Below are 72,089 nucleotides of genomic sequence, written 5' to 3' on the forward strand. Positions count from 1 at the left end.
CCCATGACCATGAGACAGGTTATGAGAATCAAAATATCTCTGCTGGCTCAGTCCAGGTACGAGAGACACTACTGTACATGTGTGCTTAGCCTAGGTATATATCAAAATTTCACCTGTAAGCAGTAACAAGACAAGAAAGCCACATCACATGGATGCTGAGCCCACTGTAAAGAAGGAAGAAGAAAAAAGGGAGAGTAACTCCATCTCTGCAATATGTAATAAAGCCCTCTCTTGGTAGAGTCTAGGATATAAAGGAGATTCACATCACCTACGTTTTGCAATCAGCAGTATATCACAATTCATTTGTTGAGCAGGACCCCAGCAAGAAAGGACAGTCACATTACCTAAATGTTAAACCAAATGACATTTCACTCTGTCCTCTCTTGGCAAGGCACAGGCAGGAGAAACAAATCACATAGCTTATAAGTGAAAAGATATGTGATAATATCCCCTGTTGGCAGATTCCAGGCAGAAGAGTCACATTATTATTAAAAGTCCTGTTCATGAGCATTGTTCAGCAACAAGATAAGAGCCACATTACCTAAGTGCTAGGTTCATCAGTATGTCACAGTCTTTCCATTGTAAAGGCCCAGACAGAAGAAAAGAATCACATCACTTAGATTGTGGGCTCAGAGATATAACCAAATGTCACCATAAGCAGGACTCAGGTAGAATAAAAGAGTCATATAACGTAGGTACTACTTTAGGTGTATGTCACAATTTAATATGTGGGCAGAAACCAGGCTGAAGAGTCACATGACCTAATACTAGATTCTGAGATATTCACAAGTCTCTTTTAGAAAAAAACCCAGACAAGACAGTTACATCACTCATGTCACAATGCTCCATGTGGGCATGGCCAAGCAGGAAGTCACATCACCTAGGTGAGAGGCCCAGAGATATTTCACAAAGCCTTCCTTAAAGCATGGCCCTGACAAAAGAGGACAAGCAGCTTTGTGCCTGGCCTAGCAATATGTCACTATTCAAGTGGGCAGGTCCCAAGCAGAAGAGGCATATCAAATACATGATAGGTGCTGTGATATGTCATAATGCTCTCCTATGCTCTCTGTTTGCAAAACAGTATCATAGTCACCTGTGTACCTGGCCTAGGAATATGTATCTATTTTGCCCTGTGTACAGGGCCCATGTTACAGAGGAGAGAGAGTTAGGTCTTCTAATTGATGGACACAGTGATATGCCACAGTGATGTCTGTGGGCATGGTGCAGGAAACAATGTAACATTATCTGTATGTTGGACCCAGTGATGTCACAATTCTTTTTTTGTTTTGTTTTGTTATACTTTAAGTTCTAGAGTACATGTGCACAACATGCAGGTTTGTTACATATGTATACATGTGCCATGTTGGTGCGCTGCACGCACTAACTCATCATTTACATTAGGTATATTTCCTAATGCTATCCCTCTCCCTGCCCCACTCCCCACAATAGGCCCCAATGTGTGATATTCCCCTTCCTGTGTCCAAGTGATCTCATTGTTCAATTCCCACCTATGCATGAGAACATGCACTGTTTGGTTTTCTGTTCTTGCGATAGTTTGCTGAGAATGATGGTTTCCAGCTGCATCCATGTCCCTATAAAGGTCATGAACTCATCCTTTTTTATGGCTGCGTAACACGTCGTGTACATGTATCTTTATAGTAGCATGATTTATAATCCTTTGGGTATATACCCAGTAATGGGATGGCTGGATCAAATGGTATTTCTAGTTCTAGATCCTTGAGGAATCACCACACTGTTTTCCACGATGGTTGAACTAGTTTACAGTCCCACCAACAGTGTAAAAGTGTTCCTATTTCTCCACATCCTTTCTAGCACATGCTGTTGTTTCCTGACTTCTTAATGATCACCATTCTAACTGGTGTGAGATGGTATCTCATTGTGGTTTTGATTTGCATTTCTCTGATGGCGCAATTCTTAATGAGAGCAATGTCCAAGCAGAAGTGTCATATCACTTTAAGTTTGGCCCACGTACATATCAAAATTCCATATGTAGCCTGGAACCAGTCTAAAGAGTGAAATCACATGGGTGCTTGGTAAAGATTTATATCAAAGTCACAAGGCAATACAATTCTAGGGATTAAATTTACAATATGAAACATGTCCTGTTTTCATGTAGAATACTTGGATTAATCCATCTGAGTTGGGGAAAGTCGCTACTGTAAACTGGGTGTACTTATGAGATTTTCAATTCCCTCTGTGTGCTAGTCTGTGTTATGACACTCTCTATACAACCCAAGGGTGTTATAAAATGTGTGAGTGTTATAATCCTCCATGATCTTTCTATTAGGCAGACATCCTAGGCATCACTCAGTCTCTATACCTAGAGTCAAAATTTCTATTGGCTGAGTCCACATATGAGAGTCATTATTATGTCTGTTAGCTGTGCCTGGGTATATGTCAATATTCCCTCTGTGGTTATTAAAAAGGCTGGACACATCTCCTAAATTCAAAGCCAGAAATATTCTAGTATTCTCTTTGTAGGCAGGGCCCTAACAGAAAGGTCATAGAACTTTGGTGTTAGGCCCATCTCCACGGCATAATGTCGCTTGTGGAGAGTGTCCAGTCAGGAGAAAAGAGTCATATCACCTACATAATGAACGCAGAGATATGTCACAATGCCTCCTGCTGAAAGGGCACAGGCAAGAGAGTCATGTCATTTGGATGCAGTGCTTGGATAGCTGCACTTTTTACTGGGAGCAGCCTTCAGGCAGGAAAGGAGACTCACATAACCTCGGCGATGGGTGCAGAGATGGGTTCTGAGGACACTGTTAAGAGAGGTGAATCAAATCACTGAAGTTAATGGCTCAGGTATATGTCAAAATGTCACCTGTGGGCAATACTTAGGCAGGACTCTTAAATCACCCAGGAGATGGGCAAAGGTATATGCCACAATGAAAGGTTCAAGGATGAGACTCACCATCCTGCACTTCTCCTTGCTCAAAGTACAAGAGTTGTTAATAGGCCTTTGGTCAGCTCTCAGGTATACGACACAATATCACCAGTGGGCAGGGAGAATAAAGGAAAGTCACATTACCTGAGTACTTGCTGCTCCAGGGAAATGTCACAATTCTTCTTGTGGTCAGGACTCTGGAAGAACAGTCATGTTACCTGGATGCTGGTTTCAGTGATATATCTAAATCCCCCCTGTGGGCAGTGCTTAGGCAGGAGATGAAACATTTCATCTTGGCGATTTGCCTGGATATATTTCACGATGGCCTCTATGTGCAGGACCAAGGCAGAAGAGTAATCTCACCTTCGTGTTGGTTTCAGCAATATTTCACAGTCGCTCTGGTGGTGAGGGCCCTTTCTTGCTTTGCCAATGAAGATGTTACATATTGCTTCATTGCTTGGTGCACATATGTCACAATTTCAAATGTGCTCTGGCTTAGAAAGGAGAGTCAAAACACTCACATGCTAACCAAAGTCATACTTCTCAATCACAAATTCAAAAATGTTCAGAAATAAGTTTTATAGTCTCACACAAGTCCTAGCTGCAGGTATGAGAGGCAACACTTCCTATGTATTAGGTCAAAGTACGGAAGTCTCAATCTCAGCAATTGGTTAGATCCATCTGTAAGAGCCTCAGTCTCATTAGAAGATTGTGTTCCAGTAGGAGAGTCAAAGCACCACAGGTCTGCTGAATCATGGTTCAATGTCACCAAACCACCTTTGCATCAAATTCATGTATGAGAGTAACAATTTCAAGCTTTGACTGCTCATGTGTGTGAGATTTAGTACCTCATTTGTAGGCTCTGTTCATGTGTCAGAATGACAATTGTGACATCTGGGTGTGCATCCAAGACTGCTTATGTGTGTGAAGTTTAGGATCTTATTTGTAGGCTCTGTTCATGTGTTAGAATGACAATCGTTTCAGCTGGGTGTGCATCCAGAAGTCACAATAGCACCCGGTTGTTGTTGCCTGTTATAACACTCTATGTACCACTCATGCTTCATATGATATGCTTAAGTAGCATACTTTTCTATGAATTCTTGCAGGTGGGAGATCTAGGACTTTATCCATGTCTGTAAGACTTTCTGTGAGAGTCAAAATATCTCCCATGGCTGGGCCTAGGTATGAGAGTTATTATTGTGCATGTAAGCTGAATTCACGTACATGTCAGAATTTCACCTTTCATCAGAGATAAGACAGAAGAGTAATATCAGCTGAGTGCTGAGCCAGGGATATATTATAAACTTTTTCATAGGAAGGATATGTGTGGAAGAGTCACATTACCTTTGCACAGCCTCAAATAACCTGTAATCATGCCCACTGTATACAGGGTTGAAAAAATAGTGGATAGTCACACCCGCTATTTGCTGGGCTCAGCAATATGTTATAATGTTCTTTTTTGGCAGAGTGCAGGATAAAGTGCAGAGTCATATCACCTAGGTTTTGCACTCAGTGGTACGTCACAATTTCTTCACTGGGCAGGATCTAGGCGGGAGAGGAGAGTCATATTACCTAGATGCTATATCTAGTGATATATCAGTGTCCCCTGTGGGCAGAGCACTGACAGAAGAGACACATTACCTAGCTGTTAGGCCCAGAGATATGTGACAGTATCCCCTGTTTTCTAGATGCAAGCAGAGGGGTCACATTATTATAATTCTAACCCAGCAATATTTCAAAATGTACCCATGGAAAAGAATTTTAGCCAAAAATCTCAACATCTAAGGGTACTAGGTCTAGTGATATGACAATCATTTTATGTTTTAAGGTGACACCCTTTAACTGTTAGCTTGTTGTGTATATATCTCATGTGTGTTCTGGGTCATGATATAACACACTCTACAGCAATCAAATAATTTATGCAACATCATGAGCATTGAAATTCACTCTGAGGCCTACATGTTCATACTAACTCACAGTCTTACATATTTCCCTAAACCCAGTAATGATAGTCAATATTCCTCATATAGTCTGGGTTCAAACTGGAGACCCATTTTCATGCCTGTGGTCTAGGTCCAGCAATTAGCCACAATCTTACCTGTAGCAAGATTCACACATGGAAGTCACAATTGCATCTTTGTACTTTATTTACTTATTAGACTTAAGACTTCAACAGTGGGCTTTGTAAATGTGGGATGGTGACAACTTTTGCTCTCACCTGCATGTGTAATAAAGATTCCCAATCTTAACCTTTTGCTGGACCCTGTTATAAATCTCTGTGTACCACCCAAGGTGTTTAATTGAATGTGAGTAACTGCTGTAAGTTTCTGTGAGCTTTGTACAAATATGCAACCCATAATCTTACCTATTGCCATAAGCATAGTGATAGAGACAATATATCTACTATTGGTGGAAATCAATTTAAGTTCGATCATCATACCTTTGAACAGAAGCAATGTAAATTTCATAATCCTATTTACAGGAAAAAAATTGACAGAAGGGTAGCACAACCTAGGTGCTGTGCCAAGCAATATGTCACAATGCCCCTTCTAGAAAGCATCTAGAGATGAGGGTTACATTAACAGTGTAATGGACCCAGCAATATGACACAATCCCAAATGTGGAAAAAAAAACAAAAAACAAAAAACAAACAAACAAAAAAACCAGACAAACGACAAGAACAAAACATGTACAGAATGGGCCCAGGATAGGTAAAAATACTCTCTGTTGCTCTGGCACAGACAGGAGAGTTACATCATCATAGTGGGGATCCAACAATATGCCATAATTCTGTCTTTATGCAGGATCCAAGAAGAAAACGAACGTCATCTGAGTGCTGGGCCCTATAACATATCAAAGTATCTTTTCTTTCTTTTTTTTTTTTTTTTTTTTTTGAGACGGAGTCTCGCTCTGTCGCCCAGGCTGGAGTGCAGTGGCCGGATCTCAGCTCACTGCAAGCTCCGCCTCCCGGGTTCCCGCCATTCTCCCGCCTCAGCCTCCCGAGTAGCTGGGACTACAGGCGCCGCCACCGCACCCGGCTACTTTTTTGTATTTTTTAGTAGAGACGGGGTTTCACCGTGTTAGCCAGGATGGTCTCGATCTCCTGACGTCGTGATCCACCCGTCTCGGCCTCCCAAAGTGCTGGGATTACAGGCTTGAGCCACCGCGCCCGGCCTCAAAGTATCTTTTCACAGGAATGGTTCAGCAAGAAGAGAAGAGTCATATTACCTAAGTATTGGGCTTAGCAATATGTCATATCACCCAATTGTAAAGCATCAAGCAGAAGAAAAGCGTCACATCACTTAAGACACAGGCTCAGATTTATGACCCAATTTCACAAGTAGGCAGGGCTCAGTCCGAAGAGAAGAGTCTATCACCTAGGTGCTTCCCTAGGTATGTGACACAATGTAATATGTGAGGTGAAGCCAGACACAAGAGTCACATTATCTTAATACTAGGTCGTGACATATGTCACAAGGCTTCCTTAGGACAGGAAATAGGCAAGAGCATTACAACACATAAGTGCAGGTTCTACGCTTATGTCACCATGCTCCATATCAGCAGGGCTCAACCAGGGAGTTACATCAGCTACATGATAGGTCCACAGATACTTCACAATGTCTTCCATGAGGCATGGACCTGGTGAAAAAGGACCATCACCTGTGAGCCTAACTTAGCAATATGTCACTATCTAGTTAAGGAGGACTCAAGCGGGAGAGCAACATTACCTACGTGATAGGCCCATAGACTTGTCATAATGCTCTCTTTAGAACATGGCCCTAGCAAGAAAGTACTATCACCTGTTTGTCTGGCCCAGCCATATGGGACTATCCCCTACTGTGCACAAGGCCCATTCTAATAAGGAAAGTTACATAACCAAAGTGGTTGACACCCAGATAAATCACAATGATTTCTGTGGGTATTACTCAGGCAAAAATGTAACATGACTTGGGTGCTGGATCTAGTGATACATCATGATTTTTACTGAGAGCAGTCCCAGGCAGGAAAGTCATAGTAGCTTGAGGTTGGCCTAGATAGATATCACAATAACATATGTGGACTGAAAGCAGTCTGTAGAGAAAAATTACATAGGTGTTCAGCAAAGATTTATACCACAATCATACTTGCAGGAAATTACCAGGATGAGACTAACAATACCACACATGTCCTGTTTTCATAAGTGACAGTTGGCTTCATATATTGTGAAATGGTGACAGTTCTTACTGTCAGCTAGGTGTGCATATTGGATTCACAATTTCATATTTTTGCTGGGTTCTGTTATGACACTCTGTAGAAGCCAAGGACTTTACACAATATCTGAGGCTGTTACAATCTTCTGTGATCTTTTTACCAGAAAAAGATATAATCACTCATGTTTCTAAATCAAGTTATGAGAGTCAAAATTACTCCTATTTGTGGGATCCACATATTAGAGTTTATCATGCCTCTGAGCTGTCCCTAGGTATATGTCACAATTTACTCTGTGATAATAAAAGAAGCATGAGAGCCAAGTCACCTAAATGTTGTGTATGAAATTTCCCCGTATTTCTTGTGTAGGCAAATTTCTGGAAGAAAAGTTACATAACTTGGGGCCTACACAAAACTTTATGTCACAATGCTGCTTGTGGGCAATTTCCAGGCAGAAGATAGTCACATTACTTAAATTATAGGCCCAGAAATATGTCACAGTGTCTCCAGTTGAAAGGACCAGTATAATGTCATTTGGATGCAGTGTTTAGAAATGCTACAGTCTCCAGTGGAAGCAGGGTCCAGGAAGGAGAGTAGTCAGGCAATCTAGATAATGGGTCCAGAGACATGTTACAATACTTCCTGAGGATATTGTTAAGACAGAATAGTCAAATCACAAAGTTGATCAGCTGAAATAAATGTCCAAATTTCATTTATGGGCTACACATAGGCAGGATTATTAAATCACTCAGGAGCTGGGTAAAGTTAATTATCACAATAACACTGGTGGTAAGTTGAAGGAATGGGAGGCACCATCTTGCGTATGACATTGCTCTAGGTTTGATAGTCATGATTATTCCTCTTACCTGGACTCTGATATATGGCACAATATCACCTGTGGGCAGAAAGTAAGCAGGAAAGTCACATCATCTGAGTGGGTGCTGGTCCAGTGAGATGTCACAATCCTTTTTGTGGGCAGGACCCTGGAAGAAGAGTCACATCACATGGATCCTAGTTTTAGTAATAAATCAAGTCTCTCCCTTGGGCAGTGCTTGGGTGCCGGAAAGAGAAGAGACTCATTTCACTTAGGCAATTGGTCTAGATATATGTCACAATGGCCACTATGTACAGTACTACAGTATGAAAGTAACCTCACTTGTGTGCTAAGGTTAGCAATATGTTGCAGTCTCCCCTGTGGTCAAGGCAAGGCAAGAGAGAAGAAAAATCACCTAGGATCTGAGCTAAGTGATATGTTACTATGCTTCCTGTGACATTTCCATGTCACAAAATGGAGAATCATCACCTGGGTGCTATAGCAAGTTCTGTGTCACAATGCACCATAAGTGCCAGACCAAGGCAGTAGAGGAGAATCACATCACTTACATGATGGACCTGGATATAAGCCACAATGCCTTTTATAGGCAAGGATAAGGCAAAGAATTCATATCATCTGGGTGTTGGTCCCAGTGATATGTAAAAGTGTTCTTTGTAGGCAGGCCCAGGAAGCTTTGCTTAGGTGTATGGTCCGCATATTAGTTACATGACGGACCTAGATATAAGCCACAATGCCTGCTATAGGCAGGGATCAGGCAAAGAATTGAAATCAACTGGGTGTTAGTCCCAATGTTATGTAAAAGTGTCCTTTTTACGCATGCTCAGACACCTTTGTTTAGATGGATAGTCCATATATGTCATGATTTTATCTCCGGTCATGGCCTAAAGAGAGAGTCAAAGATTTCAGGAGCCGGTCTTACTTAGGCTAATTTGTATATTCTGATAACACACTAGCAAATATTTAGAAATAAGTTTCACAGCACCACACAAGTCCTGGCTTCATGTATGTGAGTCAACACCTCCTGTTAGTTGGGTGAAAGCAGAAGAGACACAATCTCAACAATGAGCAACATCCATAGATATGATGCCCAATCCCACTTGAAGGCTATGTTCTGGTAGGGTAGTCACAGCCTCACAACTATGCTGAAACATGCATCACCAAACCTCCCGCGTAAGAGAGGAACAATTTCCACCTTCAACTGCTCTTTCATGTGAGATTTATACCTTCTTTTTAAGCCCTGTTGTTGTGAGTGAATAAAAATCAGGTCAGCTGGATGTGCATCTAAGAGTCACAATAGCACCTGACTGCTGATCCCTGTTATGACATTCTTTGTACCACTCAGGTTTTATGATATGCCTGAGTGTCATAATCCTCTGTGAAATTTATACAATTAGGAAACCAATTACTTTACTTATGGCCAGAAGATTGGCTATGAGAGTCAAAATATCTCTCTTCTCTGGGTCCAGGTATGATATTTATTTTTGTGCATGTGAACTGTATATGTCACAGTTTCACATGTGGCGAGAAGCAAGGCAGGAGAGCATCATCACCTGGATGTTGAGCTCTAGATACATTATAATCTCCTTAACAGCCAGGGCCAAGTCAGAAGAGTCACATCACCTGGGTACAGTCTTAAGTAATATGGCACCATGTCCACTGTATACAGCATTGAAGAAAAAGAGGAGAGTTACACCACCTAGGTGCTGGGCTCAGCAATCTGTAATAATCCCCTCTTTTGGCAGACTCCAGAATAAAGAAGAGAATTGCAATACCTAGGGTTTCACTCAGTGGTATGTCACAATTTCTTTAGTGGGCCAGACCTAGGCCAGAAAGGAGAGTCACATTTATTAGATGTTATGTCCAGCGATGTCACAATGTTCCTTAGGGACAAAGCACAGGCAAAATAGACAAATCACCTAACTGATAGCCTCAGAGAAATGTGAAAATATCACTTGTTTTCAGGGCCCAGACAGAAGAGTCAAATTATTATGATTCTGACCCAACAACATTTCACAATACACACATGGGAAGCAATTTTAGCAAAAGACTTAATACTTGGGGTACTAGGCCCAGTGATAAGACACAATCTCTTCATCTTTGAGGGTGACAACTTTACATGTTAACTTGGTTTGTATATGAGAGTCACAATGTCACATGTGCGCTGGGCCATCATACGACACCATACACTATATCTGAGGGCTTTAAATGGCACACATTTGCGTTGCAAAGTTCACTGAGGCACACAGGATCACACGGACTCACAATCTTATATATTACTTTAAACCCAGGTATGATAGTCAAAATCTCTTATTAGGCTGAGTTCAGAAATGAGACCCATTTATATGCCGGTTATCTGAGTCCAAAAATTAGTCAAAACTGAACCTGTAGCCAGATTCACATATGAGAATCACGATTCTATCTTTGTACTCTTTTTACTTGTTAGACTCAGTACCTCAATATGGACTTTGTAAATGTGGGACGGTGACAACTTTTACTTTCACATGGGTATGTAATTGAGAGTTATCATCTTAACTTTTTGCTGAGTTTGTTGTGAAACTCTCTGTACCACACAAGGAGTTTTTACAATATGAGTTAGTGTTGTAAACTTTTGTGAGCTTTGTACAAATATGCAACCCAGGATTTTACCTATGACTGTAAATACAATGATGAGAGGCCAAATGTCTCCTATTGGCTGAATCTCAATATAAGTTTGACCATCATGCCTGTGAACAGAAGCAAGGTATATGTCATAATCCTATTTGTGGGCAGAAAAAAAAATAGTGAAAAGAGTAAAATCACTTAGATGTTGTGGCAAGCAATGGGCCACATTGTTCTCTTTATGCATAATCTAGAAAGGAGGGTCTCCTTAACTGTGTGCTGGACCCAGCAGTATGGAAAAAAAAAATAGCCAAAGGGTGAATGCCAAAACACCTACCAATTGGGCTGAAGATACATCAAAATACTTTCTGTGGCTCTGGCAAAGGCAGGACAGTAGCATTATCAGGGTGCTGTGCCCAACAGTATGCAATAATTCCCTCTTTATTCAGTACTCTGGCGGAAGAGTAACATCATCTGGATGCAATAGGTCAGTATTTTCCATTGTGGGAATGGTTCAGAAAAAAACAGTAGAGTCACATGACCTAAATGCTGGGCTCAGCAATATCTCACAATCCCACCATTTTAAAGACCCAGGCAGAAGAGGAGAGTCATATCACTCCGGTCATGGGCTCGGCGATATATTCCAACATTCTCAGTAGGCAGGGCTCAGGCAGACAAGGAGAGTCATATCACCTAGGTACTTCCCTAGAAATATGTCACAATGAAACATGTGGGCAGGAACCAAGGAGAAGAACCACATCACTTGGGTGCTGGTTCCTGAGATATGTCACAAGGTTCTCTTAACATAGCACCCAGGCAAGAGTGTTACATCACCTAGGTGCAGGTTCTCTTCTTATGCCACAATGTTTCACGTAGATAGAGCCCAAGCAGGGAGTCAATTCACCTAGATGATAGACCCAGAGGTATGTCACAAGGTCATCTATGAAGCAGAGCCCTGGCAAAAGAGTATCATCACCTGTGTGCCTGGCCAAGAAATATGTCATTCTGCAGGTTGGCAGAGCTCAAGCAAGAGAGCCACATAACCTAGGTGACTGGTTCAGAGATATGTGACACTGTACTACCTTGGACATGGCTCTGGCAAAATAGTACCCTCACCTGTGTTCCTGGCATTGCAATATGTCACTATCCTTCCACTGTGCGGGACAATTCCAGTGAAGTTAGTCACATCACCTGTGATGTGAACACAGATATACATGACAATAATTTTGGTGGGCATGGTACCGGCAAAAATATAACATCACCTGGGTTCTAAATGAAGTGATATATCACAGTGCTTATTGACAGAAGAGCACAGTCAGGAGAGTCACATCACTTTGAGGTTGGCCTATGTAGATATCACAATCCCATATATGGGCTGGAACAAGTCTATAGAGTCAGATTACACATGTGCTTGGCAAATAATTATATCACAATCACACTGTTCAGAAAATTCCATAGATGATATTTACAATACCATGCATGTCCTGTTTTCATGTGTTACAGTTGGCTTCATCCATGTGAGATTATGACAGTCCTTACTGTCAGCTGGGTGTGCATACAAGACTCACAATCTCACCTGTATGCTGAGCTCTAGTTTGATTCTGTTTGTATAACCAAAAGACTTTGTTAAATACGTGTGAATGTTGCAATCTTTTGTGATCTTTATACAAGAAGGTAATCCAGAATATCAGGCCTGTCCCTAAACCTAGTTATATGAGTCAAAGTACTCTCTATTGGCTGAGTCTGCATATGAGCATCATTATCATGCCTGTGAGCTGTGCCTACATATAAAATACATTTCCCTCTTTGGTTATAAAGAGGGCAGAACAGACACTCACCTAAAGGCTGGGCTGGAAATATTCCCACATTCTCTTTGTAGGCAGGGTCCCATCAGAAATATCACATAACTTGTGTGCTAGGTCCAGCTCTGTGGCACAATGTGCCTGTGGGCAGCATCCAGGCAAGAGAGGAGAGTCATACCACATAAATGGTGGGCCTAAAAATATGTCACAATGCCTCCTGTTGACAGGGTCAAGGCAAAGGCTCATATTTATATAGTCGCAGTGTTTAGAAGTGATGCAATTACCAAAGGAAGCTGAGTACAGGCAGGGGAGGAGAGTCATGTAACTTAGATATACAGAAATATGTTGTAACTTCCCTGAACACATTGTTAAGATAGCTATGTCAAAGAACCAAGGTGATTGGCTCAGGTATCTAGGAACATCTCATTCAAGGGCTATACCTAGTTACAATTTTTAAGTCACCCAGGAGATGCACTATATGTCTCAATTACACTTGAGGAAAGGTTTAAGAATAAGAGTCACCGTTCTGCACATATCCTGGATCCATGCATATGAGTTGTTGTTATGTTTTTCCTTTTTTTTTTTTTTTTGGAGACAGAGTCTCGCTGTGTCACCCAGGCTGGAGTGTAGTGGCGCGATCTCGGCTTACTGCAACCTCCACCTCCTGGGTTCAAGCAATTCTCCTGCCTCAGCCTCCCGATTAGCTGGGATTATAGGCATGTGCCACCAAGCCCGGCTAGTTATTATGTTTTTCTTATGAGCTCAGTTATATGGCACAATATCACCTGTGGCCAGTGAAAAGGCAAGAAAGTCACATGATCTATGTGGGTCTTCGTCTAGTGAGATGGAACAATAACCCTTGTGGTCATTGCCCTGGTAGTTGGATCACATCAACTGGATGCTAATTTCAGTGATATATCAAGACTCCCTCTGTGGGCAGGACTTTGGCAGGAGAGGAGACTCACATCATTCAGGCAATTGGTCTGGATATATGTCACAATGACCTTTATGTGTAATACCAAGGCTGACGAGTGACCTCACATTGGTGTGGGGCCTAGCAGTATGCCACAATATCCCTGTGGTCAGGGCCAAGGCAAAAGTGAAGAAACATAACCTACAATCTGTGCCAAGTGATATCTTACAATGCTTCCTGTTGGCAGATTCCAAAAAGTAGACTCACATCAAATGGGTGCCCTACCCAGTCATGTGTCACAATGCACTGTAAGCACATGGCTTAGGCAGTAGAAGGGTATTACATCACTTACATGATGTACTTTGATATAAGACACCATTCTTTTTGTAGGCAGGTTTCAGGCACATAATTCACATCATCTGGGTGATGGTCTCAGTGATATATAAAAGTGTCCCTTGGAGGCAGAGCCAAGAAACATGTCATATATTGCTTAGGTGCTTTTTCCACATATGGCAGAATTTCATCTGTGGTCTGGGCTGAGAAAAGAGTATCACATTATTCTTGTGCTGGCCAAAGTTACCTGTTCTAATCAAAGTCTCATAAATAAGTTTCACATCCCACACAAGTCCTGGTTTTGTATTTGTGAGTCAACCCTTTCTATGATTTGGGTCAAAGTAGAGGAGTCACAATCTCAACAATGGGCAAGATCCATGTATAGGACCCCCAATCTCACTTGAAGATTGTTTTCCAGTAGGGGAGTCATAGCTTCCCAGATATGCTGAATCATGGTTCAAACATCACCAAGCCACCTGTAAATAAGATCCACGTATGAGAGTAATTATGTCAAACTTTGAGTGCTTTTGTGTGTGAGATTTAGTACCTCATTCCTAGGCTCTGTTCACATGTGAGAATGACAATCATGTCACCTAGGTGTGCATAAGAGTCACCGTTTTACCTCATTGCTGGTCTCTGTTATGACACTCTTTGTACCATTAAGGCTTTATATGATATACCTGGATGCTATAATCCTTAGTATATTTTATATAGTTGAAAAATCCAGGACTTTATCCATGGTCATAAGACTGGCTATGAGATTAAAAATATCTCTACTGGCTGGGTCCAGGTATGAGAGTTATTATTGCATATGTGAGCTTAACCCACGTATATGTCACAATTTCACCTTTGAGTAGTGACACGTCAGAAGAGTCATATCACTTGGGCCCTGAGCCAGTGATACCATATTATTTTATTTTTGGGTTGGGTCTAGTCAGAAGAGTTAGATCACCTGCGTGCAGACTCAAATAGTGTGTCACCAAACCCATTCTAGATAGGATAGTAGAAAAAGAGAAGAGTCACTTTACCTAGGTGCTGGGCTCTCCCATATGTAATATCCCGTACCTTGTCAGAGTCTAGAGTATGAAAAATAGACACATCACCTAGGTTTTACAATCAGTGGTATGTCACAATTTCTTTGTTGAACAGGACCCAGGCAGGAGAGGAGAGTCACATCATCAAGATGTTAACTCAAGCAATGTTTCACAATGTCTTCTCTTGCACAAGCAGGAGAGAAAAATCACCTAGCTTATATGCCCAGAGATATATGAAAATATCATCTGTTGGCAGGGCCCAGGCAGAGGAGTCACATTGTAATGATTCTTATCCAGTGATATGTGACAATGCACCCATGGAAAGGAATTTAAGCCAAAAAGGTTCAACATCAGTCCACTTGATCTAGCAATATGCCAAACTTTTTGTCTTTCAGGGTAACATCATTAACGGTGAGCTAGGTGTGTATATGAGAGTCACAAACTCTTGTATATATTGGGTCATTATATGACACTCTGGTAACTTTGAAGACTTCACACAGCATGTATGAGAGTTGCGAACCACTCTGAGGCTTACATGCTTGTATAGATTCATGATCTTACATGGTGGAAAAAAACCCAAGTGTAATAGTCAATATCTGTTCTACAGGTTGGTTTTAGGGATGAGACCCATTATTATGCCTGTGAGCTGGATCCAGAAATGAGTCATCATCCCACCTGTGGCCAGACCCACATGTGAGGGTCACATTTCCAACTGTATACTGTCTTCACACATTAGACTCAGGACCTTAACAGTGGCATTTGGACATGTGAGATGGAAACAAAATTTGCTTTCACCTGGATGTGTGATCAAGAGCTCCAATATGAACTTTTTACTGGTGCATGTTATAAAACTTTGTACCACACAAGGAATTTGTACATTATTAGTTAGTGTTATAAAGTTCTGTAAAGTTGGTACAAATATGCAATTCAGGACCTTACCTATTGCCCTAAGTCAAAGGATTAAAGGCCAAATATTTTCTATTGGCTGAATCCTAGCATAAGTTTGATCATTATTCCAGTGAACTGAAGTAAGGTACATATCATAGTTCCATAGTCCCATTTTCCCAGTGGGCAAAAAACCTAGGCAGAAAGGTAACATCACTGAGGTGCTGTGCCAAGCAAAATGCCTTGATGTCCTCTCTAGGCCGGGTTTAGGAATTAGAGTCACAGTACTGGATGTTGGACTCAGGAATATGACACCATCCCACATGTGGGGAAAAAAAACTCAGTCTTGTTATGAGAGCCAAAACACCTACATAATGGAAAGATATGGCAAAATACCTCCTGTGGCTCTGACACAGGCATGGCAGTCATATTATCAGGGTGTTTGGCAGGGCAATATGCCATAATTCTCTCTATATGCAGGAACCCAGCCAAAGAGTAATATTATCTGCATGCTGAACATTGCAATAGGTCAAAATTCTATTTTGGGGCATAGTTCAAGAAAACAAGAAGAATCAAATAACCTGAGTCTTGGGCTCAGCAATGTCTCAAATCCCCCTTTGTAAAGACTAAACAGAAGAAGAGAATCACTTCACTTAGGTCATGGGCTCAGAGATAAATCTCAGCATCCCAAGTAGGCAGGGAGCAGGCAGAAAAACAAGGGTCATACCACTTAGGTGCCTCCCGAGTTATATTTTACAATTAAAAATGTGGACAGAAACCAGGCAGAAGAGCTACATCAACTGGTCCTTGGTCCTGAGATAATTCACAATTCCCCCTTAGTAAAGGACCGAGGCAGGAGAGTTACATCACGTAGGTGCAGGTTCCACCCTTATGTCACAATGATTGATGTTGGCAGGGCCAAGTAATGAGTCACATCACCTAGGTAATAGGCCCAGATATGTGTCACAAAGCCTGTCTTAAAGCATGCCCTGCAAAAGTGTACCATCTCCTTTGTGCCTGGGCTAGCAATATGTCATAATTCAAGTGGGCAGATCCTAAGGAAAAGGGCTGTATAACCCACATGATAGTCCCTGTGATATATCAAAATGTCCACTTTTGGTCACAGCCCTGGCAAAATAGTGTTAGAACTGTTTGCCTAGCCTATGACTATGTCACTATCCTGCCCTGTGTGCAGGACCTGTTTCAGAGATGAGAGTTATGTCTTTTAAGTGACGGACACAGTAATATGTCACAGTCATGTCTGTGAGCATGGTGCAAAAAGAATATAATGGCACCTGGGTAGTTGATCCACTGATGTCACAATTCTTATCGAGAACAGAGTCCAGGCAGAATAATCTTATCACTTCAAGGTGGACCAGGTAGATATCAAAATTCCACATGTAGGCTGGAAGCAGTCTAGAGTGAAAATACACATGTGCATGAGTCATGATGAAATAAAATTCTAAAGATTTGATTTTCAATAAGAAAACCTTAAATGAACCTTGATTCATTTAAGACAGTTGCCGTCATCTACCTATGATGGTGAAAGTCCATGTCAGCTGGGTGTGCATGAGAGGCTCACAATTTTCTCTGTGTTCTAGGTCCTGCTATGACAATCTCTGTACAACCCAATGGTATTATAAAAATATGTGAGTTTTCTGTGAGTTTTTAACCAGAAGGAGATACCTAACATCACTCATTTGCCTAAACCCAGCTACAAGAGTTAAAATCTCTCCTATTGTCTGAGTCCACATATAAGAGTCATTATCATGCCTGTTAGTTGTGCCTAGGTATACGTTACCATGCACTCTGTGGCTGTAAAGACAGACAGGCAACCACATCACCTAAATCCTAAACCAGAAATGGTACAATATTCTCTTTGAAGGCATGGCTCTAACAGAAACATTGTAATACTTGGGTGCTAGGTCCAGCTTTATGGCATAATGCCCCTTGTGGAGCAAGGCAGGAAAGAAAATTCATATCACCTAAATGATCAGCCAAAAGATAAGTCACAATTCCACCTGTGGAAAGGGCCAAGGCAAGAGAGTCCTGTCATTTGGATGCAGTGTTTAGAAGGCCTGCACTCTTCACTTGAAGCACAGTTCAGGCAGAAGAGGTGATTCACATAACCTAGATGATGAGCCCAGGACTGCAGGGCAGAAATAAAATCTTCTTTTGTTATAAGAAATGTTTGGTTTTGTTCTTTCATATCACAAAATTTTCTATCCTCAGAGACAATAAGTTGAGGATGGTCTGTGTCCAGATCTATAATCAAGGCCAAGCACAATGGCTCAAGCGAGTAATCTGAGCACTTTGGAAAGCTGTTGTGGCAAAATCATGAGTTCAGGAGATCAAGACCATTCCAGCTAACATGGTGAAACCCTGCCTCTACTAAAAATATAAAAAAAATAACCAGGGGTGGTGGCGGGCACAAGTAGTCTCAACTACTTTGGATGCTGATGCAGGAGAATTGATTGAACACAGGAGGCAGAGGTTGCAGTGAGCCAAAATCGTACCACTACACTCCAGCCTGGGTGACTCCATCTCAAAAACAACAACAACAACAACAACAAAACTTAGAATCAAATCTACTTAAAATGGCTTGATAATTCTGCCTCAGCCAGGACATAGAGAAGTAGGACTAAAACCATATTTTGTTAATCTAAATGAAAACAGTTCAGGGCATTTTAGGTTTCAATACTGATGGTGCATATTTTAACATGTCTCAGCAATTCCAGGTTTGACTGCATAGATTTACCCTCTACCTCCTCCAGGAGATGTTTAAATCAAGAAACATGGCTGCATGGCTGAAGATTTTATAAGGTTTTCATTTAGTTTTGCTGAAATGCCTATCTCTTCATCTTGTTTCCATTGTGAGTGTCGATTATACAGCATAGTTACAATATCTTCTCTTAATATGAAGAAATAATGTCATTTCTTTACTACAGATATTTTTAATTTTTCACCTGAGACCACAAGCTAATTTCAAAAATAATATTTATTTCTAATTAGGTAGTTTTTATTAGATAGCTAGTGTTGTCTTTGTTTACTTAATGTATATGCCAAAGAGCCATCATAACTTATTAAACTTTCAACTGTTTACTTGAATAAATTGACATAATAAAATTAATAAATTTAATTATGTCAATTTTATAAAGTAAAATGAACAATAACTAAATGAAAATTAGATTAAACAATATCTCTAATTGAAATAAAATATAAAATGTACTAAATAACATATAATAATACATGCACTGTGAAATTACATGAGAATAAAATTGTGAACAACATTAAATTTTATCCAAGTCACTTTTATAATCTCTGATGGGATTATACAAAGAATGTTTTATAAAATTATATGAAAATTATATATTGTCTACAGTGAGCAGCAGGCCAGAAGAAAAACAAAAACAAAAAAAAATGAATTTGCACAATATGATTCTAAGCCAGGAGCAGTAACATTTTAGATAAATGAATTTAATGCAAAGCAGAGAAAACAGATTTGCTTTCAAAATCTTTAAAGTTTCTGGTTTGCTGCTAAATGATCAACACTTGTAAAATTATCTGTTTTATTCTAATGATTTTCTTTCCCTCTGAAAGTAAATACAGAACCATAAACAAATTTGATTATTCTTCATAAATTTGTCACACCTAACATTTATTAGGTAATAGATATGTATTTTTAAATCCATGTAAATAAAAACGAAAGGTTTGTATGGGTTAAGCAAACCAGAGAAGTCAATATTCAACAACAAAAACATAATAAAATTTTGTAAACTGTTGTTCAGAATTCAGAAATATATAGTTCCATTATACTCACGTAGTCTTTATTAGAACCATTGTAATCACCTACTGTTACCATCTGTTACCTACAAGTTTGGGTAAGATGGGATAAGTTAACATCAGCAGCAAGGAAAATATTTAATGTAAAATAGCCTAACACAATAACAAAAATTTTGGCTTATGAAACAACAGATGCTGGAGAGGAGGTGGAGAAATAGGAACACTTTTACACTGTTGGTGGGATTGTAAACTAGTTCAACCATTATGGAAAACAGTATGGCGATTCCTCAAGGATCTAGAACTAGATGTACCATATGACCCAGCCATCCCATTACTGGGTATATACCCAAAGGATTATAAATCATGCTGCTATAAAGACACATGCACACATATGTTTATTGCGGCACTATTCACAATAGCAAAGACTTGGAATCAACCCAAATGTCCATCAGTGACAGATTGGATTAAGAAAATGTGGCACATATACACCATGGAATCCTATGCAGCCATAAAAAAGGATGAGTTTGTGTCCTTTGTAGGGACATGGATGCAGCTGGAAACCATCATTCTTAGCAAACTATCACAAGAACAGAAAACTAAACACTGCATGTTCTCACTCATAGGTGGGAACTGAACAATGAGATCACTTGGACTCAGGAAGGGGAACATCACACACTGGGGCCTATCATGGGGAGGGGGGAGGGGGGAGGGATTGCATTGGGAGTTATACCTGATGTAAATGACGAGTTGATGGGTGCTGACGAGTTGATGGGTGCAGCACAGCAACATGGCACAAGTATACATATGTAACAAACCCGCACGTTATGCACATGTAGCCTAGAACTTAAAGTATAATAATAATAAAAAAAAAAAGAAAACAAATTAAGTCTACCCATTGTCATTAAAAAGGCATTTTGAAATTCACTGTATTTTATTTAGCTTAAGTTGCAAATGGTAAATCTAATTCCTTCTAAAATTCACATAATTTCTCTTACTATGCTGAATATTAACCTGATCACTTACCACACTTCTAATATCCTGTCACTTATGATACTGCTGTAAACCAACCACAAGTGGTCTTTCCATTTATAATTTTTTTCATGTATCTTAGATACCAGTTTTTTAAATCTTCCATGGGAAAGCATATAAATCTGTTCATCTGATATAGAAGAACCTTTCTTAACTCTGGAGCAGCAACCATTGATCATATTATTTCACATAAATTTTAGAAATGAAGACCCATCATCAAATGTAAGAGTTAAATTACATCAATATTTGCTTTAGAAAAAAATCAGATTATTTCAATATAAAAAATTATTGATCTTTTAGAAAAAGATGATCAAGATTGCTGACTAGAAGCAGCTAGACTGTGTAGCTCTCATAGAGAGGAATGCATAAATAGAACAACTTCAGCTGAAACATCCAGGTTCCCGCATTGAGACTAGTTAAAGAAACAATTTAACTTGTGAAGAATGGAGTAAAGCAAGGCAAGAAAATGTGCCATTCTTGAACAACATGGAGTCAGGCAAATCTCCACATCCAGTAAAGCAGTGAGTGCATGTGTGACCCTGGGAACCCATAATTCTTTCACAAATCTTTGCAATCGTCAGGTAAGGAGGTATCTTCATGAATCCACTTCATTAAGGCCTTCAGTTTAACACACAGAGCTACATGGTGTCTCAGCAGAGCAGTCACTCAGGCCTGTGCAGACATTCAAGGGCTTTAGATACTCTGGTTTTCCAGGCTTCCCAGAAAAAGCATCTGCAACTCTAGCAAAACAGGAAGTCACACCCCTCTCCATACCTATAGAAACTAGGCAGAATCCAGGGGGCTGAGCAGTGATGGTCTCTAGGACTCACTTCCACAGTGCCTCACAGGGTAAGACGTACTGGCTTAAAATTCCTGTCAACCATTGGTTGCACCTTCTGGGGATGGAGTTACCAGAAAGAGAATGGGCCACAATCTTTGCTGCTTGGGCAACGTAGCCATTCCAGCCTTCAAGTTTTGAAGAGCCCAAGCTCACTGGGGGCAGGAAGAATCTCCTAGCACCCTACAGGTGCTCTAAAAAGACATGGCCAGACTGCCTGATAAAGCAGAGCTCCAATATCATTCCTCCTCACTGGAAAGAATTCCCAACGAGGGTGTCCAGCTACCATTACCAGTGCTCTTTGGTTAATGGAATTTTGAAACCTCTTTGGAATATAGTTTTTAGAGCAAAGACTGAGCTGTCATTTTTGCTGTTTGTGTGACTTAGCTATTTCAGCCTTCTGCCTTTGGATAATCCAAATAGACTGGGACTGGAAGTGATACCTCTGCACTGCAGAGCTGTCCTACAAAAATGAGGTTGAACTACTTTCTTAAGTAGTTCCCCTTATATGTTCTCCTCAAAGGGTAAGACCTTTCAAAAAGGGTTTCTAGATACCTCTGACAGGTGCCTTTGGGCTAAAAACAGGTCTATACCTCTCTGTGATGGAGCTCCCACAGAACAAGTCATGCCACCATTGTTGCTGTTTTGCAGCATTCACTGGTGATAACGTTAGGTACTGGAAAATCTAAGGTGAATAGAAATTTCAGTGAACACCCAACATATGGCACCATCCATTCAGACAAGTGCCGAGAAACTTACGTGAGTGCCTGTTCTCATATATTCTCACTGGGCATATTCTCCAGGACTGGGGAACTAGCCAATCATTGCCAGAGCTATTGAGCCATAATCAACTTAACAACTCCCTAGACAGAGTCTGCAGGGGCAACTGAAAATATTTCTGCCACTACATCTGCAGGAGATCTGTCCTTTCTACCGGCAGATTAATAAAAAATCCAAAACCCTAAGTAAGTGCCTTATTTACACCTCAAACAAGCTGCAGCTCACCCAAAGAGAAAAGACCAGCTTATCCTCCACCTTCCACAAACTAACCAATACTCCTCACCAGACAGTGAACCCCTAATTTGACCACAAGCACAGATCCTCCATCCTGTGTTGACTGCACTGAGGGATTGCTGACCTACATCTCTCTGAGATTCAGCCCCTGGAAGACAAGCAAAATGGTGTGGCAGTAAGCAAGCTCAGATGGTTAGGCACAAGAGCATCTGTAGTAAAGTGTGGCCAATGGTGGTCATTTCTCTAGGCTCAACTTTGTTCCATTAGATACTTTAGCCCTAGCAGAACTGTTGGACCTAATTTCTGCAGGATGATCAGGTAAATCAGGAAAAGCAACTCCAACTGAGCACTCCTTGGTCTGCTCACCTCATCAGGGACCCAGTCTGGCTACTGATACATACAGGGCAGTCTCAGGTACTCCACCTGCACTGGTGGGCCATGCCTGACACCTGTAGAGCTCAGCAAGGTAGCCCCTATGACTGAATCAGCCCATATGTCTCTTCCCCATATTGCAGCTTCCCCTGACACCATGATGGCTCCAGATATTACTTTGTTGGCACATGTCTGCAAAGGAGGGTTTGTCTTTGCTTGCCCCACCAGCAATTGGGAATGCAGTATTTCCCTGAAACTCCCAGCAACTGCCATTGCAGATGAAGCTTTGCTGGGCAAAGAGCCAGAAAGCCACACCCCTGCCTTTGTGCTTACATTGTTCAGAGAAAAAGGTATGCTAATACACTCTGAACACTCTTTCTTGAGGGTCACAAAGGAGGCATCAAAAACTTCTCTGGTCAGCATCCTGCCATAAGCAAACCCTACATTTAGTACAATAGCACCACATTTCCAGCAGCACTCTCCTCCCAGCTGCTTTGTTCCTACCACAGAGTTGAATGCCCAAAGACAGGGAGAAACCTTATATTCACTTGTACTCTGCGGCAGCTGTGTAACCTTAGTCCCACAGAGTGGGAAACTTCAAATATCAGGGGGCCAGGGAAAAGAGTTGGGGCTCAATGCAAGTCATCCAGACTATGCAACCTCTGAGTTGTGAGGTGAGCATTGCCCTCCAAACCAAGACCCCCCAAAAAACGAATCTAGCAGGAACTAAGCCTGTTGGCTGCAAACACCTTATACCACAATCAAATACACAAGACCATCAAATAGAATTTTAAAAAATCCCATTCAAAGATCAACAACCACAAACATATGCCCATAAACATGTGGCAAAATCAGTGCAAAAATTTTGAAAACACAAAAAGCCAGAGAGACTTCTTTCCTCTCTGTGACCAAATTACATTTCCAGCAAGCTCTAAGATGACAGAAGTATAATTTAGAATATGGACAGAAATAAACTTCACTGAATGACAAAAGTAAGTTCAGTGCCAGAAAGGGAAAAAAAATGAAGAAACTGGCAAAAACAAACAAACAAACAACAACAACAACAAAAGAGCCAGTCTGGAGAAAAATGTGGCCAATAGGATAGAGCTGAAAAAAAAACGCAAAAACTTTCCAATATAATCACAAGTATTAACAGCAGAATAGGCCAAGCAACAGAAAGAATCTCATAGCTTCAAGACTGGCTTTCTGAAATAAGACAGACAAGAATATTGATAATATATCTGGTTGATAGCACCCAGGCAGGAGAGTCACATTATTATGATTCTAACCCAGCGATGGGTAACTGTGCAACCATGGAAAGGAATTTGAGCCAAAAACTCTCAAGACCTGAGTACGAGACACAGTAATATGACACAATCTCATTGTCTTTGAGGGTGACACCTTTACCTTGTAACTGAGCATGTATATTAGACTCACAATCTCATATGTGCTGGGCCAAAGTATGAAAGTCTCTACAACAACCAAGAGCTTTTTAAAACCTGCAGCAGAGTTGCAAACCTCTCTGAGGCCTACATACTACTAAGGACTCACAATCTTACATAGTGCCATAAACCCTGGTTTGACAGTCAACATCTCTCCTATAGGCAGGGTTAAGGGAGAAGACCATTTTTCCTGTGGGCTGGGTCCATAAATGTGTCAGCATTCCATCTGTGGCCAGATTCCCATATAAATTTCACAACTCCAACTTAGTGCTATATTCCCTTGTTAGACACAGAACCTCAACAGTGGGCATTGTAAATGTGGGATGGTGACAACTTTGAACTTTACCTGGGTTTGTAACTGATAGTTCCAATCTGAACCTTTTACTGGGCCTTGTTATGAAACTTTCTATCACCGAAGATTTTAAACAAAATAAGTAAGTTTTGTACAAACATGTAACCCAGGACCTTACCTATTAACATAAGCCTAACATGAGAGACAAAATATCTCCTGTTGGCTGATTACCAATATAAGTTTGATTATTATCTCTGTTAACTTAAGCACGGTATATGTTATAATCCAATGTGTGGACAAAAAACTAGGCAGGAGGGTGACATCATTTGATTGCTGTTCCAGGCAATATGTTACAATGTCTTCTCCAGGCAGGGTATAGGAAGATGAGTCATCTTAACAAGGTGCTGGACCAAGCAATATGACACCATCCCACATATGGAAAAACCAAATTGTGAGAGAAAAAAACACCGTATAATGGACCCAAGATATGTCAAAATACCTTCAGTAGCTTCAGTAATGACAAGAGAGTCACATCATAAGGGTCCCGTGCACAGCAATATGCAATATGCCATAATTTCCTCTTCAGGCTAAACTCAGGCAGAAGAGTAACATAATCAGGTTGCTAAGCCAAGAAATAAGTCAAAATTCCTTATTTGTGGGCATGGTACAGGAAAGAGAGGAATGTCACATATCCTGAGTGCTGGACTCTGCAATGTGCCAAAATGCTTCTATTGTGAAGACCTAGGCAGAAAAAGAGAGTCACATCACTTAGGTCATGGGCTCAGATACATGTCCCAATATCCCAAGTAGGCAATGCTCAGGCAGATGAAGAGAGTTATATCACTTAGGTGCTTCCCTAGGAATATGTCACAATGTAACTTTCAGGCAGAAACCACGCAGATGAGACACATCACTTGAGTGTTGGGTCCTGAAATACATCACAAGGCTGTTTTAGGAAAGCACCCAGCAAAGAGAGTTACATTACCTAGGTGTAGGTCTTCTGTTAATGGCACAATGCTCCATGTGGGTAGGACCCAAGGAGGGAGTCTCTTCACCTAGATAATAGGCCTAAAAAAAGTCACAGTGTGACTATAAAGCATAGCCCTGGCAAAAGAGTACCATCACCTGTGTGCCTGGCCTAGAAATATGTCACTGAAGGTTGGCAGGGGCCAAGCAGGAGAGCCACATAATGTAAGTTACAGGCCAAGAGAAAAGTCACAATGCCCTTTTTTGGCCATGGCTCTGGCAAAAGAGTACCCTAACCTGTATATCTTGCCTGGAAATATGTCACTATTCTTTCTTTGTGCAGGGCCCATTCCAGAGAGGAGATTTACACTACCTACGAAGTACACACAGAAATATATGACAATAATTTTGGTGTGCATGGTGCAGGCAAGAATATAGTATCACCTGTGTACTAGATTACTAGATCCAATCACATGTCACAGTCTTCACTAAGAGAAGGGCCAAGGCAGGACAGTCAGATTACCTTAAGATTGGCTTAGGTATATTTTGCAATCCTATATATGGCCTGGAACAAATATGGAGAGTCAAATTACACAGGAGATTGGCAAAGATTTAAATCACAATTACACTGTTCAGAAAATTCCACAGATGATATTTATAATACCACACCTGTCCTGTTTTCCTTTGTGACACTTGTCTTCAGCCACATTGGGATGATGACAGTCCTTACTGTCACCTGAGTGTGCAAACAAGATGCAATTTCAGCTGTATGTTGAGCCTGGCTTTGACTTTGTCTGTAAAACCCAAAGACTTTATAAAATATATCTGAGTGTTATAATCTTTTGTGACCTTTGTACAGGAAGGTGATCCAGGATATCACAAATATCCCTAAACCTCATTACAAGAAAAAAAATATTGGCTGACTTCACATATGAGAGTCAATATCATGTGAGCTGTGCCTAGGTATATGATACAATTCACTCTGTGGTTATGAAACAGGCAGAACAGCACCATCACTTAAATGTTGGGTTAGGAGTATTTCAATATTTTCTTTGCATGTAGGGTCCTGTCAGAAATATCATATAACTTGTGTGCCAGGACTAGCTTTGCATCAGAATGTTATTTGGGCAGTGAGTGTCCAAGCAAGAGAGGAGAGTCATATCACCTAAATTATGCACCCCAAAATATGTCACAGTGCCTCCTGTTGACAGGGCCCAGGAAAGTGAGTCATATCATTTGGATGAAGTGTTGAGAAATGCTAAAATTATCGCAGGATACAGGCAGAAGAGGAGAGTCATGTAACCTAGATTATGGGTCCAGAAATATGTTACAATACCCCTGAGAATATTGTTAAGATATCACAGTCAAATCACCAAGGTGTTTGTCTCAGGTATTTGTCAAAATCTCATTTGTGTGCTATACTTTGTCAGAATTATTAAATTAAATTATTAAACACCTTGCTCAAAGGTATATGTCACAATTACACTCATGAGTGGTCACCATCCTGCACATGTCCTGGTTCCAGACATATGAGTTGTTCTTAGGCTTTTGTTATGATCTCAGGTATATGGCAGAATACCACCTTTGGTCAAGAGAAGGCAAGAAAGTGAAATTACCTTCCTAAGTGTGGGTCCACGGAGATGCCAAAATCCAACTAGTGGGCAGGACCCTATTGAAAGAGTCATCACCTGTATGCTGGTTTCAGTGATGTATCAAAACTTTCTTTGTAGGCAGGCCTTTGGTAAGGGAAGAGATTCATTTCACCAAGGCAGTTGGCCTAGATATATGGCACAGTGGCCCTTATTTGCAGTACCAAGGCTAGAGAGTGAACTCATATTGGTGTTTGGCTCAACAATATGTCACAGTCTCCCTGTTGTCAGCTCTCAGGGAAAAGAGAAGAAACATCACTTAGGTGCTGAGCCAAGGAATATGTTACAATGATTTCTGTTGGCAGAACGCAAACATTACCTGGGTGCAGTACTGCAGTACCCAGTTATATGTCATGATGCACTGTAAGTGCAGGGCATAAGCAATAGAAGAAAGTTACATCACTTATGTGGTGAACCTAGATATAAGACACAATTTTCTTTGTAGGTAGGTTTGGGCAGATAATTCACACCACCTGGGTGACGGTGCAAGTGATATATGTGTGTGTATATGTGTGTATATTATATATATAAAATACATATTTTTATATATATATATAAATTTGCTTTTTGAAGGTAGAGCCAAGGCAGGTGTTCTGTAATGCTTAAGTACTTTTTCCACATATGGCTCAATTTCTTTGTGGTCTGGCCTAGAAATGATGGTGAAATTATTTATGTGCTTGGCAAAGTTACCTCTCACAATCACACTGTCAGTAAGGTTCAGAAATAAGTCTCAAATCCTGGTTTCATGTGTGTGAGCCAATCCTTTCTATGGATTGAGTCAAAGTAGAGGAGTCACAATCTAAACAATGGCCAACATCCACATATAAGAGCCCCAATCCCACGTGAAGATTGTGTTCAAGTAGGGCAGTCACAGCATCACAGGTGTGCTCAACCATACTGCAAATGTTATCAAACTATCTGTGAATGAGATTCACCTATGAGAGTAATTATTTCAACCTTCAAATGCTTTTTATGTGTGAGATTTAGTACCTCATTCCTAGAACATTTTCATGTGTTAGAATGACAAATGTGTCAACTAGATGTGCATACAAGGGTTGCATTCACACCTAGTTGCCGTTCTCTGTTATGACATTCTTTGTACCTTTCAGTTTTTATATGATACATCTCAATGTTGTAATACTTTGTGAATTTGATACAAGTGAAAAACTCAGGACTTTATCCATGACCATGAAACTGGCTATAGAGTAAAAATATCTCTGTTGACTGGGTCTAGGTCTGGTATTGTCACACATGTGTTCTTAACTCAGATATATTTCACAAGTTCAACTGTAAGCAATGACAATGCAGAATAGTCACATCAGCAGGGTTTTGAGCCAGTGATACAGGATAATCCTATTTGTAGGATGGGCCTAGTCAGAAGAGTTATATCATCTGGCGACAGCCTTAAATTGTATGTCAAGAAGCCCACTGTAGACAGGGTAGAATAAACAGAGAAGAATCCACAGAATGTGGCAGCTCATGCCTGTAATCCCAGCATTTTGGGAGGCTGATGGTAGCATATTATGAAGTCAGGAGTTTGAAATAAGCTTAGCCAGAATAGTGATCCTGCCTCTCTACTGAAAATACAAAAAAAACACAAAAAAACAAACACACACACACACACACAAAAAAAAATCTGGCAATGGTGGCTAGTGCCTGTAATCCCAGCTACTAAAGATATTGTGGAAGAAAAATCGTTTGAACCCATAAGTCGGAAGTTGCAGCACATGAAGGTGGCACCACTGCACTACAGCCCAGATGACAGTGCAAGAAAGAAGAAGAAGAAGGAGAAGAAGAAGAAGAAGAAGAAGAAGAAGAAGAAGAAGAAAGAAGAAGAAGAAGAAAGAAGAAGAAGAAGAAGAAGAAGAAGAAGAAGAAGAAGAAGAAGGAGGAGGAGGAGGAGGAGGGAGGAGGAGGAGGAGGAGGAGGAGGAGGAGGAGGAGGAGGAGGAGGAGGAGAAGGAGAAGGAGAAGAAGAAGAAGAAGGAGGAGGAGGAGGAGGAGGAGGAGGAGGAGAAGAAGAAGAAGAATGAGAGGAGGAGAAGAGAAGAAGCAGAAGCAGCAGCGGCAGCAGCGGAGGAGAAGGAAGAAGAAGGAGGAGGAGGGTAAGGGGTATTATTTTAAATAACCCTCTTATCTTCCGAATGTCTTGTTCGTTATTAAGGTTGTGGATGATAGATCCAGAGCATATAAATAATATGACTTTAAAGAAGGTGTGGGTGCAAATATGTAGAAATGCTAGGTATGGTTGGTTAATACTGATAGGGAGTCACTCCACTTAGGTGCCTGGGTTCTAAAATATGTAATAATACCCTTTCTTGTCAAAAATGTAGAATATCCAGTTACATACCATAGATTTTGCAATCAGTGGTATGTCAAATTTTCTTTGGGTTGCAGAACCCAGGCAGGAATGAAGAGTCTTATAATCTAGATGTTAAGTCATACAATATTTTATAATATCCTCTGGGGTCAGGGCACAGGCAGGAGAGACAAATCACCTAGTTTATAGCTCCATTGATACATTATAATATACTCTGTTGGCAGGGTCCAGGTAGAAGAGTCAGTTTATAATGAATCTAATCCACCAAGGTGTCACAATATACCCATGTGAAGAAATTTAAGCCAAAAAGTCTTAAAATCTGGGTACTAGGCCTACTAATATGGCAAATCTCTTTATCTTTGAGGATGGTATCATTAACTGTGAGCTGGGTTTGTATATGAGAGTGACAATGTAATGAGTTCCTGGGCTATTTATTACCCTCTAAAACATTCAAAGGATTTAGGCAGCATTCATGAGAGTTCCAAATCACTCTGGGACTACATGCTCGTAAGGGTTCATGATCATACATACTGACCTAAACCCAGGTATAATAGTCAATATCTCTTCTGTAGTCTGGGTTCAGGGGTGAGACTCATTACTTTGCCTATGAGCTGGATCCATAAATGAGTCACCATCCCACCCGTGACAAGATTCATATATGAATGTCATTATTCCAATTTTATGCTGTATTCATTTGTTAGATTCAGGACCTCAACAATGGGCTTTGTAAATATAGAAGGTAACAATATTTACTTTCACCTGACTGTGTAGTGAAGAGTCACAATCTTAACATTTTGCTGGGTCCTGTTATGAAACTCTCTGTACCATGCATGAATTTCTATAATGCAATTTAATGTTGTAAACTTCTGTGAGCTTTGTAAAAATATGCAATTAAAGACTTTACCTATTGATTTAAACCTAGTAGTGAAAGACAAAATATCTCCTATTGACTGAAACCCAATATAAGCTTCATTATCATGCCTTTGTACTGAAGCAAGGTATATGTCATTATCCCATTTGTGGGAAAAGCTAAGCAGAATGTTAGCATTACTTAGGTGCTATGCCAACCAATTTATCACAATGTGCTCTCTAGGCAAGGCCTAAAACAGAGGGCCCCATTTACTGGGGGCTGGAGTCAGCAATATAATACAACCCCACATTGAAGTAACCCAGCATAGTAACGAGAGCCAAAAGACCTACAGAATGGGCCAAAGATATGTCAAAATACCTTCCATGCCTCTGGCACAGGCAGGAGAGTCACATGATGAGGGTGCTGGGACCTGAAATATGGCAAAAGTACTATTTGTGGGCATTGTTCAGCTACAAGATGAGAGTCATATTACTTAAGTGCTGGTCTCATCAGTGTCCCCCAATCTTCTCATTGTAAAGGCCCACACAGTAGAGGAGAGTAACATCACCGAGGTCATGGACTCAGAGATATGGCCCAATATCACCATATGCAGGACTCAGGCAGAAAAAAAAAGTCATATCTCCTAGATGCTTCTTTAGGTATATGTTGGCAGAAACCAGGCTGAAGAGCCACATCACCTCATCCTGTGTCCTGATATATTCACTGTTGGGGTTCAATAAGGTTAGTAGAAAAAAATATAAAAGACAGTAATAGTTAGAAGCTCTTTTGGAAGGCCTGAGAGTTTGCATACCTTTAGACTGCTTGGATGAAGGCAGCCAGGGTCTTTTTGCAGGAGCCATAAAGATTAGAGTGCAATTACAAAGGAATGTGGGAAGTTTATCTTACTAACTTGTTTACTTATATGAGCTTAACACTAACCTTTTCCTATGGCAGGTACATTACTCGTTGAGTCAGCAGAATTTTATTAGTCACAAATGGTGTTTGCTTAGGGCCTTAGAACATGTTCTTTAATATTTACCCTTTAATGGTGCTTACTCACAACTTTTGTTAGTCTTACTGAATAAATGCAAGCCTGATTAGTGAATCAGGGCCAAGTTGCAACTGTTTACAGAACTCAGTTTAGAGGCCATAAGCACCTCAGACCCTCAGCTGGACTAACAGAGCAGAATATCTGTATGTCACTTTATTCATTCATCGCTGAATCAGGGATCTGCAGGAACAGACCCTCTGCAACTAGTGCTCCTGAAAAAAACAGCACTGCCTCAATTTACAAGTATTCTTTAGAAAAGGCCCCAGGCAAGAGAGTTGCATTACCTATGTGTAGGTTCCAGCTTTATGTCACAATGCTCTGTGTAGGCAGGGCAAAGCAGCAAGTCACATCACCTAGGTTATAGCCCCAGACACGTTAGATATGTCACAAGGTGTTCTTCAAATGTTTGCCCTGGCAAAAGAGTACTATCGCCTTTGTGCCACACCTAGCAATGTATCACTATTCAAGTGGGCAGGTCCCATCAGAAAAGCCATATCACATATATGATAGGCCCATGAGATGTCAAAATGGCATATTTTGGGCATTGTCCTAGCAAAAGAGTATGGTCATCTGGCCTAGGGAATATGTGTGCCAACTATACGGAGTGACTCTCCTCTTTTTCTTCTTCCCTGTGTATAGTGGACTGGGGGACATATGATTTGAGGCTACACACAGCGATGTGACACTTCTAAATAGGCCAAGCCTACAAATGAGATTATACTATATCACTGTCTCAGCACTAGGTGATATGACTCTACTGCCTTGTCCCTGCATATAGGTGAAATTGTGACATATATCAAGGTTAAGCACACGTGCACACTAATAATTCTCATACCTGAACCCAGATAGCGGAGATATTTGACTTTCATAGGAAGTCTAATGGCCATGGTTAAACTCCTGGCTTTTTTACTTGAACGAGGTGAAAATGTGACGCCTGTATATACACCTAGCTGACATGACTGTCATTCGCACACCTGAACAAGGCCTAGGAATGAGGTACAAAATGTCACACACAAAAGCAGTTGAATGTTAAAGCAATTACTCTTACACATGGATCTTATTCAGAGGTGGTTCAGTAACATTTGAACCATGATTAAGCACAACTGTGGTGCTGTAACTCTCCCACTGAAACATGATCTTCAAGTGTCATTGGGACTGTTATACGTGGATCTTGCCCATTGTTGATACGTGGATCTTGCCCATTGCTGATACTGTAACTCCTCTACTTGGTCCAACTCATACAAAAAGCTGACTCACATACATGAAACTAGGACTTGTGTGAGATGTAACTTATTTCTGAACCTTTCTAAGAGTGTGATTAGGACAGGAAAATTTGCCGAGTGATGAATAATTTGACTCTCTTTTCCAGGCCCAGACCACAGATAAAATTGTGCCTCATGTTGAACAAGCACCTAAGCAACATACAGCAACTTCCTTGGCTCTGACTAAAATGGGCACTTTTATATATCACCCAGGTGATGAGAATTATCTGCCTGAAACTTGCCTACAATGAAAATTGTGTATTATATCTAGGTTCATCGCATAAGGGACATGACTCCCTTCCATTGCATAGGCACTGAACTTACAGTGCACTGTGACACATAAGTAGGTTCTGCACACAGGTGACGTGATTCCACTTTTTGGGTTCTGCCTACATGAAGCACTATACTATATAACTTGGCTCAGCACCTAGGTGATGTTTATTTGCTTTTGCCTGGGCCCTGACCACAGGAAGATTGTGACATACTGCTGGGCTCAGCATTAATGTGAGGTCACTCTCCACCCTTGGTGCTGCATATAAGGGCCATTGTGATATATATCTAGGCCAATTGCCTAGGTGATGTGAGTCTCCTCCCTTGCCAAAGTCCTGCTGACAGAGGTTGTTTTGTTATGTCACTGAAATCAGCATTTAGGTGATGTGACCCTTCTACCAGGATCCTACCCACAAGGTGGATTGTGACATCTCACTGGACCTGCACCCACATAGGTGAGGTGACTTTCTTACCTTCACCCTAGCCAAAGGTGATATAGTGCCATATACCTGGGAACATAACAAAGGCCTGATAACAACTCACATGCCTGGAGCCAGGATGCGTGCAGGATGGTGACTCTTGTTCTTAAACATTTCCATAAGCGTAATTGTGAAATATACCTTGCCAAGCTCCTAAGTGATTTAATAATTCTGCCTAGGTATAGCCCACAAATGAGATTTTCACAAATACCTCGGCCAAGAACGTTGGTGGTTTGACTGTGCTATTTTAACAATGTCTTCAGCGGGGATGACTCTCCCTCTCTGCCTGTCTTCCGCTTTCTTTGGTGATTGTAACATTTCTAAACACTGCATCCAAATGATGTGACACTCTGGCTAAGGCCCTGTCAACAGGACACCTTGAGACATATTTTTGAATCCATCACGTAGGTGAAATAACTCACCTTTTCTGCCTGGACACTGCCTACAAGGGACATTTTGCCAGAGAGCTGGACCTAGCATAAGTTATGTGACATTTCTGACAGGACCCTCCCTACAAAGAGAATATTGGAATGTTTCTGGTCCAGCATATAGTTGGTGTGATATGAATCAGGCTGTTCTGCCTGATTCATAACCACAAAGGGAATTGTAACAGATACCCAGAAACAGCTCACAAAAATGATAATGACTCCCATATGTAGTCTTAGCTAACACAGGATATTTTGAATCTCATAACTAGGTTTAGGGACAGGGGTGATATCCTGGATCAGCTTCTTGTAAAAAAATTGCAAAAGTTTACAATAATCACACATATTTTATGAAATCTTTGGGTTATACAGACAAAGTCAAAGCAGGGCTCAGCACACAGGTGAAATTGTGAGTCTTGCGTGCACATCTGGGTAACAGTAATGACTGTCATCACCTTACATGGATGAAGCCAACTGTCACACATGAAAATAGGACCTGTGTGGCATTGCAAATTTTACCTTTGGAATTTTCTGACAGTGTTATTGTGACATAAGTTTTTGTCAAGTAGATGTGTAATTTGATTCTTCAGATTTTTTGATCCTATACATGGGATTTTGATATCCACCTAGGCCATACTGGAGGTGATGTGTCTGTCCTGCCTTGACCCTTCTCTCTGTAAGGATTGTGACATATCACTGCATCTGGCACCCAGGTGATGTTACATTCTTGCCTGTGTCACACAAACTAAAATTATTGAAGATTATAATGTATCCTTGGTTCAGCACCAAGATGATGTGATGCTTCGGTCTTGTCTCTGTCCAAAGGCGATATTGGGACATATACCTGGATTCAGTTCATATGCACAATAATAACTGTCATACCTAGGCCCAGCCAAGGAAGATATTTTGACTCTCATAGCTAGTCTTATGGCCATGGGTAAAGGCCTAGATCTCCCACCTGCCAGAATTCACAAAAATGTTTGCTGTCCAGGCATATCACCTAAAGCCTGAGTAGTGCAAAGAGCTTCAACATAGGCACCAGCAACCATTTGCTATTTTGACTCTTGGATGCACATGCTAGCTGACACAATTGTCATTCTCACACATAAACAGAACCTATGAATGAGGTACTAAATCTCACACACACATAAGCAGTTGAAGCTTAAATTTTTTACTCTCATACATAAATCTGGCCCACAGGTTGTTTGGTGACATATGAATTGTGATTCAGCAGACTTGTAGTGCTTTGGCTCTTCTACTGGAATGCAGACTTCAAGTGTGATTGCAGCTCTTATACATGGATCTTTACCATTGCTGAGATTGTGACTCCTGGACTTTGACCCAATTCATAGCAGGTTTTGACTCTCATACTGGGATCCAGAACTTCTGTGGACTATGAAACTTAATTTCTGAACATTTTCAAGTCTGTGATTAAGAAGTAAGAATTAGCCCAGCATCTGAGTGTCTTGACTCTCTTTTCTCGGCACAGAGCACAATTGAAATTGTGACATACAAGCACCTAAGCAATGTATAACACCTTCTTTGGCAGTTTGACAAAGAGCATGTTTGCATGTCACTGGGACCCTCAACCATCTGATGTAGAATCTTGGCCTGAACCCTGCCTACAAAGTGCTTTGGGACTTTTATCTAGGTCCATTACATAAGTTATATGACTTCCTCTACTTCCTCGGCCCTGTGCTTAGGGTACATTTTGACATATAACTCAGTACTGCACCCGGAAGATGGACTCTTTTTTGGGGGGATTTCTGCCAATGTGGCTCAGCACTTTGGTGATGTTTCTTCTCTCTTGCCTGGGTCCTGACCACGAGAGAGATTGTGACATACTGCTGAACCCAGCACCAAGGTGAGTTCACCCTTCTGCCTTTGTCCTGCACACAGGTGACATCTGGACATATCCAGGCAAATTGCTTAGGTGATGTTTTTCTCCTTTCCAGCCTAAGCCCTGCCTACATCCAGTTGATGTGACTCTAATTCCAGAGTTTTGCCTGCAAGGAGGACTGTAATATTTCACTGGAAAACACCCATTAAGGTGATGCAACTTTCAACAGGAGTCATTGTGACATATCTCTGGAAACATTATTTAGGTGATGTTACTCTCCTCTCCTGCCTGGACAATCTCCACAAAAGGCATTATGTATAGAGCTGAGCCTACCACCCAAGTTTTGTGACTTTTCTGTTACAGCCCTGCCTACAAAGAGAATATTGAAATATTTTTGGCCTAGGATTTAGGTGACATGGTTGTCCTTCCGGTTTAATAACCACAGAGGTGATGGTGACATATATGAAGGCTCAGCTAACAGGTATGATAATGACTTTCCTTTGTGGAGTCAGCCGGTAGGAGAAATCTTGCCTCTTATAACTAGGTTTAGGGACATGAGTGATGTCCAAGATCTCCTTCTGGAAAAATGGTCACAGAGGCTTACAACACTCACACATATTTTATAACACCTTTTGGTTGTATAGAGAACATCATAACAGGGCCTAGCACACACAGGAAGTTGTGAGACTCCTGTACACACCCAGCTGACAGTAAGAACTTTCACCATCACAAATGGATGAAGTCAACTGTCCTACATGAAAATAGGACATGTGTGGTATTGTAAATCTAATCCCTACAATTTTATTCCATTGTGACTGCAGTATAAATATTTGCCAATCACCAGTCTTCAGACTGGTTCCAGCCTACTTACGAGATTTTGATATCTACCTGCGCCAACCTTGAAGTGATGTGACTCTTCTCCCTGGACCCTGCTCTCAGTAAGAATTGTGACATCACTGGATCCAGCACCTAAGTGATGTTACATTCTTGACAAATCTAGAATATGAAGGAGAGTCACATCACCTAGGTTTTATAAACAGCGGTATGTAACAATTTCTTTGGCAAGCAGGACCCAGGCAAGAGAGGAGAGGAGAGTCACATGACCCAGATATTAAGTCAAACAATATTTAACAATATCATCTAGGGGCAGGGAAGGGGCAGGAGAGATAAGTCACTTAGCTCATAGGCCAAGGGACAACTACCTTGTTGGCAGTTGCAGGCAGAAAGTTCACATTATTATGATTCTAACCAAGTGATACGTCACAATATTCCCATGGGAAGGAACTTAAACCAAAAAGTCTCAACACCTGGGTATTAGGTCTACATCCCTTGGATAAGGCAGACACACCCACAGAATCTTCATGGAACAACACTACTTTCTTACCCTCAAAAATTATTCAACTCTTTATGCTATTAAAATCAATCATTACCACCACCTTATTGTATTCATCTATTCATGGAACCAATATCAACTCTATTAATAATCCTAACAATAAAGTCTCTGAAATGTCAACATTTGATCCTCATGTTTCATGATATTCCTCAATAGCCACCACTGCAGCATAATCAGAAACAACTATCATACAAACCAAATAAATCAAAAAGACTATCAACCCCATGAAAGCCTCACCAATATTCCACACAATACCACAACCTACAGCACAACTAATAATTAGCCCTAGTCCTCCAATAGTAGGAGAAAGTTTTGAAGAACAACCTACAAACCCTATAACCAAGAGAATATTAATAAAAATAAAGTATATGATAGTATTCCCACCTGGACTATAACCATGACTAATATAAAAAACCACCATTGTACTTCAACTATAAGAACACTAATGACCAATACCCACAAAAGCCACCTGCTAATAAAATTTATGAAGTACTCATTCACTGATATTCCAACAGCATCTAAAATTTCTACATGATGAAACTTTGCCTCCGTTCTTCGTTCCTGACTAATTCTCCAAATTATTACGGGATTATTTTTTGTGATGTGCTATACATTAGACACCTTAATTGCCCTTTATTCAGTCTCTCATATAAGCTGAGATATAAACTACGACTAAATGGTCCACTATTTTCATGACAACCATGCTTCAATATTTTTCATCTATCTCTTCTTACATGTTGGCCAAGGCATATTCTATCGATAATTTCTACTCCCAGAAAACTGAAATATTGGCATTATCCTCCTATTCAGAAATGCAGCAACAGCATTCATAGGCTCCATTCTCCCATGAGGTCCAATATCATTCTGAGGTGCTACAGTAATTACAAATCTACTATCAGTCATCCCATATATTGGAATTTACCTTGTACAATGAATCTGAGGCAGATTTTCAATTGACAAAGTTACCCTCACATGATTTTTCAACTTCCATTTCATTTTAGTCTTATCATTACAGCTCTAGCAACTGTTCACCTACTTTTGCATGAAACAGGATCTAACCACCCTTCAGGGATTTCTTCAGATCTCAGCAAAATCACTTTTCATCCCTATTATACCACCAAATATATTCCAGGTTTAATTTTTCTTTTCCTCCTTCTAATAACCCTAGTACTATTTTTGTCTGAGCTCTTGAGCAACTCAGATAATTACACTTTAGCCAACCCCCTCAATACCCCATCCCATATTAAGCCAGAGTGTTACTTTGTATTTGTCTATGAAATCTTAGGATCTATCCTGAACAAACTAGGAAGTGTACTGCCCTCGTATCCTCCATTCTCATTCTAGCAGTTCTTCCTGTATTTCTCATGTGTAAACAACAAAGCATAATATTCTGGTCATTAAGTCAATATCTATTCTGAATCCTAGTGACTGACATGCTTATACTTACATGAATAGGAGGGCAGTCGGTCAAATATTCTTTTATTGCTATCAGACAGAGAGCATCTGTCATGTACTTCTCTACTGTCCACACTCTTATACTGCTCACTACCCTAATTGAAAATAAATTACTTAAATAATATAATTCAATACTCTGGTCTTGCAAACCAGAAATGGAGAATCCCCTCCTCATAAGAACTCAGGGAATAAAAATTCCCACTTCACCATCAACCCGCAAAGCTGAAAGACTAATAACCCCCTGAATTTTTCACACCACATACTTTAACTACTGTGTCAGGATTAATCAACTAGCACTAATACATTAACACTTTTACGTACTTTGTGCATCACTGCTAGTCCCCATGAATAATATATAGTACTATAATTATTGACTTTTACATAGTACATTCATATTCATAGATTAAAAATCTAGTCCACATACATATAAGCATGTACTAACATTCCGTTAAGGTACATCTACTATTATTGACTGTACAACACAAATCTAATCTGTATGAATACTGACTCATACTATATATCCTTAATATTACATATTGCATACATTCATTCATTGGACATAGCACACTTCAGTAAAGAAATCACTTGTCAACACAGATATTCCCTTTCAAATTCTGGTCTATTAATTTACCAACCTCCGTGAAATCATCATCCTGCTCAGAAGTACTATTCTCCTTGCTCCAGCCAAAACAATTGGGGGTGACTATTTTGAAACTACACCTGGCATCTGGTTCTTATTTCAGGGCCTTTAGACTAAGACCACCTATGCGTTACCCTTAAATAAGACATCTGGATGAAATAATTACTACCACCCTATTAATCAGTCAGGAGAGTACTGTTATTCCTTTGGTATTTTTAACTTTGGGGAATGCTATCACTCACCATTGCAGAAGGCCTGGTCCCTGCCAAATCAGCTGCAGATGAACTCTGTTTTCACTCCTGCCAAATAAATTGTAGAAACTGAACATATATTGAATATTTTGGGCTGGCATAATAACCATAAGTTCTGAATTAATTCATGCCTGAAAGACATAACAATTAATCAATAGGCATGTATGCTCATGCACCTATGCTCACGCACATATGCTTACTTTCAAGGACTATTTCTGATTAAATCCCCAAACTCCTCCTCTCTCCATCTCTAACTTTTCCATCAATGTAAGTAAATGTACCCTTGCCAAGCCACCAAAACAAAAGACTAAAAATGCAGCCCAGTCAGAGCCCCCAAATCATATTTCAACCATGAATATGCCACACAGCTACCTCTCAATTGATGTAATTTTCCTAAATCTTAACAACCCACAAATCAAGACTCAATTTTATATATAAATAGAAAGAACATCTAAACTTCTACCATAATACAAATATAATACCTTGAGCATATCACTGTAAAAGTATACCACATATATTATAACCTAAATCAGTTATATTCTAATTATGAGTAATCCTCTCAACCAAACCTCTGCCAATTCAACTTTAAATACCCTGAGTTCCTAGAACTGTAAATGATTATTTATATTTACTTCTTTTCTTCTAATATTCTGATTTTAGACATAAGAATTTACATGGTTAATGTAGCTTAATTATTTCAAAGCAAGACACTGAAAATGTCTAGGTGAGTTTGCATAACCCTGTAAAAAATAAGTTTGGTTTTGTCCTTACTATTAGCTCTTAGTAAGACTACACATGCAACTATCACCACCCCAGTGAAAATGCCCTTTAGGTCACCCATACCAAAAGCAGTAAGTGTCAAGCATGCACAAATGCAGCTCAAAACACTTTACTCAAGCACACTCCCACGGGAAACAACAGTGATAAATATTTAGTGATAAATGAAAGTTTAACTAAGGTATACTGATATCTAGGGTTGGTCAATTTCAATGCCAGTGATCTCGGTCATATGATTAACCCAAACTAATAGATCTCAGCATAAAGAGTGTTTAAGGTCTATCCTCAATAAAGTTAAACTCCGTATTAGTTGTAAAAAACTCCAGTTCAGATAAATTATGCTAAGAAGGTGATTTTAATATTCTGAAGACACAATAGCTAAGACCCAAATGGGATTTGATACCCCGCTATGCTTAGCCCTAAACTCTAACATAGGAAGTTTGTTTCCTAAAGTCTTAAGAGCTGTCCCTCTTTAGACTAACAGTTAAACTTAACAGAAGATTAAGTAATTCTGTGGATAAGTTTAAAGTTGAACTAACATTCTATCTGTTACTGTCTGTAGGAAAGTTGTTTCCTAAGGTCTGAAGAGCTGTCCCTCTTCAGACTAACAATTAAACTTATAGGGAGATTAAGTAATTCCGTGAGTAAGTTTAAAGTTGAAATATGATTGTATCTTGGGCCAGGTGTGGTGGCTCATGCCTGTAATCCCAGCACTTAGGGAGGCCAAGACGGGTGGATCATGAGGTCGGGAGATTGAGACCATCCTGGCTAACACAGTGAAACCCTGTCTCTGCTAAAAAATACAACAAAAATTAGCCAGGCTTGGTGGTGGACTCCTGTAGTACCAGCTACTCAGGAGGGTGAGGCAGGAGAATGGCGTGAACCTGGGAGGATGAGCTTGCAGTGCGCCAACATCGCGCCACTGCACTCCAGCCTGTGAGTCAGAGCAATACCACACATCCACAGCCATCTGATCTTTGACAAACCTGAGAGAAACAAGAAATGGGGAAAGGATTTCCTATTTAATAAATGGTGCTGGGAAAATTGGCTAGCCATAAGTAGAAAGCTGAAACTGGATCCTTTCCTTACTCCTTATACGAAAATTAATCCAAGATGGATTAGAGACTTAAATGTTAGACCTAATACCATAAAAATCCTAGAGGAAAACCTAGGTAGTACCATTCAGGACATAGGCATGGGCAAAGACTTCATGTCTAAAACACCAAAAGCAATGGCAGCAAAAGCCAAAATTGACAAATGGGATCTCATTAAACTAAAGAGCTTCTGCACAGCAAAAGAAACTACCATCAGAGTGAACAGGCAACCTACAGAATGGGAGAACATTTTTGCAATCTACTCATCTGACAAAGGGCTAATATCCAGAACCTACAAAGAACTCAAACAAATTTACAAGAAAAAAACAAACAACCCCATCAAAAAGTGGGCAAAGGATACGAACAGACATTTCTCAAAAGAAGACATTCATACAGCCAACAGACACATGAAAAAATGCTCATCATCACTGGCCATCAGAGAAATGCAAATCAAAACCACAATGAGATACCATCTCACACCAGTTAGAATGGCGATCATTCAAAAGTCAGGAAACAACAGGTGCTGGAGAGGATGTGGAGAAATAGGAACACTTTTACACTGTTGGTGGGATTGTAAACTAGTTCAACCATTATGGAAAACAGTATGGCGATTCCTCAAGGATCTAGAACTAGATGTACCATATGACCCAGCCATCCCATTACTGGGTATATACCCAAAGGATTATAAATTATGCTGCTATAAAGACACATGCACACGTATGTTTATTGCGGCACTATTCACAATAGCAAAGACTTGGAATCAACCCAAATGTCCATCAGTGACAGATTGGATTAAGAAAATGTGGCACGTATACACCATGGAATACTATGCAGCCATAAAAAAGATGAGTTTGTGTCCTTTGTAGGGACATGGATGCAGCTGGAAACCATCATTCTTAGCAAACTATCGCAAGAACAGAAAACCAAACACCGCATGTTCTCACTCATAGGTGGGAACTGAACAATGAGATCACTTGGACTCAGGAAGGGGAACATCACACACTGGGGCCTATCATGGGGAGGGGGGAGGGGGGAGGGATTGCACTGGGCGTTATACCTGATGTAAATGACGAGTTGATGGGTGCAGCACACCAACATGGCACAAGTATACATATGTAACAAACCTGCACGTTATGCACATGTACCCTACAACTTAAAGTATAATAATAATAAATAAATTTAAAAAAAGAATACATTTATATCTTGATGACCTCAAATTGTCATTAAATGGTTAAATTAAAAAAAAAAAAAGACTCTGTCTCAAAAAAAAATTGTATCTTGGACAACCAGTTATCACCAGACTTGTCACTGCTACTCATGAATCTCCCCACTGTTTTGCCATATAGTTGGGTGCAGTCATTCCACCTGCTTTTGAGTAGCTCATCTGGTTTGGGGGACTTGGCTATGGTTCTCTGTGCAAAGTTATTTCTAGTTAATACATTATGCAGAAGGGATATGTGTTACATTAACAAAACCATTCGCCAGAATACTACAAGTGACAGCTTAAAACTCAAAGGGCTTGGTGGCACTTTATATCCCTCTAGAGAAGCCTGTTCTATAATTAATGAACCCTGGCCCCCAGCCTACATATCGCCATCTTCAGCAAACCCTAAAAAGGTTATAGAGTAAGCACAAGTGTACACCTAAAATGTTAGGTCAAGGTGTAGCTCATAAGGTGGCAAGAAATGGACTACATTTTCTATACTAAGGCCAAGAAGCATGCACACAACACCTGTTATCCTCCTCAAATATTATTCTAGAAATTACTATTACTAAAAACTCTTTACACACATATAGAGGAGATAAGTTGCAACATGGTAAGCATACTTGAAAGTGTGCCTGGACAAGGCAAAGTTTAGCTTAACCAAAGGCCTCCAGGTTACACCCAGATTTCATAATGACCTAATCACTTTGAGCAACTCTAGTGGCTCGTTAAAACCTCATTAAAAATATTAACAAACTACCTTAATCAAACCGTTTACCTAGGACAAAAGTATATACGATAGAAACTTTCACCCTGTTGCAATAGACATAGTACAGTAAGGGAAATATGAAAGAACTGAACAAAGCTTTAAAAAGCAAAGACAAACTCTTACACCTTCTGCATAATGTATTAACTAGAAATAAGTTTACACAAAGAACTATAGCCAAGTCCCCCGAAATCAGATGAGTTACTCAAGAACAGCTAAAAGAGAGCAGCAATCTATTTCCAAAATAGTGGGAAGATGCATGAGTAGTGGTAACAAGCCTAACAAGCCTTGTGAAAGCTGGTTGTCCAAGAGAGAATGTTATTTCAACTTTAAATTTACCAACAGTATTACTTAATCTCCCCTAAGTTAACTGTTAGTCTAAAAAGAGACAGCTCTTAATACCATAGGAAACAACCTTCCTGCAAAGAGTAAAAAATACTACCACCATAGCTGGCCCAAAAGCAGAAACTAATAGGAAAGCATTCAAGGTCAACTCCTAATTATCTTAAGTTCTAATCACCCTACTGAACTCCTGACATCACATTGGACTAATATATTACTTAATAGAAGCAATAATATTAATATAAGTAACAAGAAAGCTTACATCAGACTGCAATAACCCACTGACAGTTAACAGCCAATATTAATAAACAATATATTTAGGGCCCTATTATTTAAACTGTTAATCCAAAACAGGCATGCTCTAAGGAAATATTAAAAAAACTAAAAGGAACTCAGCAAATCTTACTCCATCTGTTTACAAAAACATCACCTCTAGCGTTACCAGTATTAGAGACATTGCCTGCCCAGTGGCATATATTCAATGGTCGCAGTATCCTGACCATACAAAGGTAGCATAAACACTTGTTCCCTAAATAGGGTCTTGTATAAATGGCCACAAGAGGGTTCAGCTGTCAATCACTTTTAATCAGTGAAGTTGACCTGTTGGTGAAGAGGTAGATATAAACTAATATGGTGAAAAGACCCTTCAGAGTGTGAATTAACTAATGAAAATAAAACCTTCAAAAAGCCTACAGGTCCTAGCATACTATCCCTTCATTAAAAACTTTGATTGGGGTCGCTTTGGAGCTAATTCAACCTCTGAACAACCTAAACTAAGACTGCACCAGTCTCAGGGAGTTGACAAACATTGACCCAGTGATTTGATCAATGGAATAAGTTATCCTAGAGAAAACAGAACAGTTCTCTCGTGGAGTCCATATCAACATTAGCGTTTATGATCTAGATGTTTGATCAGGACACCCTAATTGTGTAACTGCTTTTAAAGATTTGTTTGTTCAAAAATTAAAATCCTACATCATCTGAGTTCAGACCAGAGTAACCCAGGTTTCTACGGATTTAACTTTTCTCCTAGTAGAAAAGGACGAGAGAATTAGGTTCCAATTCATAAAGCGCCCTCGTCCCATAAATAATGTTATGTCAATCTAACAAATCAACTCCCATCCTACACAAGAACAGGGTTTGTTAAGATGGCAGAGTCCAGCAATTGTATAAAATTTAAACTACTTCTTAACAATATAACTTTCTCCTACTTATTATTCCCACTCTAATTGTTATAGCATTCCATAAACTCATTTAACGAGAATTCTTAGGCTATAAACAAATATGCAATGGATCTAACACTGTAGGTCCCTATGGAATGCTTCAACCATTCGCTGACACAATGAAACTTTTCAGCAAGGAACCCTACAGCCCTCAACAACTACTATTAACCTTTATATTATTGCACCAACCCTGGCCCATTCTATCGCTCTCATCTTGTAGACCCTCCTCCCTATTACCAGATCCTCTAAATAATTTTAATAAAGGCCTCCTATTTATACTACCTATATCAAACCCAGCCATGTGCTCTCTTCTGTGATCAGCATGAGCATCAACCATTATTTTATTATCAGTTCCACTAATAGGTGGCTCATTTTAACTTATATGCACTTATCACAATGCAAGTATTCATCTGACTGCTTCTATCTTCATGAACCCTAGTTATAACATGATTTATCTCCACACTAGCAGAAACTAACTAAGCCTATTCTATTCTGATCTAATGGAAGGAGAGTCAGAGCTAGTCTCAGACTTCAACATCAAATATGCCACAAGTTCATTTGTCCTCTTCTTTATAGCAGAATACATGAATATTATTATAACAAATGCCCTAACTACTACTATTTTCCTAGGAGCACTAAAAACTATATATTCACCAGAACTCTATACCACAAATTTCATTACCAAGACCCTCCTTTTAACTGCCCTGTTTTCATGAAATCGAACAGCATACACCCAGTTCCGCTATGAGCAACTCATATATATTCTATGAAAAATATTATACCACTTACAGCAGCATTCTGCATATGATATATCTCAATGCCTGTCCTAATTTCCAGCATTCCACCCCAAACATAAGAAATATGTCTGACAATAGAATTACTTTGATAGTGTAGACAATAGAAGTTAAAATATTCTTGTATCTAGAAATACAGGGATTGAACCTACCCCTAAGAATCCAAAATTCTCTGAGCTACCTCTTGCACCACGTCCTAATGTAAGGTCAGCTAAATAATCTATCAGGCCCATACTCCAAAAATATTGGTTATATATTTCCCATACTAATTATTCCATTAGCTCAACTTCTTATCTCTCTTACCATTTTCAAAAGAACTCTTATCACAATGCTAGGCTAAAATTGATTTCTCATCTGAACAGGAATAGAAATCAACATAGTAGCTCTTACCCCAATCTTAATTATAGAAACAAATTTCCACTCTAAAGAAGCAATCACCAAATATATTCTTACCAAGCAACCAAATCTATAAACTTATGATAGGTATCCTTTCTGATAACCAGTCCTCTGGACAATGAATAATAATAAACACTATTAATCAATTTTCTTCTAATAATAATAATGAACATAGTAATAAAATTAGGAATAACACCTTTTCATCTTCAGAGTCCCGGAAGTAAACTAAGGAACCTCTCCAATATCTGGCATACTTCTTCTCACATAAGAAAAATAAATAAACAAAAAACTAGCCACTATCTCGATTATGTTTCAAATTTTCCCATCAATAAACATGAACATTCTCCTATCTATCAAAATCCTCTCCATTATAGTGTGCAGTCAGTGAGGACTTAATCAAACACAACTGCATAAAATCCTAGCCTACTCCTCAATTACTTACATAGGTTGAATAATAGCAGTACTAATTTATAACCCAAACATTACCATTCTAGGGCTGATTATTTACTGTATTTTAACAACTACCACATTTCTAATACTAAAACTGAGTATAAACACTAAGTGAGTATACAAGGAGATGTGACAAATCTTCTTGTCTTAGAGGGTGACAACATTAATTGTGAGCTGGGTGTGTACAGAGTCATAATCTCACATGTTTCTTGGGCCATTGTCAGACAATGTATGACACTCTACAAGATTCAAAGGTTTTAAACAGCATGCATGAAATTTACAAACCTCTGTGAGGCCTACATGCTCTTATAGATTCACGATGTTACATATTTCCCTAATCCCAAATATAATAGTCAAAATCCCTCTATGGTCTGGGCTCAGAAATGAGATACATTACTATGCCTATGAGCTGGATCTAGAAATTAGTCACCATCCCACCTGTGGCTAGATTCACATATGAAGATCACAATTCCAACTTTGTACTGTATTCACTTGTTATACTCAGGACCTTAACAGTGGGCTTTGGATGTGGTGGCTATATTTGCTTTCACCTGGGTGTGTAATCTAGAGTCCTAATCAAAACTTTTGCTAGTCCCTGTCATGAAACTCTCTATACAACCAGAGGGGTTTATATATTTTGAGTTACTATTGTAAAGTTCTGTGTGCTTGGTACAAGTATGTAACCAAAGGCAGGACCTTACCTATTGCCCTAAGACTAGAGATGAAAGGCATAGTATCTTCTATTGGCTGAATCCCAATTTAAGTTTGACCATCATGCCTGTGTACTGACGTAAGGTATAAGTGATATTTACATTTGTGGCCAAAAAGTAGGCAGGCGGGAAACATCACTAAGATGCTCTGCCAAGCAACATGTCAAAATGCCCTCACTAGGCAAGGTATAGGAAGTAGAGTGACATTTAGTGGATGCTAGACTCACAAGTATGAAACAATTTCACCCGTGGAAAAAAACCAGCCAAGTTATGTGAGCCACAACACCTACATAATGGGCCCAGGATATGTCACAATATTTTCTGTGACTTTGGGACAGAAATGAATCACATTATCATGGTACTGCACTCAGAAATATGACATAATTCTCTCTATATGCAGGACCTAGGAAAAGACTAATATTATCTTTGTGCTGGGCCCTGCAATAGGTCAAAATTTCTGTTTGCGGGCATCATTGAAGAAAAAAAGGAGAATCAAATAACCTGAGTGGTGTGTTCAGCAATATGAACAACCCGCCATTGTAGGGATCAGTCAAAAGAAGACAGTCACTTCACTTAGGTCATGAATTCAGAAATATATCCGAGTATCCCCAGTAGATAGATTTGGAGGAAAAAAAAAAAGACAATTACACCACCAGGGTGCTTAGCTCAGCAATAAGTAAAAATTTCATTTCTTGGCAGTGTCCAGGAAAAAGAGGAGAGTTGTGTCACCTAAGTTTAGCACTCAATGGTAGGTTACAATTTTTTCAGTGGACAGCACCCAGGCAGAAGAGGAAAGTCACATTACATAGATGATATATATACAGCAGTATGTCACAGTGTCTTCTGAGGGCAGGGAACTGACAGGAGAGACATATCACCTAGCCAAAAGGTCTAGAGATATCTGAAAATATCTCCTGTTTGCAGGGCTCAGACAGAAGAGTCACATTATTTTGATTCTGACCCAGTGACCTGTAACAATGTCCTTATGAAAAGGAATTTTAACCAGAAATCTCAATACCACGGTACTAGGCCAACAGATATGACCCAATCTCTTTATCCTTAAGTGTGATGCCATTAATTGTTAGCTAGTTGTGTATATGAGAGTCACAATCTCACATGTGTGCTGGCCATGCTATGATACACTCTACAACATCTGAGAACTTTATACAACATGCATGACAGTTGCAAACCTCTCTGAGGCCTACATGCTTATGTGGACTCACGATCTTACATATTGTTCTAAATCACGTATGACAGTCAACATATCTTCTATAGCCTGGCTTCAGGGATGAAACCATTATTATGCCTGAAAGCTGGATCCAGAAATGAGTCAACATCCTACCTGTGCCCAGTTTCTGTTATGAAAATCAAAATTCCAACTTAGTGCTATATTCACTTGTTAGACTTAGGACATCAACAAGGGGCTTTTAAAATATATGATTGTAATATCTTTTACTTTCACCTGAATGTGTAGTCTAGAGTCACAATCTTAACTTTTTACTTGGCCCTATTATAAAACTCTCTATCACACAAGAAGATTTTATGATATGAGTTAGTATTTTAAGATTCTGTGAGCTTTGTGCAAATATGTAATGAAGAACCTTACCTATTGACCTAAACATAGTGGTGAGAAGCAAAATATTTCTTATTGGCTGAATCTCAGTATAAGGTTGATCAACATGCCTTTGAATAGAAGCAAGTTAAAAAACTAGGCAGAAGGTAAACATGACATAGGTTCTGTGCCAAGGAATATATCACAATGTGCTCTCTAGGCAGAACCTAAAAAAGACAGTTACATATACTGGTGGCTGCAGCCAGTAATATGATACAACCACATGTAGAAAAAATCCAGCCAAGTAATGAGAGCCAGAACACCTACAGAATGGGCCAAGGATACATCAAAATACTTTCTGTGGCTCTGGCACCAGCAGATGACTCACATCATTAGAGTGCTAGGCTGAGCAATATACTATAACTTTCTCTTTATGCATGACCTAGGCAGAATAGTGACATCCTCCAAGTGCTAGGCCCTTAAACAGGCAGAAGTTCTGCTTGTGGGCATGGTTCAGCAACAAGATGACAGTCACATTTTCTAAGGAATGTACTCATCAATATGCCACACCCTTCCCACTGTAAAGGCCCAGACAAAAAGAGTCACATCACTTAGGTCATAGACTCAGAGATACAGCCCAATGCCACCAGTAGGCAGGGCTCAGGGAGAAAAAAGGAGTCATATAGCCTAGACACTTCTGTAGGTGTATTTCAAAATTTAACATGTGAACAGGAGACAGGATGGAAAGCCCCATCACCTGATCCTGGGTCCAGAGATATTCACAAGTCTCCCTTAGAAAAGGACCCAGGAAAGAGGGTTGCATCACCTAGGTGCAGGTTTTATCCTTATGTCACAATTCTCCATGTGGGCCAGTCAAGCGGAAGTCATGTCATCTAGATGATAGGCCCAGAGGTATGTCACAAAGCTTTCCTTAAACCATGGCCCTAGCATAAAAGCACCATCACCTTTGTGCCTGGCTTAGCAATGTGCCACTATTCAAGTGAGCAGGCTGGAAGCAGAAGAGTCATATCACCTACATAATAGGCCCTGCGATGTGTAAAAATGCCCTCTTTTGGACATGGCCCTGACAAAAGAGTATCATTAACTGTATGCCTGACCTAGGAATATGTCACCGTTTGCCCTGTGTGCTGGACCTATTCCAGAGAGGAGCATTATGTCTTCTATGTGATGGACACAGTGATGTGCCACAATGATATCTGTAGTCATGGTGGAGGCAAGAATGTAACATTATTTCAGTTATGGATACACTTGTGAAAAAGAGAGTTTCTGGGATGCCAGATGAGTTGGTCTCCCCTGTGTGAGACAACCATGGGGAGCCATGGGAGGTCTCTGAGGAGAAAAGTCTCCTTATTGCCTTCTTGTGTTTATGACCCAAGAGCATAAGAGCTCAGTGGCATGCCACAGGTTGCTCGGGGAAATAACACTTCCTTGAAGCAATAGCGTATAATCAAACATCTTGGCTCCTCCTGAAACCCACTCCCACCCATTTCAGTCCCAATAAGTTAAGACTTTAAGTAGTTTAGACACACACCTTTGCTCAAGGAAATTCACAGAAACCGCCACTGCTACACATCTTATTGAATGACTCACGAGTTCTCCTTCATTGATTAATCCTTTTCCTCATCCCTTCTTACCCTCCCATTTGTCCTAAGAACAAAGAGCTTGTAAACCAACAAACTGGATGGAGACCGAGAGCTCAGAGCCATGATCGAGCCTCCAACGCTCTGGCCCCCTGGACCCTTTTAAACTCTTACTCTGTCTCTTTCTAATTCCTTTGTCTCTGCGGGACTTGGGGTACCCACTGGGTGGTGTGGGGCTGTTTTCCCTAACATGATGTTACAATTATTACTAGAACTGAGGCGCAGGCAGAAGAGTCATATCACTTCAAGATTGGCTCAGGTGGATATCAAAATCCCATAGGTAGTCTGGAACCAGTCCAAAGAGTAAAATGACACAGGTGCTTGGCAAAGTTTTATATCACAGGCATGATGGAAAAAAATTATATGGATTAGATTTACAGTAACACACACATCCCATTTCATGTAGGACAGTCACCTTCTTTCATCTGTGATAGTGAAAGTCCTTACTGTCGGGTAGGCGTGCATAAAAGACTCAAAAGGTATGTGTGCTAGGCCCTGTTATGACACTCTCTGTACAACCCAAAGATGTTATGAAATATGTGTGAGTGTTGTAATCTTCTGGAACCTCTTCACCAGAAGGAGATCCTGGAGATCACTCATGTCTCTAAACCTAGTTATAAGAATTAAAATTTATCCTCTTGGCTGGGTCCACATATGAGAGTCATTATCATACCTATTAGCTGTGCCTGGGTATATGTCCACATCCCCTCTGTTGTTATTAAACAGGCAGGACAACCACATCACCTAAATCCTAAGCAAGAAATATTTCAATATTCTCTTTGTAGGTAGGACACTAAAGAAAAGTCACCAAACTTGGGTGTTAGCCCCAGCTCTATGGTACAATGCCCCTTGTGGAGTTTGTCCAGGCAGAAAGGAGAACATATTGTATGGGTTCATGATGGGTCCAAAGACGTCAAAATGCCTCCTGTTGAAAGGGTCCAGGCAGGAGAGTTAACTCATTTGGATGCAGTGCATAGAAATGCTACTCTCTTACCTGGAAGCAGAATTTAGGCAGGAAAAGAGTCACATAACCTAGATGATTGGTCCAGAGATATGTTATGATCCCTTCTGAGGACAATGTTAAGACAGGACAGTGAAATCACCAAGGTTCTTGGCCCAGGTATATGTCAAAATGTCATCTGAAGCTATATTTAGGCAGGATTATTAAATCACTTAGTAGCTGAACATAGGTTTGTGTCTCAATAACACCTGTGGACAGGTTCAGGGATAAGTGTCACCATCCTGCACATGTCTTGGCTTCAGGCTCCAGAGTCATTATCACACTTTTGGAGATCTTGTCTCAGGTATATGGCAAATATCACCTGTGGGCAGGGCAAAGAAAGGAAAGTCACATCAACTGAATGGGTGGTGGTTCAGTGAAATGTCACAAACATTTTGTAGGTAGGATTGTGGAAGAAGTGTCACATCACCTAAATGCTGGTTTCAGTGATATATCTAAATTCCCCCAATCGCAGGGTATAAGAAGGAGAGGAGACAGAATTCACCTAGGCAATTGGCCTGGATATATTTCAAAATGGCCCCTATGTGCAGGAACAAGGCAGAAGGGTGACCTGACCTTGATGTTTGGTTCAGCAATATGTCACTATGCCTTTGGTGGTCAGGGGTCGGATAAGACAGAAGAAACATCACCTAGATGCTGAGCCAAGTGATATGTTGGAAAACTTCCTATTGGCAGAAACCCCCCTTTCAAAAAGAAAACGTCACATTACCTGGGTGCAGTACCAAGTTATGTGTCACAAAGCACTATAAATGCAGTGCCTATTTAGTAGAAGAAAGTCGCATCACTTACATGATAGAACTATATAAAGCCACAGTTCACTTTGTAGGCAGAGTTTAGACCAAGATTTTATATCAGCTGGGTGATGGCCCCAGTGATAATTAAAAAAGCCTTTTGTCCCATTGCCAAAGAATGTGCTATAAGTTGCTTAGGTGGCTGATGCATGTGTGTCACAATTTCCATTGTGCTCTGCAACTAGAAAGGAGAGTCAAAACACTGAGATACTGTGCAAAGTCATATTTCTCAATTACACACTGGAAAATGTTCAGAAATAAATGTTATTGTCCCGCCCAACTCCTGGCTTCCAGTATGAAAGGCAACACCTTCTATAATTTGAGTCTAAATACAAGAGTCACAATCCCAACAATGGGCAAGATTCATGTATAAGAACCTCAATCCCACTTGAAGATTGTGTTCCAGCAGGAGATTCAAAGCACCATAGATCTACTGAATGATGGTTCAAACATCACAAAACCACATGTGGTTCAGATTCATTTATGAGAGTAACAATTTCAATCTTCAGTTGCTTATGTGTGTGAGATTTAGTACTTCATTTGTAGGCTCTTTTCATCTGTGAGAATGACACTTATGCTAGCCGAGTGTGCCTCCAGGTGTAACAGTAGCACGTGGTTGCTGGTGCCTGTTATGACACTCTTTGTATGTCTCAGACTTTATGCGATATTATTGAATAGCAGCCTTTTCTGTGAATGTTCAAAGATGGGAAATCTGGGACTTTACCCATGGCCATAAAACTGGCTATTAGAGTAGAAACATCTCCCCTGGCTGGGTCTAAGTCTGAGGGTTATTGTTAAGTATATGAGCTGAATCCAGGCATATGTCACAATTTCACCTTTGGACAGAGACAAGACAGAAGAGTCACATCATCTGGGTACTGAGTCAGGGATATATTATAATCTCCTTTGTAGGCAGGACTCAGTCATAAGCATCATATAAACTGAGAACAGTCTCAAATAATATGTCATTATGCCCACTGTATACAGGGTTGATAAAATAGTGGATAGTCACAATCTCTAGGTGCTGGGTTCAGCAATATGATATAATTTTCTATCTTGGCATAGTCCAGGAAAAAGAGGAGAGTCACATCACATAGATATTCAGTGGTATATTACAATTTCTTTAGTGAGCAGGATCCAGTCAGGAATGGAGTCACATTACATAGATGATATATCTACCAATATGTCACAGTGTTCCCTGTGGGCAGGGCACTAGAAGGAGAGACATATAACATAGGTGATAAGCCTAGAAATATGTTATAATATCCCCTCTTGGATGCATCAGAACAGAGGAGTCACATTATTATGATACAGACACAAATATATTCACAATACAAATGTAAACCAAATTGTCTCAATACCAAGAACTAGGCCTAGTGATACAACAGTCTACTTCTCTCTTTGTGTGACATCTTTAACTGTCAACTTGATATGTATATGAATCACAATCTTATGCGTGTTATGGGTAATCAGATAACACACTCTGTAACATCCAGAGGCTTTATGCAACCTGAATGAGAGTTGCAAACCTCTCTGTAGCCTACATGCTCATATTGACACAGTCTTACACATTGCCCTAAACCCAGTTATGATAATCAACATCTCTCTTATACAGTGGGTGCAGACAGTAGTCCCATTATTATATCTGTGATCTGTGTCCAGAAATGAATCACTATCTCACCTGTAGCAAAGTTCACATGTGAAAGTCACAATTCCATTGTTGTACTTTGTTTACTTATTAGACTCAGAACTTCCACACTGGGCTTTGTGAGTGTGGGATGGTGACAACTTTTGCTCTCACTTGCCTGTGTCATCAAGAAGCACCATCTTAACCTTTTTCTGGGCCTTTTATGAAAATCTTTGTACCACTCAGAAAGTTCATAGAATATGAGTTAGTGATGGAAACTTCTATTAGCTTTGTATAAATATGCCACACATAACCTTACATATTCCCCAAAGTGTAGTGATGAGAGGCAAAATATCTGCTATTGGTGTAATCCCAATTTAAGTTTGATCATCATGTCTGTGAACTGCAGTAATCTAAATTTCATCATTTCACTTGTAGAAAAAACAAGTGGCAGAAGGGTAGCACACCTTAGGTGCTGTGCCAAACAATATGTCACAGTGTCCTCTCTAGGCTGGGTCCAGAAATAAGAGTTACATTAACTGAGCACTGGACCTGGAAATATGACACAGTTCCAAATGTGGGGAGAAAATGATGAGAGCAAAAACATCTATAGAATCAGCCCAAAATATGTAAAATTACTTTCTGTTGCTCTGGCACATGCAGGACAGTTACATTATCAGGGAAGGGAACCCAGCAATATGCCATAATTCTTTCTTTATGCAGGACCCCAGCTGAAGAGAGACACCATCTGATACTGCACCTTGCAATACATCAAACTCTTTTCATGGGCATGGTTAGGGGAAAAAAGTAGAATCATAGTCCCTAAATATTGGGCTTAGCAATATGTCATATCATAGCGTTGTAAAAACTCAGGCAAAGGAAAAGAGTCACATCACTTAGCACACAGGCTTTAATATATGGTCCAATGTCCCAAGTAGACAGGGTTCAGGCAGAAGAGAAGAGTCATATCACCTAGGTGCTTCCCTAGGTATATGATGCAATCTAACATATGAGCTGAAAGTAGGCAGAAGAGCCACATCATCTTGATGCTGGGTCCTGAGATATGCCTCAAGGATCCCTTAGCACAGGATCCAGGCAAAAGAGTCACAGCAAATAAGTGTAGGTACTTATGTCATGCTGGGAACAGGTCCTAAGGGTGTCATAAACAGGTTTTAAGGAAACTGGCCATAAACAGGATTTCTGCAGCAATGTGACACACTCATGATGGCTACCACCCACACTGGTAGAAATTGTTGGTTTGCTGCAGCAGGGCAAGGAATGCCTGGCCCACCTGGAGTGGAAAACCTCTAAAACCAAAAACAATAACATGAGCAGCCTGTGCCTTAACAACATGCTTTTGCTGCAGATAATCAGTCAAAGCCTGTTTCTCTGCTCCTCGCTAAGAAGGATTTGTTTCTGTAAGAAATTCTTTTAGTTAATCTACAATCTATAGAAACAATACTTATCACGGGCTTACTGTCAATAAATATGTGGGTCAAACTCTGTTCATGGCTGTCAGCTCTGAAGGCTGTTAGCCCTCTCTTTCACACTTTGTAGTCCATTTCTGTGTCTTTGTCTTTATTTCTCTAGCACTGCTGGGTTAAGGTCTCCATGACTGAAGAGGTTTTGGCAAGTGGCGCCCAACATGGGAGCTGAAACCTGAGTTGAAGTGGAACTACACTGGAGGACACCTGAGTACTCTTAAGCAATCCCTGTGTTAAGAAAGAAGGGCAGCTTGGAAGCATCAGGGTAACAATGAGTCGAGCAGGCATGAGGCTTGTTTGAGTAGGCTTTGGCAGCTCCTTGGAAATGGGGAAGTGAAGATTAGCACTACCAACTTATGTAGCTTTGTTTTGTGGTAGAGAAATATTACCCCTGTTTTCCTGACTGAGAAACTAAGAACGTAGAGATTTGGGGAAAGGTAGGCAGCACACTGAAAAAAGGATGTAAGGATGGTGCTGAGGATATTTCTGTAACTCTGTGGTCAGTGTGGGCTCTGGTTTGTTCAACCTTGGCCATTCCACACAGATAATGAGGAAGAATCAGAGGACGAAGGAGAGTATAATAAAGTAACAGAAAAGGTGAGAGAACAGGTTTGCCTGCCAGCTAAAGTGACAAAGGAGGGAGAGGTTCATCCCTACCCCTCTGTATCCCTCATTATTTTGAAGAAACGAAGTGGCCTGAGGCTTTGGATCTTTTTTCCAGAGGACACTGGCAGAAAAGCAGTCTCCCTAGTGATTGTTCAACCAGCACCTCAAGCAACCACTCTCAGTTCTATTCAGGCAGGCATTCAGCAAGCTGGACGAAAGGGTGATATGGATCCTTGGCAGTTATCTGTTAGAATACACCCAACTGATCAACAGGGCAATATTATAGCTAGGTTTGAATCTTTTCCTTTTAAAATTTGTAAAGAATGTAAACAAGTTATTAATCAATATAGACCACATTCATCTTTTGTAATGCGACTGTTAAAGAATGTGTCTGTCTCCAGGGGGATGATTTCTACTGAATAGGATGCTCTTACTTGAGATTATTTAACTCCTGCTCAGTTCTTACAATTTAAAATTTGGTGAGCAGATGAAACTTCCATTCAGGCTGCTTGCAACACCCAGGACAAACCTCAAATTAATATAACTGCAGACCAACTTTTGAGGGTCAGTGGCTGGGCTGGTTTAGATGCACAAGTGGTCATGCAGGATGATGCCATAGACTAGTGTAGAGGCATTAGAACTTGATAAAAAATCACTTGAAGAGGAAAACAATACCCTTCCTTTAGTGCTGTCAAACAGGGGCCAAAATAAATATATGCAGATTTTATAGCCACTTTACAGGAGTCATTTAAAACAGTGGTTGCAGATTTGGCTGCTCAGGATACAGTGTTGTTGTTATTAGTTTTCAGCAATGCCAATCCTTAGTGGAAAGCCATTCTGTGACCTATTAGAGGAAAAGCACATTTAGTTGCCTATATTAAAGCTTATGTTGGTATTGGAGGTAATCTGAATAAGGCTACTCTGCTAGCCCAGGCAATGGCAAGAATGAGAGTGGGTAAAGTAAATGCTCAGTTTCCTGGAGCTTGTTTTAACTGTGGGAAGCATGGTCATACTAAAAAAGAATGTAAAAAAAAATCAGCAAGACTAGTTGAGGGAAAAAAGAAAACTCCTGAACCTGCAATATGTCCAAAATGCAAAAAAGGAAAACATTGGGCTAAAAGTGTCACTCTAAGTTTGAAAAGGATGAGAACCTGATTTTGGGAAATGAGATGAGGGGACCATCCAGGGCCTGTTCCAAACTGGTGCATTTCTGGCTCAAGTCACTCCCTCACCCCTGTACCACCCCATCTCAGCCATTAGTGCCACAGTAGATTTACGCTGCACAAAAGTTTGAGTCTTCTACCTGGGGAAATCCTGCAAAAAGTGCCAACTGGAGATTGTGGACCCTTGCCAGTGGGGATGGTAGGAGTACTTCTAGGTAGGCCTAGTTTAAATTTAAATGGAATACAAGTACTAGTACAAATGGAAGTCACTGATTCAGATTACAATGGGTAAATTCAAATTGTTATATCTATTTCTGTTCCCTGGAAAGCAGAGCCAGAAGAGCATATAGCACTGCTCCTGATTGTGCCATATGTGGAAATGGGGAAAAGTAAAACTAAGTGAACAGAAGGATTTGAAACCACAAATGAACAAGGCAAAGCAGATTATTGGGTGAATCAAACTATTGTAAACATTCTACCTGTGAAATAACTATTCAGGGAAAACAAAATAATGGATTGGTAGATACAGGAGTGGACATTTCAATCATTTCTCTACAGCACTGGTCGTCTGTATGGCCAATTCAACCCACTCAATTTAAACATAGTTGGAGTTGGTAAAGCACGTGAAGTATATCAAAGCAGTTATATTTTGCATTGTGAAGGACCTGATGGACAATCTGGGACTATTCAACCAATTGTAACTTCTGTACCTATAAATTTATGGGGAAGAAATATATTATAGCAATGGGGAGCACAAGTGTTAATTCCAGAACAATTATATAGCCCTCAAAGTCACCACATGATGCAACAGATGGGGTATGGGCCTGGCATGGGATTAGGAAAAAACTTACCAGGATTAAAGAAACCTCTTCAAGTGGAAGGACAGAATTCTCATCAAGGTTTAGGATATCATTTTTAATGGCAGCCATTGTTAAGCCTCCAGATTCTATACCTTTAAAATGGTTAACAGATAAGCCAATTTTGATACAATAATGGCTGCTGAGTAAAGAGAAACTGGAGGCTTTAAAGAACTTAGTTACTGAACAGTTAGAGAAAGGACACATACCTCCAACATTTTCTCCCCAGAATTCTCCAGATTTTGTTTTTCAGAAAAAAAAAATCAGGTAAATGCAGAATATTGACAGACCTTAGAGCCATTAATTCAGTTACACAACACATGGGGACATTGCAGCCAGAATTCCCTTCTCCTGTTATGATTCCAAAACATTGGCCTTTAATAGTCATAGATTTAAAGACTGTTTCCTTACTATCTCCTTAGCTGAGCAAGACTGAATGGTTTGCATTTACAATTCCTGAAGCAAACAACCTGCAGCCTGCTAAGCATTTTCACTGGAAAGTGTCACTACAAGGCATATTATATAGTCCAACAACTTTTCAGACTTATGTAGGACAAGCAATTGAACCTACTCATAAAAAATTTTCAGTGTTACATTATTCATTATACAGATGATATCCTTTGTGCTGCCCCAACTCGGGAAATATTGTTCCAATGTTATGATCACTTGCAAAACTCGATTTCTTATGCTGGTTTAATTATAGCTCCTGACAAAATTCAGTCTACCATCCCTTACTCTTACTTAGAGACATTACTTAATGACACTACAATGGTGCCACAGAAAGTAACCCTACATAGGCATCAATTGAAAATATTAAATGACTTTCAATAATTACTAGGGGACATTAATTGGATAACACCTGCTCTAGGCATTTCTACCTATGATATGAGTAATCTATTTTCTATCCTTAGAGGAGAGCCTAGTCTCACTAGCCCTTGGCAAATCACAGAGGAGGCTAAGGCAGAGTTACAGCTGATTGAAAAGCAAGTTCGGCCAGGCACGGTGGCTCAAGCCTGTAATCCCAGCACTTTGGGAGGCCGAGACAGGCGGATCACGAGGTCAGGAGATCGAGACCATCCTGGCTAACACGGTGAAACCCCGTCTCTACTAAAAAATACAAAAAACTAGCTGGGCGAGGTGGCGGGCGCCTGCAGTCCCAGCTACTCGGGAGGCTGAGGCAGGAGGCAGGAGAATGGCATAAACCCGGGAGGCGGAGCTTGCAGTGAGCCGAGATCTGGCCACTCAAATAAATAGAATAGATTCAGAAAAGACTTTAGACTTATTGATTTTTCTGACTCAGCATTCACCTACTGGTGTTATTGTCCAAAAGAAGGACTTAGTACAATGGCTTTTTCTTCCACATAATAATTCACAGACTCTAATTCCTTATTTAGATCAAATTGCTACTCTGATAGGAAATGGGAGATCTCAAATTACATGGATATGATTCTGGAAAAATTATTGTCACTCTGGCACAAATGCAAGACGCCTTTAATAAACAGTCTTACTTGGCAAACCCATTTAGCTGATTTCCTAGGTGTCCTTTATAATCACTTTCCAAAAACAAAATTATTTTGATTTTTAAAATTAATAGGATTCTCTCTAGAATAACTAAATTTAAACCAATTGAAGGTGCTGAAAATGTTTTTACAGATGGCTCTGGTAATGCTAAAGCTTCTTATTCTTAATCTAAAAGTAAAGTTTTCAAGAATCCCTATACTTCAGCTCAAAAGGTAGAGCTTATAACTATAATTGAGGTGCTGACTGCTTTTGAGATGGCTGCCAATGTAATTTATGATTCTTCATATATGATTCATTTCACACAATTAATTGAAAATGTTCAGTTACGATTTCATACAAATGAACAATTGATGACTTTGTTTACCCAGTTACAAACCACAGTTAGGAATAGAATGTAGCCCTTTACATCATCCATATTAGAACTCATACACCCCTTCCAGGGCCTTTAACTACAGGGAACAAAGTGGCTGACCACTTAGCTGCCATAGCATTATTTAATGCTAAACACTTTCACACTTTGACTCATGTAAATGCCTCTGGTCTTAGATGAAGATATAATATTATTTGGAAAGAGGCTAAAGCCATTATTCAACAACGCCCAACCTGCCAAATGATTCATTCTCCATCCTTTACTGGGGTCATTAACCCCCATGGATTGGAACCAAACTGTCTTTGGAAAATGAATGTCACTCATGTTTCTTCTTTTGGTATATTGGCCTATGTGCATGTGTGTGGAGATACATTTTCTCACTTTGTTTGGGTTACCTGTCAAACAGGGGAATCTTCTGCCTCTGTTGAATGGAATCTTCTGCAGTGCCTCGGAAACACGGGCATTCCAGCTTTGATTAAAATGGACAATGCCCCAGGATATACTAGTCAAACTATTACTACATCTGTCTCTCAATGGAATACTAAACATATAACTGGCATCCCATATAATTCACAAAGACCAGACTTTGTGGAACATATGGGTGTCTCCCTAAAATGGCAATTACAAAAGCAGAAGCAGGGAGACAGGAACTATGGGACCCCACATATGCAACTGAATCTAGCATTATTGACTTTAAATTCTTGGAGCCTCCCTAAAGTCCAGTGGCTATCAGCAGCTGAACAGCATCTACAGAAAATAGCTGCAAAGACAACTGAACAACTGGTTTGGTGGAGAGATCCAATAACAAAAAGTTGGGAAATAGATAAAATAATAACATGGTGTAGGAATGAGATACTAAATCTCACAAAAAAAAGCAGTCAAAGGTTGAAATAATTACTCTTATACATGGATCTGATCCACAGGTGGTGTGGTAACATTGAACCATAATTTAGCGTGGTGCTGTGACTCCCAACTGAAACACAATCTTTACGTGGAATTGGAACTCTTATACTTAGATGTTGCCCATTGTTGAGATTGTGGTTCCTCTACTTTAACCCAACTTAGAAAGAATTAACTCATATACATAAAACCAGGACTTGTGTGGGATGTGGGACTTATTTCTGAACTTTTCTGAAAGTGTGACTGGGACAGGTAACTTTGGCCAGCACATGAATAATTAGACTCTCTTTTCTAGGTCCATACCACAGATACAATAGTGCCATATATGGAAGAAATGTCTACACAATATATAACACTTTCTGGGGCTCTCCCTAAAAAGGGAATATTTATATATCACTTGGATTATTACCCAGGTGTTGTGAATTATCTGCTCAAAACCTACTGACAAAGAGGAGTGTGTCTTACATCTATGCCCATTATATAAGTGATTTGACTTTTTTCTACTGCTACTGCCCTGCATTTATAGTGCATTGTGACACATAACTCTATGCTGCCCCAGGTGATGCAATCCTCTTTTTTTGTGTTCTGCCAACAGGAAGCAATATAATATATCACTTGGCTCAGCACCTATACGTTTTTGTTTGTTTGTTTGTTTGTTTTGCTTTAGCCTGGGCCCTGGCTACAGGAAGATTGTGACATATTTCTGGGCCCACCATGAAAGTGAGGTCACTCTCCAGCCTTGGTACTGCATATAAGGGGTATTGTGACAAGTATCTAGGCCAATTGCCTAGGTGAAGTGAGTCTTCTCTCTTGCCAAATGCCTGTCAACAGAGGGGGTTTGATATATCACTGCAACCAGAATCCAGGTGATGTGGTTCTTCTGTCAGGTTCATGCCCTTGATGGATTGTGCCATCTCAGTGGACCTGCACTCATATAGGTGATGTGACTTTCTTGCCTTCTCTCTGGCCACAGGTGATATTGTGCCATATACTTGAGATCATAACAAAAGCCTAGTAACAACTCATGTCTCAAACCACAACATGTGCAGTATGGTGATTCTTGTTTTTATATCTTTCCACAAGTGTAATTGTGACATATAGCTTTGCCCAGATTCTGAGTGTTTTAATCAGTCTGACAAGTTATAGCCCATAATTGAGATTTTGACACATACCTATGCCAAGCACCATGGTGATTTGACTCTGCTATCTTAACAAGGTCCTCGGGGGTGGCGGGGTTGTAAATTATTTCTGGATCCATAATCTAGGTTACATGATTCTCTTCTCCTGCCTGTAACTTATTTTCTTTGGTAATTTTAGGATTTCCAAACACTGCATCCAAATGATTTGATTGTATTGCCCAGGCCCTGCCAACAGCTGGCATTGTGACCTATTTTGGGGCCCATCGTTTAGGTGTATGATTCTCCCTTTTTGCCTGGACACTACCCACAAGGGACATTGTGGCACAGAGCTAAATCTACCACACAAGTTGTGTGACATTTATGACAGGACCCTGCTGACAAAGAGAATATTAGAACAATTTTGGCCCAGCATTTAAGTAATGTAGCTATTCATACCATAAAAGGAATTTTAACATGCACCTAGGCATGACTTACAGGCATGATAATCATTTTCATATGTAGACTCAGTCTAAGAAAGATATTTTAACTCTTATAACTAGATTTAGAAACATGCATGATGTCCTGGATTACCTTCTTGTTCAAAGGTTACAAAAGATTACAACATTCACATGTATTTTACGAATTCTTTGGATTATACAGAGTCAATGCAGGGCTCAGCACATAGGTGAAATTGTAAGTCTTGTATGCCCCCCCCAGCTCACAGTAAGCACTGTCATCATCTCACATGGATGAAGCCAAGTGTCACGCACAAAAACAGGACATGCGGGTGATATCATAAATCTCACCTGTGTAATTTTCTATTGGTGTGATTGTAATATAGATGTTTGCCAAGCACCTGTATAATTTGACCTCCAGATTTGTTTCAGTCCACATATTGGATTGTGATATCTACCTAGGCCAACCTCAAGGTGATGTGACTCTCCTGCCTGGGCTTTTCTCTCAGTAAGGATTGTGACATATCTCTGGATCTATTATCCAAGTGATGTTACATTCTTGCCTGCCCCATGCTCAATAAAATTATTGTGAAATATTTCTGTGTTCATGTCATAGGTGATATAACTCTACTCTCTGAAGTGGGCCCTGCACAAAGGAAGAATAGTAACATATTGTAAGGTCAGGCATATAGGTGAGGGTATACTTTTGACAGAGCCATACCTCAATGAGAACATTGTGACATATAATGGGGCCTACCACCTAGCTTATGTGGCTCTCCTGCTTGGGCCATGCCAACCTGGAGAATGACATATTTCTTTTTTTTTTTTTTTTTTAAATAAAATCCTTTATTGCAGGCCTCGTGTTTGATGACTCAGGCCTCAGTGGGTCTGGGCCATGGGACCTTTCAAGTGGCCGACACAGGAACATTCTAGGCCAGGCACAAAGGCAATGGTCTATGCTTCACAGAAGACATTGTGACATACATCTGTGCCTATTACCTGGGTGAAATGACTCCCTCCTTGGGTCCGACCCACATGAAGCATTGTGCCATAAGCAGAGAACCTGCCCCTAGGTGATGTAACTCTCTTACCAGAGTGCTGTCCTAAGAGAGCCTTAGGATATATCTCTGGATGCAACACTTAAGTGATGTGGCTCTTCTGTGTGGTCTCTGCCCACATGTTACACTGTAAAATATTTATAGGGAAGCACTTAGGTAATATGACTCTCTTCATCTTCCAGAGCCCTGCCTACTGGGGACAATGGGACATATCTCTGAGCCCATGACCTAAGTGATGTGACTCTCTATTTCTGCCTCGACCTTCACAATAGGAGGATTTTAACACATTGCTGAGCCCAGCACTCAGGATTTGTGACTCTCCTCTTTCCTGCACAATGTGCCCCCCAAAAAATTGGCTTATTGCAGGGCCCAGCACCCAGATGATGTTCTCTTCTGCCTGGGTTCTGCATAAGAGAAAATTATGACATGTTGCATATTGCTGAACCCAGAACTATTGTGATGTAACTCTCCAGTCTGGGTTATTACATATTGAAGAGCCCAGCACCTAGGTGGTGGTACACTCTGCTTTTTCTTTTCCCTGTCTATAGTAGGCTTGGTGACATACTATTTGAGGCCGTACCCAGGTGATGTGACTCTTCTGACCAACTCCAGCCTATGAATGAAATTATTCTATATTACTGGCTCAACACCCAGGTGGTGTGATTCTCCTGCCTTGTGCCTGCTCACAAGTAAAATTGTGACGTATACCCAGGTTAAATATACATGTACAATAACAACTGTCATACCTGGACTCAGCCAGTAGAGATATTTTGACTCTCACAACCAGTCTCATGGCCATGGGTAAAGTCCAGGATTTTTCACTTGTATGAAATTCAGGAAGGATTATAACACTCAGGTATATCAAATATAGCTTTAATGGTACAAAGATTTTCATAACAGAGACCAGCAGCCAGATGAGAATGTGACTCTTGTATGCACACCTAGCTAAAAGATTGTCATTCTAAAACACTAACAGACCCTAGGAATGAGGTACAAAATCTTATATATAAAAAGAAGCCAAAGGTTGAAATAACTATATCACACACGGATCTGATTCACAGGTGGTTTGTAAACATTTAAACCATGATTCAGCATGTCTGTGATGCTCTGACTCACTTACAGGAACACAATCTTTAATTGGGATTGGGGCTTTTATACATGGATCTTGTCCTTTGTTGAGATAGGGACTCCTCTACTTTGACCCAACTTATAGAAATAGCTGACCGACCTACACGATACCAGGACTTGTTTGGGATATGAAACTGTTTTCTGAACCTTTGTGAGAGTGTGATTTGAACATGTAACTTTCTCCAGCACATAAATAACTTGACTCTCTTTTCTTGGCTTAAACCGTAGATGGAATTGTTCTGTATGTGGAAGAAGCACCTAAGCAGTATATAAGACTTTCCATGGGTCTGCCCAAAAAGAGCACTTTTTATAGCACTGGGACCATCACCTAGGTGATGCAAATTATTTGCCTGAAACCTGCCTACAAAGATAATTGTCTTATATCTAGGTTCATCATGAAAGTTATGTCATGCCTTTCTACTGGCTTGGCACTGCACTTAACAATACATTGTGACACATAAGTGGCTACTGCACCCAGCTGATGCGATTTTTCTTCTTGGTTTCTGACAACAGGAAGCGTTGTAACATATCACTGGGCTGAGCACATACGGAATGTTTCTTCACTTTTGCCTGTGCCCTGACCCTAAGGAGATTGTGACATATTGCTGTAACCAGCACCAATGAGAAGTCACTCTCCAGCATTGGTACTGCACATAAGGATCATTTTGACATACATCTAGGCAAATTGCCTAGGTGCATTGAATCTCCTCTCTTTACGAAGTACTTCCTACAGATAGGGTTTTGATATATCACTGAAACCAGCATCTAGCTGATGTGACTCTTCTGCCAGGTTCCTTTTCACAAGGTGGATTGTGATATCTCACGGGACCCACACCTACATAGATGATGTGGTTTCTTGCATTCTCTATGGCCACAGGTGATATTTTTCCATGTACTTGAGACCATAACAAAAGCCTAATAACAACTCATATGCTAGGATCCAGAACATGTGCAGGATGGTCACCCTTAATCTTAAAACTTTCCACAAGTGTAAATGTGACATACACCTTTGTCCAACTCCTGAGTGATTTAATAATTCTTCCTAGGTATAGCCCCCAAATGAGATTTTGACAGATACTTGGGCCAAGTACTTTGGGGATTTGACTGTGCTATTTTACCAATGTCCTCAGGGGGGTTGTAATGTATTTCTGGACCCATCATCTAAGTTACATGAGTCTCTTCTTCTGACAGTACACTGCTTCCTTTGGTAATTTTCGCATTTCTAAACACTGCATCGAAATGATATAAATCTCTTGCCTGGGACCCCTCTACAGGAGGCAATATGACATAATTTTTGGCCCATCATTTAGGTGATATGATTCCCCTCTCTGACCTGGACACTGCCCACAGATGACATTGTATCAAAGAGCTGGCTCTAGCACACATTTATGTGACATTTTTGACAAGACCCTGCCTACAAAGAGAATGTTGGAATATTTCTGGTCCAGAATTTAGGTGATATGGCTGTTTTGTATTTTTCATAACCACAGAGAGAATTGTAACATATACCTAGGCATGACTCACAGTCATGGTAATGACTCTTATATGTGGACTCAGCCAATATACAATATTTTGACTCATAACTACATTTAGGGTCATGTCTGCTATCCTGGATCACTTCTTGTACTAAAGTCACCAAAGATTATAATGCACACACATATTTTTCAAAGTCTTTGGGTTGTACAGACAGAGTCAAAGTGGGGCTCAGCGTATTAGTGGATTTGTGAGTCTTGTGTGCATACCTATCTGACAGCAAGAACATCTCAGAAGAATGAAGCCAATTGTCAAAATGAAACAGGATATGTGTGGTATTGTAAATCTCACCTTTGACATTTTCTGACAATGTCATTTTGATATAAATCTTTGCCAAGCAGCTGTGTAATTTGACTCTCCAGAAAAGTTCCAGCCCATATATAGAACTGTGATATCTACCTAGGCCAACCTCAAGGTGTTGTGACTCTGCTGCCTAGAACTTTGTCTCAGTAGAGATTGTAACGTATCATTGGACCTAGCACCCAGGTGATGTTACGTATTTGCCTCTGACATGCCTACAAAAATTATTGTCACATATTTTTGTGTACACCTCATAGGTGATGTAACTCTTCTCTCTGGAATGGTCCCTGCAAAAAAGGAGGATAGTGACATTGCAAGATCAGGCTCAGAGTTGAGAGTACTCTTTTACCAGATCTGTGCTTCATGGAGAACATTGTGACATATCTCTGGGTCTGTAACTTAGGTGAAGTAACTCCTTCCTTGGACCCTACCCACATGAAGCATTGCAGCATAAGCAAAGAACCTGCACCTAGGTGATCACTGTCTTGCCTGAGTGCTGTTCTAAGAGAGCCTTATGACATATCTCAGAACCCAGCACCCACGTGATGTGTCTCTTCTGCCTGGTCTCTGCCCACATGTTACATTGTGACATGTTCCTAGCCAGGCACCTAGGTGATATAGCTCTCCTTGTCTGCCTGACCCCTGCGTACTAGAGACACTGGGACATGCCCCAGACTCCATGACCTAAGTGATGTGACTCTTTATGCCTTGGTATTCACAATAGGATTTTTTTTTGACATATTGCTGAGCCCAGCGCTCAGGATATATCTCTCTCCTCTTTTCCATGAACCATACCCACACAAAAGAACTTTTGACCTTTTCCAGGACCCAGCACCCAGATGATGTTACTCTTCTGCCTGGGTTTTTTATAAAGAGGAAATTATCACATGTTGCACATTGCTGGGCCCAACACCCCTATTATGTGACTCTCCTGCCCATGCTGAAACCACCAAAGGTATTTTAACATATCTTGGGTCCATTATATATGTTTTGGCTCTCATAACTTGGCTGAGTTTTTTCCACATCTGAGATAGTGTCATATTTTGGGTCTGCCACCCAGTTAACGTGACCTGATTTTCTATTTCCTCCCTAGACAAGGCATTTTGACATATTGCCTGGCACAGCAACTAAATGATGATACCCTCCTGCCTAGTTTTCTGCCCACATATGTTATGACATATATTTGCTTCAGTTCAAAGGCACGATGATCAAACTTTTATTGGGATTCAGCCAATAGGAGATGTTTTGCCTCTCATCATTAGGCTTAGGGCAATAGGTAAGGTTTTTGGTTGCATATATGTACAAAGCTAAGATTACAAAACTAACTTATATTTTGTGGAAGAGAGTTTAATAACAGGGGCCAAGAAATAGTTCAGGTTGGGAGTCTCAATCACACATCCAGAAAAATTAAAAATTGTCACCATCCCACATTTACAAAGCCCACTGTTGTGATCCAGAGTGTAACAAGGGAATACAGAACAAAATTGGAATTGTGACATTTATATGTGGATCTTGCCACAGGTGCAATGGTGACTCATTTTTGGATCCATACAAATGCATAATAATGGGTCTTCTGCCTTAACCCTGCCTGTAAAAGAGGTATTGACCATCAAACCTGAGTTTAAGGAAATTTGTAAGATTGTGAGTTCATATGAGCATGTAGTCCTCAGAGAGGTTTGCAACTGTCTTGCAGGTCTAATAAAGCCCTCAGATGTTGTGGAGAGTGTCATACATTGGCCCAGTGCACATGTGAGATTTTGACTGTGATTTACGTTCTCAGCTAAAGATGAAGGTGTCACCCTCAAAGATAAGGAGATTGTGTCATATCACTGAGCCTGCTACCCAGGTATTGAAACTTCGTGCATCAAATTTCTTTCCATGGGTACTTTGTTACATATCGCTGGGTTGAAATTATAATAATGTCACTCTTTTTTCTAGGCCCTGTCAACAGGAGATATTATCACGTATCTCTGAGCCTATTAGCTAGGCGATATGTCTCTCCTGCCAATGCCTTGGTAAGAGGGGAGACTGTGACATATCTCTTGGCATAGCATCAAGGTAATGTGACTCTCCTCTCTTGTCTGGATCCTGCCCACTTAAGAAATTGTGACGTATCACTGAGTGCAAAACCTAGGGGTTGTGATTTTTCTCTTTATTGTAAACCATGCCAATGAAGGGAATTATTATATACTGCTGAGCCCAGCATATAGAGGATGTGAGTATGCACTATTTTTTTTTTTTTTTTTTTTGAGAGGCAGTCTCACTCTGTTGCCCAGGCTGGAGTGCAGTGGCCGGATCTCAGCTCACTGCAAGCTCCGCCTCCCGGGTTCATGCCATTCTCCTGCCTCAGCCTCCTGAGTAGCTGGGACTACAGGCGCCACCTCGCCCAGCTGTTTTTTTGTATTTTTTAATAGAGACGGGGTTTCACCACGTTAACCAGGACGGTCTCGATCTCCTGACCTTGTGATCCGCCCGTCTCGGCCTCCCAAAGTGCTGGGATTACAGGCTTGAGCTACCGCACCTGGCCTGCACTATTTTTTTAAACTGTGTGTTCATTGGGCTTGATGACATATTATTTCACACTGTACCCAGGTAATATGACTCTTCTAACTGATCATGCCTACAAAGGAGATTATTATTTATCCCTGGCTCAGCAATCAGATGATGTGTCTCTTTTGCCTTTTCTCTATGCAAAGGTGAAATTTTGACATATACATGGATTAAGCTTATATGCATAATAATAACTCTTATACCCAGACCTGAAAGAGATATTTTTGAGTCTCAGCCACTCTTATGGCCATGGTTAAAGTCCTAGATCCCCCACATGTAAGAATTCACAGAAAAGTATGCTGCTCAGGCATATTACATAAAACCTGAGTGGTACAAAGAGTTTTATAATAGGCACCAGCAACCAAGCGCAACTGTGACTCTTGAATGCACACCTTACTGACACAATTGTAATTGTCACACATGAACAGAGCCTATGAAAGAGGCACTAAATTTTACACACATAACTAGTCAAAGCTTGAAATTGTTACTCTCATACATGAATCTGATCCACAGCGGTTTGGTGACATTTGAACCAGGATTCAACTGACTTGTGGTGCTTTGATACTCCTACTGGAACACAATCTCAAGTGGGATTGGGGCTGTATACATGCATCTTGCCCATTGTTAAGACTGTGATTCCTGTACTTCGACCTAACTCATAGGAGGTGTTGACCCTCATACCCGAAGCCAGGACTTGTGTAAGACTGACAATTATTTTGAACACATTCAAATGTGTGATTAAAAAGTGTAACTTTGCCTAGCATCTGAGTGTTTTGACTCTGCTTTCCAGGCCCAGAGTTGAAATTGTAACATACATGCCCCAAGCACCTAAGGAATGTACAACACCTTGTTTGGCAATGCAACATAGGACACTTGTATATATCAGTGAGAACAGCACCCAGCTGATGTAAATCTTGGCCTAAACCCTGCTGACAAAATGCATTTTGGATTTGATCTAGGTCCATCATGTAAGTGATAAGACTTTCTTCTACTGCCTTGATCCTGCACTTATTGGATATTTTAACACATAATTGGGTATTGAAACCAGATGATGTGACTCTTTTTTTTTTTGGTGGGGGGGTGTTTCTGCAAGTATAATGCTTTGTGACATATCACCAGCTCAGCACCCAGGATGTTTCTTCTCTCTTGTCAGGGCCATGACCATCAGAGAGATTGTGACATATTGCTGAACATGTGGGTAGGGCCCAAGGAAGAAGTCACTTCACCTAGGCAATTGGCACAGAGATATATCACAATGTCCTCTCTGAAGCATAGCCCTGGCAAAAGAGTACCATCAACTGTGTACCTGATGTGGAAATTTGTCACTTACAAGGGTGGCAGGGCCCAATCAGGAGAGCCACATTACCTAGGTGATAGGCCCAGAGATATGTCATATTGTCCTTCTTTGGGCATGGCTCTGGCAAAAGAGTTCCCTCACCTGTGTGCCTGGTCTTGAAACACGTCACTTATTTCTTTGTGAAGGGCTCATTCCAGAGAGGACAGTTACATAACCTATGAGGTGGACACTGACATATGTTACAATAATTTTGATGGACATCATGCAGGCAATAATGTTACATAACCTGGGTGCTATATCTAGTAATATGTTACAATCCTTACTGAGAGAAAGATACAGGCAGGAGAGACATCTGCTGGAGGTTGGCCTGGGTAAATATCACAATACCATATATGGGCTGAAACATGTCTGGAGAGCCAAATTGCACAGATGCTTGGCAAATATTTATATTTCAATTACATTGTTAGAAAACTCCAAAGATTAGATTTACAGTATCACACATGTCCTGTTTTCATGTGTGACTGTTTCATCCATAGGATATGAGGAAAGTCCTTAGAGTCAGCTAGGTGTGCATACAAGACTCACTCTTTCACCTGTGTGCTAAGTCCTGATTTGACTCTGTCTATATAACCCAAAGACTTTGTGAAATACATTTGAGTGTTGTGATACTTTGTGACCTTTGTACAAGGTAATCCAGGACATCACACAAGTCCCTAAACCTAGGTATGAGTCAAAATATCCTCTATTGGCTGAGTCCACATATAAGAGTCATTATCATGCCTATAAACTATGGCTAGGTGTATGTTCCAATTTCCTCTGTGGTCATGAAGCAGGCAGAACAGACACATCATGTAAATGCTGAGCCAGAAATATTCCAATATTCTCTTTGTATGCAGGTTTCTGTAAAAAATACCACATAACTTGTTTGTTAGGTCCAGTTCTGTGGCACAATGTCCCTTGTGGGCATTGTCCTGCCAGGAAGGGAGAGTCATATCACATTAATGATGGGCCCAAAAATATGTCACAATGCCTCCTGTTGACAGGGCTCAAGAAAGAGAGTAATATCATTTTGATGCAGTGTTTAGAAAAGCTACAATTATCAAAGGAATCAGGATAGGAGACCCATGTAACATAGATGATTGGTCCAGAAATATGATACAATTCCCCCCGCGAACACATGTTAAGATAGAACAGTCAAATAAACAAGGTGATTCACCGGGTATTTGTCAAAATCTCATTTGTCAGCTATGCCTATGCAGAATTATTTAATCATTCAGGAGCTGGGCAAAGGTAGATTTCACAATTATACTTGTACAAAGGTTAAGAATAAGAGTCACAATCCCGCACTTGTCCTGGCTCCAGCCATATGAGTTGATATTAGGCTTTTGTTATAGTCTCAGTTACATGGTGCAATGTCACCCATGAGCAGGGAGAAGGCAAGAAAGACACATCACCTACATGGGTGTGTATCCAGTGAGATATTACAACCCACCTTGTGGGACTGACCCCGGCAGAATAGTGTCACATCACCTGGATGCTAATTTCAGTGAAATATAAAAACCCCCTCTGTAGACAGGACTTTGGCAAGGGAGGAGATTCATTTCACCTAGGTAAGTGGCCTACATATATGTCACAATGGCCTTTATGTGCAGTGGCAAGGCTGGAGAGTGACCTCAACTTGGAGCTGGTTCTAGCAATATACAACAATCTCCCTGAGGTCAGGGCCCAGGCAAAAGCAAAGAAACATCACCTAGGTACTGAGCCAAGTGATATTTTACAATGCTTCCTTTTGGCAGAGCCCAAAAAGAATTACATTACCTTGGTGAAGTATCCAGTTATGTGTCTCAATGCACTGTAAGTGCAGGGCCAAAGCTGTAGAAAGGAGTCACATTCCTTACGTGATAAACCCTAATACAGAACACAATTCTTTTTGTAAGCATATTTCAGGCAGATAATTCATATCACCTGGGTGACGGTCCCATTGACATATAAAAGCGCTCATTGTAGGCACAGCTACAGAAAGTGTTATATATTGCTTAGATGCTTTTTTCTCATATGGCATAATTTCATCTGTGGTCTGGGCCTAGAAAAGACAGTCTAATTATTCATGTGCTTGGTGAAGTTACCTGGACACCCTCAGAAAGGTTCAGAAATAAGTTTCACATCCCACACAAGTCCTGATTTTTTGTACGTGAGTCAAAACTTTCTATAAATTGGGTCAA

At 40.3% G+C, this 72,089-nt stretch overlaps 1 long non-coding RNA gene across 2 annotated transcripts; it reads right to left on the minus strand.

Moving 5' to 3' along the window:
- Positions 1-13,588: 13,588 nt before the first annotated feature.
- Positions 13,589-36,329, minus strand: LOC126947196 (uncharacterized). Of its 2 annotated transcripts, none has more exons than XR_007722962.1 (5): positions 36,269-36,329; positions 24,769-25,010; positions 19,320-19,368; positions 16,795-16,915; positions 13,589-13,783 (listed from the first exon to the last, which is right to left on the minus strand). It is a non-coding gene; the product is annotated as an uncharacterized LOC126947196 (long non-coding RNA). The 2 variants fall into 2 exon arrangements; XR_007722961.1 differs by lacking the exon at positions 13,589-13,783 and adding an exon at positions 13,888-14,056.
- Positions 36,330-72,089: the final 35,760 nt, after the last annotated feature.

Source organism: Macaca thibetana, chromosome Y, assembly GCF_024542745.1.
Source record: "Macaca thibetana thibetana isolate TM-01 chromosome Y, ASM2454274v1, whole genome shotgun sequence".
NCBI lineage: Eukaryota > Metazoa > Chordata > Mammalia > Primates > Cercopithecidae > Macaca > Macaca thibetana.